Source organism: Chanos chanos, chromosome 7 (genome assembly GCF_902362185.1).
Source record: "Chanos chanos chromosome 7, fChaCha1.1, whole genome shotgun sequence".
Taxonomy (NCBI): domain Eukaryota; kingdom Metazoa; phylum Chordata; class Actinopteri; order Gonorynchiformes; family Chanidae; genus Chanos; species Chanos chanos.
Window position 1 is genome coordinate 37905351 of NC_044501.1, and position 62119 is coordinate 37967469.

General features: G+C 38.1%; 2 protein-coding genes and 1 pseudogene across 2 annotated transcripts in view; all 3 read left to right on the plus strand.

The window, feature by feature from the left end:
* The window catches only part of LOC115816337 (scavenger receptor cysteine-rich type 1 protein M130-like), a 27893-nt gene extending 21179 nt beyond the window's left edge, over positions 1–6714 (plus strand). Inside the window, exons 13-24 of the mRNA XM_030779293.1 lie at positions 1–295; positions 529–843; positions 995–1331; positions 1474–1781; positions 2231–2533; positions 2737–2805; positions 3261–3575; positions 3863–3892; positions 4413–4565; positions 4728–4826; positions 5240–5317; positions 6623–6714. The exon at positions 1–295 is cut by the window's left edge and continues 17 nt beyond it. Of these exons, the coding sequence (XP_030635153.1) occupies positions 1–295; positions 529–843; positions 995–1331; positions 1474–1781; positions 2231–2533; positions 2737–2805; positions 3261–3575; positions 3863–3892; positions 4413–4565; positions 4728–4826; positions 5240–5317; positions 6623–6714 (2394 nt within the window). The remainder of the gene's footprint in view (positions 296–528; positions 844–994; positions 1332–1473; positions 1782–2230; positions 2534–2736; positions 2806–3260; positions 3576–3862; positions 3893–4412; positions 4566–4727; positions 4827–5239; positions 5318–6622) is intronic.
* Positions 6715–12551: 5837 nt separating this feature from the next.
* Positions 12552–23903, plus strand: LOC115816338 (deleted in malignant brain tumors 1 protein-like; the record flags this gene model as incomplete). The annotated part of the gene is made up of 12 exons (XM_030779294.1): positions 12552–12849; positions 17064–17375; positions 17609–17923; positions 18070–18206; positions 18295–18406; positions 18539–18785; positions 19860–19928; positions 21154–21192; positions 21544–21659; positions 21860–21958; positions 22372–22449; positions 23812–23903. Coding segments are annotated over 12 exons (1914 nt in total), but the record flags the coding sequence as incomplete, so codon positions are not given.
* Positions 23904–29275: 5372 nt separating this feature from the next.
* LOC115816339 (antigen WC1.1-like) lies at positions 29276–40814 on the plus strand (annotated as a pseudogene).
* The last annotated feature ends 21305 nt before the right edge of the window (positions 40815–62119 follow it).

Here is a 62119-nt window from a genome sequence, read left to right on the forward strand (position 1 = left end):
GTTGATGGATTTAACTTGTGTTCTGGGAGACTAGAGCTTCTACGTGGAAACAAATGGGGCACAGTGTGTGATGCTGCCTTTGACCAGCAGGATGCAGAGGTTGTGTGTCGAGAGCTGGGCTGTGGGGCTCCTGGAGAAATTCTGGGAGGGGCAGCTTTTGGCAGAGGGGAGGGCCATGTGTTGTCAGATGAGTTTCAGTGTGGAGGAAATGAATCTGAGATTTTCCATTGTCCAAAATCACCTTCACAAAAACAAAATTGCTCTCACCATAATGATGTGGGACTTACTTGCAGGGGTAAATTTCCTAATTTTTCCCTCACCTTTGAGTAAATCATTACAAATGTCTGAAAATGTAACATTTCTCCTTAGAAACTTTAGAAAACTTTATACTTTAAAATTACAAGAATATTTGACATGTCTATTGTTAATGTATTTACTAGAAAAGAACTGTCCAACATGTACTGCTGTCTTCTCCTACATGCGCAGTAAACGTGTCTGTGATCCTAATGGATGACTTTTCATACACAGCTTACACAGAGTTCAAACTAGTTGGAGGCCCTGACTCCTGTGCTGGTCGAGTTGAGCTGCGGTACCTGAGTGAGTGGGGCACAGTGTGTGATGCATCATGGGACATGAGAGCTGCCAGTGTCCTCTGTAGACAGCTGAATTGTGGGAGTGCTCTGGGGGTCGTGGGGTTGGACCGCTCTGGACAGGGGAGTGGCCACATTTGGTCTGATGTTTTTGATTGCCAGGGGAATGAGACCCACCTGTCAGAATGTGTCATCTCTTCATGGAGTCGAGCTTCATGTTCTCATGAACAGGATGTTGGAGTCATCTGTTCTGGTGAGCTTACATAGTTTTGAGAGTTGCGATCTGTTTACTACTATGTTTAATAGATGCATGATTTATAAACAGTGGTCAGAATTAAAGTATTATGACAACAAATCACTGAATTGCAGGATGTTTTTTGATAAATATACACTCTTCTATTTAGATTCCTCAAAGTCTCTTCAGGATGGAATGCTGCGGTTGATTGGAGAGAGAGAATGTGAAGGACAGGTTGAGGTTTATTTCCGTCAGGTTTGGAGGAGAGTTCTGATGGACTCTTTTGGTTTCTCTGAAGCCTCTGTGGTCTGCAGACAGTTGGGTTGTGGCTCTGCTGTAAAGTTCTGGACCTCCTCTCCATCCAGCATCAAAGGCACTGAAGTGTGTATAACAGATGCTGGGTGCACTGGGAATGAAGCTCATGTATTTCAATGTAGAGGCAATCCTGGTGCAGACTGTAGTCATTGTCAATATCTGTCAGTCATCTGCTCTGGTGAGACACTCATGTGATCTAAAATGACCTTTACATGAATACAGCCTTTTTGAAGTCTGTCATAATATGGGTCAAGTTGCTATGAAATAATTACAGTATTGAAGTTTTTCTTTTTTTAATGTATGTCTCCACCTGTTTGTAGACTCAGGTCCCAGGTCCCTCAGGCTGGTGGGTTCTGGGAGTGACTGTGCAGGGAGACTGGAGATTTTACACAAAGACTCATGGGGAACAGTGTGTGATGATTCCTGGGATATTAAGGATGCCCAGGTTGTGTGCAGGCAGCTCCAGTGTGGAGAGGCCCTCAGTGCCCCAGTTCCAGCCTGGTTTGGTCCTGGAACTGGACCCATATGGCTGGATGAGGTGGAGTGCCTGGGGAATGAGACATCCCTGTTGAGTTGTTCTTCAAAGAGATGGGGACAACATGACTGTGGACACAGTGAGGACGTGGGAGTGGTGTGTTCAGGTATTCAGTCATGGAAAGACCTTTGTATGAATTATTTGTATGCAACCATAACTTTATTACTCTGAAGATAAATGTGCTGGTAAAGACTTAACTGGTGCACACCAGTTCTTTTGTGAAAAAATATTTTACCTAGAATGACGTGTTTGTTTTTGTGATGCATAAACAAAAATTATACATATTTCAAATATGTATGTACTCTTTTCTTCACATGGTGATAGTTTCATCTGATCATAGATTAGATCCACAGAACTGTTATGATTAATGTACCGGATTACTGATATCATGGATGAAACTGAAAAACCTGCCTCAGAACCTATGCTGATTTTCATAACTGGCAGTACCACTCTGCTGCAAAAGTAACCTTCTTCTATTTTAGAGATAAGTTTCAGACCACAGCTTGGACACAAAACACTATAAGTCAGTCTTAAAGATGACGTTTTTATTCTCAGAGTTTAAAGAGGTCAGACTTACTGAAGGCTGCTCAGGGAACCTGGAGGTATTTTATAATGGGACCTGGGGTAATGTCTGCATGAACCAGATGGATTCAGACACAGCCTCTTTAATCTGCCAAGAGCTGAACTGTGGAAAGAGTGGCAGTGTTGACTGGGCCAGACCAAGAGTGGCTTCAGCTCCAAACTGGCTTGATTTAGTGAAATGCAGACCACATGACGTCACTCTGTGGCAATGTCCATCTTCACCCTGGGGTCAGAATGAATGCACTGATGTGGAAGTGGCTCAAATTACCTGTTCAGGTAAGGCAGCATTGCATTCTATGGTTTCATTATATTTTTTCTCACCTGTAAAATATGCTGTTTCTGTACCTCTACTGAAGATCAGGCGCATTTTAGAACATGTAGATGAGTGGATTGAATTATTTTTTCATTTTAAAGAAAAAATATGATTTTTTTACATAACAAACTGAGGTTGGTGTCATGTTTCTTTGTTATTCATACAGAAGAAAAAAGTTTGAATGCACGAAGTCATTTGACATGTTCAGCATCTACAGCCCAGAGGCCATGTTCAGGTGGGAGAACTTGAAAATTATTCAAGTTATATTTCTGTCCTCTTTCATGAAAATGTTTATATTGACATTACTTAACAAATGAGATAATCTTGTCCTAACTAATGTTAAATAGGAATGGATAGGGTAACATGAGTGTAGGTTTAAAAAATGAAATCACTGAAATGAAGTAAGAGATTACTTCAGTGTTGTAGAACAAAATAAAATGAATTTGCCATCAAACAGTTGATGAGTGACAGTCTCAGTTTAGCAGAGGGATTTATGACAAATTAACTGTGAGAGATCCAGCCAGTTGGAGTACAAGTGAAAAATCATCATGTTTGTTCTGCAGTTTCATGCTTCGTTCAGTGTAAAACATGGGTATCATTTCTATGAGAGCATAATGAGCAATGGCTTTGAATATTCTAATAATTTATGGGAATACTTAGGAGTATGTGTTTTGAACATTTGGTTTGTAGACCGTCTACCCCTCAGACTGATGGGGGGAGAGGGCCAGTGCTCTGGGAGGCTGGAGGTTTATCATAACGGTACCTGGGGCTCAGTCTGTGATGATCTGTGGGACATGAGGGATGCTCAGGTGGTGTGCAGGCAGCTGGGCTGTGGTCAGGCACTGAGGGCTGATGGGAGTGTTGTCTCTGGTCATGGAGAGGACACTGTGTGGCTGAGTAGAGTGGAGTGCAGAGGCAGTGAGATCCAGCTGTGGGACTGCTCTCTCTCCCTGAAGAACCACACTGACTGTTCCAAAGAGAGACACGCCGAGGTCACCTGTACAGGTATGAGAGAGAGATTCTGATCTACTTATACACAGTCAAATATATCATCGTTATTCATGTAGAGATACCACTTACTACTATTATACTATCTTTTAAACTTTTGTGCCTGTGCCTGTGCCAGTTGTTTTCAAACTTAATTCATATTTCCTTATTATAGATAATGCCATTCATTTCAACTATAATCACATTAAACCATGCATCAATAAAACATACATTTCGTATTAAAACTGAGGAAACTGAATTAAGTTCAACACTGATGATCTACTGCAATCTTTCACTTTTTACAGATCAGTCCTCTCTACCTGAAGCCACCACAGGTGAATGTCATTGTTATGAGCTATAAATTTAAGATGAATGTTGCCATCATTAAAATGGGATAGCAAAATCATTTATTGTCATTACAATTACAGTAATATTTTTATGTTTTCATGGGTGTTTGTGTTTCTAGGGAAAGTAATGACATCTACTGGTTCCCTACCAACATCAGGTAATGTGATCACCTGTATGTCCCCCTGTCTCCACTCTTGTTTTCTTAAAAAGCAACATCTAGTGAACCCAAAAAACTTCCTTAAACTTTGTTGGCTTAAAACTATCTCCTTTCATCCGTAGTACAAAATATAACTATGTGAATGATTACATTTTCTAACCCAATAGTTTTTTAGCCAGGTGTTGGGGTATCACATTAAAATGATAGATAAATCTTTAGGTTCTGTATACTGTGGTGTGATTTTTTTTTAAATTGTTTTTTCTCATGTCTCTAACAGTTCAGTGATGAATAAATATTCAAAATGCTGTGGTATGATATTTTTCTGTATTTTTTTCTCGTGTCTCCAATAGTTGTCACCAGACGGACCACGACCTCAAAGACTCAATCTCCAGCTCCACGTCATTCTGTTCCCTCAGCGATATTCCTGGTTCTAGGAACGCTGCTCCTACTGCTGGTGGTGCTTCTGGTTGTGATGTTTTATCAGAACAGAGCAATGAGGAGAGGTAGGAGAAACTTTGAGGTCTGGAGACTTCGAGTTTTTGCAAAATGTCTTTTAAAGAGGACAGAGAGCAGGAGCAAAAAGCTCTCTGCTTCATCTCTGCTACTGCCTTCACATGCTGCAAATATGAAATATGATCCATTGTTTTTTATTTTCTCTCACTCAGCCCTTTCCAAGAGGAAACACATGACTGTGTCTGAAGTGGTCTATGAGGAGATTAATGACAGATTCATCACTAAAAGAACCAGTAACACTGTTCAGAGGGGTGAGTGAAACGTCTCTGGGGAGTTTCTGTTTTCAATTTCCAAACATAAGATGTCTGACGATGTCTTACAGGAGACAGTCAGAGACTGTCTGATCAGCATGGGGCTATTGGAATGTGGAAAGAAATGCACCCGGCCACAGCTGGGCTAATGCATATACATCCAGTGGTGCCTTGTTATTTGTCAGACAGAATAACAGAGTAATAATTCCTCCTATGTCATTGCTTTCATTAGACTTGGAGAAAAGACTCAAATATGAAGGTTGGCTGTCCTCTTATACAGTAGCCACTCAGTTAAATTTCTCTGTTTTTCACAGATAAAAAAGTTGAGTGTTATGATGATGAGAAAACTATTGGTGACCTGACACATGAGTATATGTTCTGAATGGAGTGAAAATTTCTGTGTTTTCACATAGGGGGAAATGAGGAGGAGGTTACACCAGAGGATTATGATGATGTCAGGTCTGTTGGAGATGTTCAGCAAAATGTTCAGAGTGAGTACTCTATGAGTAGTCCTTAAGTGTGTTCACACATATGTTTGTCTTTTACATTTCTGAGTGTTTTTGTAGCAAATGAGATGTTATCATCTTGGGGAAAAGCTCCAAGTTATCTGACTGGTTAATGGGGACTTTTATATTTATTCCTCTTATTGAATGAGCTTTTGCAACCACACTTTCATTGATCAAAGAGTTAAATGGTCTCATTAGAAAAGTTCACCCTTGTTAATGTAGCAGCTTATTTTACCAATTACCTCACATTTCAGTTCAGCTCTACTTTATTTGCTGTATTTGTTGATTACATTTTGAAATCCACTGAGTAAATTAAATGAGTGGATTGTGTGTCTTAAAGTATTCAACATGGAGGCCATAGAAAAGAGAGAATTTGTATTTTAGGCAGGTTATAGCTTTGCCAAATAATCTGAAGTAACTGACAACTTCTCATCAAATTTTAAAGTAAAAGTGAGGGACTCAACCAGAACGCAAATTCACCGAAACTGAAATTAAGGCATTAATTCTGAATTAAGATTCTGTACCAGAAACTTGAGATCTTGATTAAATCCCTGGCAAGGCCTCGGATAAAAACTAGGTCACTGATGATTTCAATAAATAATCCATCTATAAAAACTATCCAGCATTAACATATTATCATGGACTGTTATTTGTTTATTTATTTATTTATTTTGCACTACAAAGGACTTGTGAAAAGGTCTGTTTGTGAAAGGGCCAAGTGTTTTTTAGTAGTCAAAAAGAAATAGCATAAATGAGATGCTTACTGACTTGCGGTACAAGAGAAACAAATATGTGAAATAAAAATGGCACTTTGTTAGTTATTTTATGATTTGCTGTCTGCTTAAAAAGAACCAAAGAAATAAAATCAAACTATCTCCACCATGCTGAGCATCACATTCTTTTGCATCTCATCATATGGCGTTGTGCTGAATCAAATCATGTCAAATCGCACTGCATCGCAATAGGGGTGGACCATATCGTCATATCGTATCATGTTAGTAGTTGCTTCATATGTATCTTCATCGGTCTCAGTGATGGAGATGCACATCCCCACTACAGATGCAAATGACAAAAAAGCATCATGATCAGTTTTGGATTTGTTATAATGGCTGATGTATTTCCCAAAAAACAAAATACCACATTATAGTACCATATTATACTCTCTCAGACTGATTAATCAACAGGGAGGATCAGGGCCCCTGATAAAACTCTGTTTATAGTAAAACTGAGTAAGCAGCATTATTTTCATAAACAACAAATTTCAAATTTTGTCTCTCCCTACTCCACCAGAGATGGAATATGAAAATGTGGTGGAAGAAACTCTCAAAGGTGAGAGAAAACTCTCTGAAGATTACATCAACACAACCGAAGCGACCAAGTAAGAGAAAGGAAGTTGGATGACAACGGAATCTGCATAAAAAAATCATAATTTGTAGGAAGACAAGAACTGAGCTGTGTAGGAGATATAATGTTGTACTGTTAATACACTGTAATACTGCAGTCTTTTTCTCTCTCTTCTTTTTCTTCTCAGGGAATAAACAGCTTGGTTATAGTAAAATAAAATCATGCTCCTTTCATCTTCATTTTATTATTTTTTTCTGGACTTGCTTATGGCATTTATTGTAGATTTAATGTTCATTTTAATTCAATTTCTGTAATATCAATTGCTGTAGTGTCTATTCAGTCATTAATTTTGCTCTGGTCATTATGAATTTGCTACATCTTGACAATTACATTACTTACTATATCATTTACAAATACTCTTATTATTTAGTTCATGCTTTTAAAATGATCACTTAAGGACTGTGTGACTTTGCTTTACATCATAACCTTCAGCATAAATACCTGTTTGTCGGTGCATACAATTCAATAAAGAGTTTTCATGTGGATGCCTCATTAATCAGGTGTTTGATTTGATGTGAAATCTATATTTCCTTAGAAATTGCTGATTATGCCTAAGTGATTGCTTACCAGTATAAACATTGAATATTTAGGGTTCAAATGTAAACACAGTAATTTTACATGTGATAGATTTTTGAAAGGATGTTAAAGAGAGTAATTTTGCTCACCCAAGACAACATATCAGAAAACAGTGAGACAGTTGTGCTTAGCACCTCTGATCTTAACCCTCTCAAACACAAACACAAACACACACACTGAGCACACTATTACTGAAAATAAATTTCCAAATGCTTGTGACTTTGATTTTGTTGAAAGTGTGTCTATATAACATTGTTTGGGTCCCAAAACTAAGGCCTGTTAAATATTTTGTTCAATTTCAATGTTTTTCTGGCCCTTGATATTTTTTAATTTTTACACTCTCAAAAATGCCTCATTGGAGAGGCCATGTTTGGGCATTAATATCTTGAAAAGTATTATTCCTAGCCTCATCAAACTTTGCAGGATGGAAGACAAACATGTTCTCAGCATGACTGAATTTTGTACTGTATGCCTATTGACTTTCTACAATGCCCTAGATTTGGAAAACAGTGCAAAATTCTGAAACGAGGGTGATATTGAGGATCTTACAAACCTATTTTTGCAGTCAAATGGTTTCAATCATTACTTTTTCTGCAAATACAATCTTTTATTCATTTTGTGCCAATATTTGAGGTGTCTACCATTAATGGACAAGAGGTTCTAAAGAATAAAACAAGGCATGGTAGCATTTTGGGGTCATTTTCATAGGGCCAAAATGGTATGTGGGGTAGCTGGCAGGAACATGGAAATGTGTGTGGAAATAGCTTAAGGTCTGGTAATTTAGTGCACAAAATACCAATGTCCTTCCATATTCCCTTCATAGATAAATACACAGAGTTGAAAGCATTGTTCTACCTTTGGGGAAAGAAAAAAACATCCATTATGAAGAAGCTTATTATTTCTACTTATGTTTGTCCCAGCCTCTGAAATATTGATTTGAGCAAAGAAAAGCATGTTTTCCATAGGTTAATTTTACTGTAGGTCATTAATGCTCACTAGTTTCTTGACTGTCAGGACCTCATTATAGAAAAAGGTGTTAACTTTGATAGCTGCTATATTCAATGGAGTGGTTAAATTTTATATCCCATGTTTACAAAAGAATAAGATGCTCAGTAAAAGAAAAATCAAATAACGCTATTGAAAACAACGCTCAATGTGGCAAATTATGTACTAGAAATTACATGAGATGTAATAACATGTAATAACATATAACTTGCATAGCAGGACTGAATTGGGCACATGCTTGGTGTTTCCTTGATAAGTGGAATCCCTATGTTCCATTATCCAATGATTCATGGAGATACTGTGGCAAAAAAATATAATCCTGAAATGGACATTTTTCTTCCATAGGTAAAATATCCCTCAAATCTGTGTCTATTTTGTATGAAGGAAGAACGGAAGGACATTGGCACTTTGTACCCTCAATAACCATACATCAAGCAATTTCCATGTACTGTCACACCCTGTCCCTTTCTGTCCTTCTTTTTCTTTACTTCCTCTTGTTGTTTCCCCCTCTAGTGGTCACATGTTTCTTTGGTCTTCATGAGTGATATCATATTGGTGCAAAAATGTAGGTTTCTGGTACCCTCCATGTCACCCTCATTTAGGAATTTTGTACTTCTTTCCAAATCTAAGGCCTTACAAAAATAGAATGGCATGCAGTACAGGCTTTTAATGGCTTTGGCATACAGAAAACATCCTACAACGTTTGGTGAGGCTAGGAACAATACTTGTCAAGATTTTAATGCCTAAACATGGCTTCCCCGATAAGACGTTTTTGAGGCTATAAAACCGAAATAATATCAAGGGCTGAAACAATATGAAACCATAGAATTTGAACAGACATATTTTACAGGCCTTGCTTTTGGGATCCATTTATGATAAAGACGTGATTTGAACAAAATCTGAGACAGTGCTGAAACAACCTTATCTGATTTGACACGGAATGACCCATATATCTACAGTTAAGCCCAAAATTATTCATACCCAAACCAAATTTGGATTTATAGTGAATTTTTATTTGACCAGTAGGTTTCATCTGGCTGGGAATGACATAAACAATGACAAAAGATGGTAAGACATTGTGTCAGAGACGTTAATGATCAATTTGAACTATTTCTGTGGGTTTTTTACATTTTAACTGAAAATGCCACATCCGCAATTATTTGTACCACTTGGAATGCAAGCTTCTACACCATTTCAAATGGTCCTGGTAATTTCTACCATGTTCTAGAACATTCTAATCAACTGCAAATTGAGAGCAGCTCATGCAGTAGCTCTCTAGTCAGTTACTAGTCAATTGCAAGTCATGGCTAAAACCAAAGAGCTTAGTGAGGACCTCCCATTGCACATTGTGGCTGCTCACAAGACGGGGAAAGGCTACAAAGCCATATCCATGTGTTTTCAAGTGCCAGTGGCCACAGTGCAAAGCATAATGTAAAAGTACAAAGAGTTCCACACTGTGACAAATCTCAGTTTGGGGTTAGGAGGCCAAAAGTGACCCCTATGCTGGCAAGAATGGCAGCGTGAGAGACCAAGTAGAATCCAAGCATCACCACCAAGGCCATCCTGATGACTCTGGGCAATTCTGGTACCAACATCTCAGGCCAGACACTCCAGTGGACACTGCACGAGACTGGTCTCCATGGACACAGACCAAGGAGGGCTCCACTTCTCCAAGACAGGCACACAAAAGTTCACCTGAACAAAGAAGAAAGCGTTTGGTCATCTGACCACAGAATTGATGACCAAAAGCTTCCTTCTCTTCTATCTTGGAGAAGTTTAAGTTTAAATTATCAAATGAATTCAAATATTAAAAAAAAAAAAAAAGCAATAGGCTTTAATCATTTTGGCTACATTTTATTATTTAAAAAACTGAAGATTTACACGTAGCAAAACAATTTTTTGACAATCACACAAAACAGGCAGACAGAAACATGCACATACACACTCTTTCCCTCTCTCTCTCTCTCTCTCTCTCTCTCTCTCTCTCTCTCTCTCTCTCTCTCTCTCTCTCTCACTAAAACACCACTGAAAATCTGGCTCACGCATGCCTGTCTGCTTTTGTTTTATCTTGCAGTTACTGTTTCTGGCCACTGGGGTGCAACATACACAATGAGCAAAACTTAAACGTCTGTGACCTAACATGACCTCTACTGAGTAGGAAATGATTACTCCTGTAAGCCTCATTTGGCTGGATAAAATACAACGAAATTCACATTTTAACACCTTCATGTATTTTTAGGACCTGATCAATTTAAAATTCTGACTAAGAAAACATTTTAGGGGATGACTGGTTGATTAATGGACTGCGGGTATTTTTTTAGTTAGTGATCTGTGTGAAGTATTTGCTTACTGCAGGGGTGTCAAAGGTAAAAGTAGAAGTACTCTTGCTAAAAAAAAAATACTCAAAGTAGAGTTAAACTGACAACCCTTTTTGTAAACTGTAAATAAGTGACTATTTTACTCGTATTTAAATATTTTTCAGGATGGATACTTTAACTCTACTCAGAGTACTTTTTTCTTAGCAAGAGTACTTCTACTTTTACTTTTGCCACCTCTGAATTACTGTTTGCTGATTAAGTTTCTTTCAGTAGTTTAAGATGACCAAGGATTCAACTGCTTTTCAAACAGAAGTATCAAGAGTATGTATTTTTAATATTTTTGAGAAAGGAAGCAGACACAGTGTCAGTAATGTGAAAGAACTAGATGATGTCTCTATGGTTTAGTTAAAAGGTTCAGTAACTTGGCAGCAGCAGGGCTTCCTCAGTGTGGAGTGTCAGACAGGTTTTCACATCTGCTCTGTGTAGTCAGACTACAGGACTTGGAAGAAAACTGAAAAGGAAGGCCTGTGTGTGAGGGTGTGTATGTATGTATGTGTGTGTGTGTGTGTGTGTGTGTGTGTGTATGTGCGCGCACACCTGTATGTAAGGATATATGTATGTACTGTTTTTGTACTTGTGTACATTCTGTGAGTTTGTGTGTGTGTGTGTGTGTGTGTGTGTGTGTGTGTGTGTGTGTGTGTGTGTGCGTGCGTGCACATCTGTATGTGAGGATGTATGTGTGTACTGTACGTGTAGTTGTGTACTTTGTATGAATTTGTGTGTGTGTGTGTGTGTGTGTGTGTGTGTGTGTGTATGTGTGTTTATCAGTGTGAGTGAATGTGAGTGTGATAAGAGAAACCGATTTCAAACAGGTCATAAAACATATTTTTCAAAAGTAGAATATATCATTTATTGTTTAAAACATAACATAGATTAAAAAAAAAAACTTTTATAATTCTGAAACTGCTCAGATCCTGGTATTTTAGTCTAAAGCATTAGGAAGTGATATTAAACTCTCTGACGTTGAGAGTTTATCGGTGGCCGTCTCTTCCCTCACAGTTTGCGTCTATACAGTCGTGTATTTCCTCTCCTCACATGGACGTGTCTTCAGATCTTGAGAGGAGGAGTCCTGTTCAGCAGCACTGATCTTATAGATTTGATCAATTTGGAGAAAAACTAAACGCCTGTCTCTGATTTGTCCCTGTAGCTGTTTGATGATTTGTGGTCGTTTCTCTAATAAGGTAAGAGTGAGTGTAATTGGTGGTTGTGGTGAGGGTGCTGTCTCTAGGGGGGTTGAAAGTGCACAGATACTTCAGTCACTCTGGGAGATCAGAGGTGAAGGTTCTTCTCTGTGCTGAGCTGTTCAAACAGAGTGTTGTCTGGGGCAGAGAGAGAGAGAGATGGAGAGCTGCCTGTGGATCATTTTTCTCTTTTCCATCATTCAGGTCATCACAGCTGGTAAGTGCAGGTTCATGGTCAAAAGGTCAAGTGATCATTATAAAGGAGTCTGTGTAGTGTAGAGACAGAATTAAAGAAAATATGTTTAAGATGTAATAAATGATTAAGAAAGAGACTGAATCCTTTCATTATAATTGTAATGAGTTTCATAGAAATATTTACAGATGTAGCACAGTATTGAGACATTCACAGCAGTCAAATGAAAGATTGTTGGCTGATATTTAGATGTGAAGTATTTATCGAGTCTGAAAATGATCCACGGCTGGAAATCACTTGAATGTTACACTGAGACAATTCCTTGCATACAATTTACATACTGTTAAATGCAACTCAGTTTGAAACAGAATCTTGTAAAATATATGCAAAAGATCTTAAATTCTACAAAGAAAAGTTTCTCTCTCTCTCTCTCTCTCTCTCTCTCTCTCTCCCTCTCTCTGTCAGCTCCAGACAGTGTGAGGCTGGTGAATGGTGGTAAGCGCTGTGCTGGGAGAGTGGAGGTTCTTCATGAGGGACAGTGGGGCACGGTTTGTTCTTTTTCCTGGGATATGACTGATGCTGCAGTGGTGTGTAGAGAGCTGGACTGTGGGGAGGCTGTAGCAGTATTGCATAATGCTCATTTTGGAGAGGGATCAGGACCAATCTGGATGGAAAATGTGGCCTGCAGTGGATCAGAGTCTACACTGAAGAACTGTACATCAGCAGGATGGGGCAAACATAACTGTCTTCATTCTGAAGATGCTGGAGTCATCTGCTCAGGTAGACTGGACAAAACTTTACTATATAATTACATGGATACACTGACATGCCAGCTCATTAGACAAGCACATTTATTTTGTATCTTAATCTTAACTCTGTGGCTCTCGCTGTCAGTCTGTAGCTAATAGTTTTCTAAAATCGCTGAGCACTCAGCATTTTTACCAGGTGAAACACTGACCCTGGCAAAACAAACACAAAAAAGAAAAAAAAACTTAAATCGATGATAGGAAGCATAAGTAATTGCATACATTTTTTAAAAAAAATGTCTTTAATTCAAACGTAAAAAAAAACAATAAAATAAAATATAATAAAATAAAAATAATTCGATTAGTAATAGTGACAGAACATATCACATCATTAGATAAATGAGAATTAAATTGAATATTTACAACATAAAAGCAGAGAAAACAACCAGTTAAAACAGAGAACATGGCACAATCAGTCATTCAGAAATGTCATTATTGTGCTGTTATTATTATAATTTTGTGACGGCTGAAGAACGGCACTGCTGAGAGAGCGTGAGAATGGGTGCTTGATATTACAGAGTAATGAAGATTAATTAGAAAATAATTAGGAAATGGGTCCATTCGTGTGTCACACACCACTTGCAGACGTGTCAAAACACTGATCCGTTTGTTGTTGGCGTGAGAGAGAAGCAGTCCACTTGCAAAGACACCAATTTTAAATTATAAATTGACGCTAATTTCAAATTTTTCGGAGAGGCTCCCACCACTGCCTACTACAGTTCACACTCTCCACACCTCAGTGTATGTTTCAGCCTTAGTCTCCCGTTGGGAATTTTATTTGCCGATATCAGAGGACGTCATTCCGTTTTCCCGGGGAAATGGTGACTGCAGTGACTTCTTGTTTTTATGAAGTGGATAGTCCATGAGGCTACAATAAGTGTAATTATATATACACATGTAACAGCATGGAGTTTTATTAGCTTCATATCTCAACATTTATTGTTTTTTTTAAACCAAAGATTTAATTAGTTTTATCAGCTCTCGGCTTAATTGCGGGAAGGGTTAAAGTTTATTCAGTTTGCAGAGCAGATGTGTCAGGGCCTCATACCTTTAATATAAATGAGACAGGAAGCAGACACAGTGTCAATATGATAAAAACTAGATGATGTCCCTATAGTTTAGTTAAAAGGTTCAGTAACATGGCAGCAGCAGAGCTGCCTCAGTGTGGAGTGTCAGTCAGGTTTGTGCACCTGTTCTGTGGTTAAACCACAGGCATTGGAAGAAACTGGTTTCTGCCTCTCTCTCTATCGCTCTCTTTCTCTCTTTCTCACATTTTCTCTCTCTCTCTCTCTCTCTCTCTCTCTCTATCGCTCCCTCTCTCTCTCATTTATGGGTTTCAACTTGAGATCCTGATATATGCTGAAATAAGTGGTGTGTTTTTTGGGGGGTTTTTCCAACTTCCAAGTTGAAATTGAGGGCTGTGCCATATAGAGTCATACAAGGGGGTTGATTTTTGGTAAAACGAGCATAATTACCATTCATGACACTAATGGAGAGAGGAAAATGAATTCAGTGCTTAAGGTCAGTACCAGCTGTTTTTATAAATAGATTGATCACTGTAAATTTCAATAAGTTAACTTAATTTAAGAAAAAAAAGCAAACTCATTACCTTGAATTAATCATAAAATCAATCTTGTTTTAAGTTTGAGTGACTTGATATTTTTCGATAACCTACACTTTTACAGTGAACAATACATACTTGACATAGAAAATCATTTTCAACTAGTTTTAGCCAACTTAGCAATATTTTTATTTATTAGTTTACAAAGCTTACACAGCAAGTATTCTTAACACCATGGATGTAGTGACTAGTTTCAGATGAACTGACAGTACTTAATGCTCTGCAGTAGAACATACTGTAACAGAAGTCAGGACCGCAGGTTAAGCAATAATCCATTTGAACAAATTCAGTTTATTGCAAGTTTCTCAAACACCACTGCCTTAGTCACACATTGATACGTCAGACTTCCACATGGTGACACACGTTTAAGTCATTGCCTCAGTAGATAAACTGCAGATAACAAGCACACACACATATCACGTCACAGAACAATCATTTTGTTAAGCAGGCAAAGCTCGTTAACAACACAACTGCTCAACAGAATTCCACTCCCCATATGCCCTGTAAAACTAGGAAAGAAACAGCAACAGAACTCTGTTCCAGTACTGTCAAATATGTTAAAGACACTTAAATGGCAAAGTCAATCTAGACCATGTTGTAATTCGTATAAAGATAATCTGTTTCATATGCGTTCTACTTTTGTGTGCAGTTTGAATTTCTGAACACGTGATAGGATGATCCATTGTGTGCAAGTCAAAACAGCTATAGCTCACTGACCACCAATATTTAAAGTACTGCAAACTTGAAAAAATGAAGTGAGTCAGTATTCTTACCCCAAAAGTAAATAAAAACTTAATGTAAATTAGTAAAATGAATGACTGGTGAAAAAATGAGTAAGGTTTGCATTTTTTAGCTTTTGCAGTGATGGGGGTAGAATAACTCTGACGCCTTAGTAGAGATGTTTAATATTTCAAGTTCTCAGTAGTGAAATGGAGCACGGTTTTTGAACTCCACCATCCTAAGTCTCATCATGTACATTTTAAACATGTGGATAAACTAAAAGTAGAAGTGCTCTTGCAAAAAAAAAAAAAAAAAAAAAGAGTACTCTAAGTGGAGTTAAAGTAGAGTACTTTTTTTTTTAGTAAGAGTATGTCTGCTTTTTCCCTGAGATGTTATATTTAGTTTGATTTACCAAATGGTTACATCAGACCCTATCATTCTATTCCCAGAGGAAAATATTTTACAACAGAACAGTTCAAAATGACTCAGAAAAGTTACACAATTGTCTTAAATATTCTCACTAGTTCAAGGCAGTTCATAAACTGGTGTACTGAAGCACTTGTGAAGCAAAATGATTCCAACATGACAAAGGCAATACATTTGTCTTTTTGCTGCGTACTTTCCTACCAGTAAATTTATACTGCAACACCCTATTTTAGAGTTTAGAAAAGAAATGTCCTTGAAATATTTACAAAACATTTCTGTCCAACATTTCTGGACATTGAAACTACAGTTTTTGATTTTTTTTCTGTTTGAAAAGCAAAATGCACTTTCCCATCAACAAAGGTTTCAAAAAATATTTGGAGGACAATTCTTCAAAGAGTTGCTTAAATGTTTTACATGTGTTTTCTGGAGATGCAAGGCAGACAGCACTGGGCAAACTTACGGTTCACAGTATATGTTCCAGTTTTTGTCATATGGTTGCACTAAGTGACACTATATAGTAAGAGAAAACCATAGAAAAACATTTCAAAACTCTCCCAGAACAGGTTTAATGGGACATGCAGTAAACATCTAAAAAAATAACTGCATAAAAAAAACACTTCAAGCTAACATAACATTGTCACCAGTGTTCCACCTTCAAGTCAATACATTTTAGCAATGTAAATTGGCACATTGAGTTATGAGTCTGTGGATTTCCTGTCACCAGTCAAATGAGTTTTGAGGCTGTGTCTCATCTGCATGGCGGCTGATTTTCTAGTTGTGTTTGACCTTTGAATTTTTATGATTTTGATTCATATAATCCTGTGAGTTTTTGATGCTCAAGTTTAGCTGATTGTATTAGGGTTGTAATAAGGCATATGTCAGTCTGTAGCTTCCAAAAATGATCAAAAATCCTATGTTTTTTATTCTTTCTTTCTTTTTTTTTCCCTTTGCCTGTGTATTACTCCCACTGAAGAGAATGTGAAGAATCATAGGACAGTATCTTGTGGCGATCTGGCCTTACTTTCAATTTAATCCTATCAGATTATGGCCCAATGGTGCAGTTAGTGCTATGATCGCCATGCATGTAGCATGGCCTTTGTTGTGCATAAGGATCCGGGAGTCTGTAGAGAGAGGGGAGAAGGCAGCAATCAGGATACTAAATGAGCTTTTTTTCGCAACCTCAGAATTAGTGAAACATTTAATAAGCCACGTATTACAAAATATGAAATTTCACCTCCAGTTGCTGCCCAGCAACATGAAAATTATTGAGACCCACTTTAAAATTGCAGTTTTCATGCAATTTTAGCAAACTGTATTTAAGGATTTAAACTAAAACACTACACTTATCTCAATTAAATGTGAAAGCAATTTCTTCTAATTATATTAGTAAGATGAAGTCATTGTGTCTTTTGAATTGACAGGTCATGTGACCAGACTAGTTGATGGATTTAACTTGTGTTCTGGGAGACTAGAGCTTCTACGTGGAAACAAATGGGGCACGGTGTGTGATGCTGCCTTTGACCAGCAGGATGCAGAGGTTGTGTGTCGAGAGCTGGGCTGTGGGGCTCCTGGAGAAATTCTGGGAGGAGCAGCTTTTGGCAGAGGGGAGGGCCATGTGTTGTCAGATGAGTTTCAGTGTGGAGGAAATGAATCTGAGATATTCCTTTGTCCAAAATCACCTTCACAAAAACAAAACTGTTCTCACAATAATGATGTGGGACTTACATGCACAGGTAAAGTTTCTGTTTTTTCCCTCACCTTTAAGTAAATCATTACAAATATTTGGAAGTGTAATGCCCCACTGTAGAAACTTTGGAAAACGTTATACTGAAAACCGACAAGAATATTTCACATGTTTATTGTCTATGTATTTACTAGAAAAGAAATGTCCAACCTGTACTGCTGTCTTCTCCTACATGTGCAGTAAATGTGTCTATGACCCTAATGGATGACTTTTCATGCACAGCTTACACAGAGTTCAAACTGGTTGGAGGCCCTGACTCCTGTGCTGGTCGAGTTGAGCTACGGTACCTGGATGAGTGGGGCACAGTGTGTGATGCATCATGGGACATGAGAGCTGCCAGTGTCCTCTGTAGACAGCTGAATTGTGGGAGTGCTCTGGGTGTTGTGGGGTTGGATCGTTTTGGAGAGGGCAGTGGTCAGATTTGGTCTGATGTGTTTGATTGCCAGGGGAATGAGACACACCTGTCAGACTGTGTCATCTCCTCATGGAGTCGAGCTTCATGTTCTCATGAACAGGATGTTGGAGTCATCTGCTCTGGTGAGTTTACATAGTTGAATGGTGATCTCTTTACTACGATCTTTAATAGATACATGATTTTTAAACACTGATCAAAATTCATGTATTATGATAATAAATCACTGAACTGGTTGATGTTTTTGATAAATTCACACTCTTCTTTTTAGATTCCTCAAAGTCTCTTCAGGATGGAATGCTGCAGACCATTGGAGAGAGAGAATGTGAGGGAGAGTTTGAGGTTTATTACCGTAAGGCCTGGAGGCGATATCTGTTGAACACTTACGGTTTCCCTGAAGCCTCTGTGGTTTGCAGACTTTTGGGCTGTGGCAGTGCAGTAAAGTTCTGGAGCTCCCATCCATCCAGCATTAAAGGCACTGAACTGTGTCTGACAGATGTATCGTGCTCTGGGAATGAGGCTCATGTATATCAATGCAGACACAGTCCTGGTGCAGACTGTGGTCATTATCAATATCCATCAGTCATCTGCTCTGGTGAGACACTCTGGTGATCTAAAATGACCTTTAAATTGATATGGCCTTTTTGAAGTCTGTGATCATTTGCGTCAAAATGCTATAAAATAGTTACAGTGTTGAAGTCTTTTTTTTTTTTTTTTTGTATGTCTCTGCCTGTTTGTAGACTCAGGTCCCAGGTCCCTCAGGCTGGTGGGTTCTGGGAGTGACTGTGCAGGGAGACTGGAGATTTTCCACAAAAACTCATGGGGAACAGTGTGTGATGATTCCTGGGATATTGAGGATGCCCAGGTTGTGTGCAGACAGCTCCAGTGTGGAGAGGCCCTGAGTGCCCCAGTTCCAGCCTGGTTTGGTCCTGGAACTGGACCCATATGGCTGGATGAGGTGGAGTGCCTGGGGAACGAGACGTCCCTGTTGAGTTGTTCTTCAAAGAGATGGGGACAACATGACTGTGGACACAGTGAAGATGTGGGAGTGGTGTGTTCAGGTATTCAGTCATAGAAAGACCTTAGCAAACAAATCTATTAATCTTTATAACTTTATTACTATGAAGATACATGTGTGGATAAAGAGTTATCTAGCGCACACCACTTAATTTGTCAGAAAATATTTCACTCCTAATAATCACATGTTTATTTTTGTTTTCAAGGATGCATATCCTATCAAAAATTATACATATTTTAAAAATGTATGAGCTCTTTTCTCCACATGGTGATAGTTTGAGCTGATCATAGATTTGATCCAAAGAACTATTATGATTAATATACTGGATTACTGGTCATGGAAATTGGCATGGAAAAGAACTGAAAAATGTGCCTCAGAACCTGTTCTGATTTTCATAACTGGGATTACCACTCTGCTGCAAAAACTATAAAATTTTCTGTTTTAGAGATAAGTTTCACATCGCGGCAAAGACAAAACAGTGAAAGTCAATACTCAAAATGACACTTTGTTTTCTCAGAGTTTAAAGAGGTCAGACTTACTGAAGGCTGCTCAGGGAACCTGGAGGTATTTTATAATGGGACCTGGGGTAATGTCTGCATGAACCAGATGGACTCAGACACAGCCTCTTTAATCTGCCAAGAGCTGAACTGTGGAAAGAGTGGCAGTGTTGACTGGACCAGACCAAGAGTGGCTTCAGCTCCAAACTGGCTTGATTTAATGAAATGCAGACCACATGACGTCACTCTGTGGCAATGTCCTTCTTCACCCTGGGGTCAGAATGAATGCACTGATGTGGAAGTGGCTCAAATTACCTGTTCAGGTAAGACAGCACTGTATTCTAACCTTATATGTGGTTGCATTTTATTTTTTCTCACCTGTAAAATATGCTGTTTTTGTACCTCTAGTGAAGATCAGGAGCATTTTAGGACATGTAGATGAGTGGATCGAATTTTTTTTTTTTTTTCATTGTAAAGAAAAATTATGAATGTTTTTTTACATAATAAACTGAGGTTGGTGTCATATTCGTTCTGTTATTTATACAGAAGAAGAAAGTTCCAACCCACGAAGTCATTTGACATGTTCAGCATCTTCAGCCCAGAGGCCATGTTCAGGTGAGACAACTTGAAAATTATTCAAATTATATTTCTGTCCTAGATCTCTTTCATGAAAATGTTTTTATTGCCATTACTTAATAAAGGAGATAATCTTGTCCTAACTAATTTTAAATAGAAATGGATAGGGTAACATGAGTGTAGGTTTTAAAAATGAAATCACTGAAATGATGTAAGAGATTACTTCAGTGTTGTAGAACAAAATAAAATGAATTTGCCATCAAGCAATTGATGAGTGACAGTCTCAGTTTGGCAGAGGGATTTATGACAAATTAACTGTGAGAGATCCAGCCAGTTGGAGTACAAGCGCAAAATTGTCATGTTTGCTCTGCAGTTTCATGCTTCGTTCAGTGTAAAACATGAATATCATTTCTATGAGAGCATAATGAGCAATGGCTTTGAATATTCTAATAATTAATGGGAATATTTAGCAGTTTGTGTTTTGAACATTTGGTTTGTAGAGCGTCTACCCCTCAGACTGATGGGAGGAGAGGGCCAGTGCTCTGGGAGGCTGGAGGTTTATCATAACGGTACCTGGGGCTCAGTCTGTGATGATCTGTGGGACATGAGGGATGGTCAGGTGGTGTGCAGGCAGCTGGGCTGTGGTCAGGCACTGAGGGCTGATGGGAGTGTTGTCTTTGCTTATGGAGAGGACACTGTGTGGCTGAGTAGAGTGGAGTGCAGAGGCAGTGAGTTCCAGCTGTGGGACTGCTCTCTCTCCCTGAAGAACCACACTGACTGTTCCAAAGAGAGACACGCCAAGGTCACCTGTACAGGTTTGAGAGAGGGATTCTGATCTACTTATACACAGTCAAATATATTATGTTTATTCATGTAGAAATACTACTTACCACTATTATACTATCTTTTAAACCTTTGTGCCTGTGCCAGTTGTTTTAAAACTGATTCATTCATATTTGGTTATTATGGATAATGCCATTCATTTCAACTATAACCACATTAAACCATGCATCACTAAAGCATACATTTCATATTAAAAATTGAAGAAACTGAATTAATTTTGACATTGATGATCTACTGCAACATTTCACTTTTTACAGATCAATCCTCTCCACCTGAAACCACCACAGGTGAATGTCATTGTTATGAGCTGTAAATTTAAAATGAATATTGCCATCATTAAAATGTGATAGCAAAGTGATTCAGTGTCATTACAGTTAAAATAAAATTTATACACAAGCTTTTAATGTTTTTGTGTTTCTAGGGAAAGTAATGACATCTACCGGTTCCTTACCAACATCAGGTAATGTGATCACCTCTGTGTTCTCCTGTCTCCACTCTTGTTTTCTTAAAAAGCAACATCTGGTGAACCCAAAAAACTTCCTTAAACTTTTTTTGCTTAAAACTATCTCCTTTCATCCATAGTACAAAATATAACTATGTGAGTGATTACATTTTCTAACCCAATAGCTTGTTTAGGCAGGTTTTGGGGTATCACATTAAAATGATAGATATATGTTTAGGTTCAGTATACTGTGGTGTGATCTTTTTTTTAATTGTTTTTTCTCATGTCTCTAACAGTTCAGTGATGAATAAATCTTCAAAATGCTGTGGTATGATATTTTTCTATATTTTTTTCTCGTGTCTCCAATAGTTGTTACCAGATGGACCACAACCTCAAAGACTCAATCTCCAGTTCCACGTCATTCTGTTCCTTTGGCAGTTTTCTTGGTTCTAGGAACACTGCTCCTACTGCTGGTGGTGCTTGTGGTTGTGATGTTTTATCAGAACAGAGCAATGAGGAGAGGTAGGAGAAACTTTGAGGTCTGGAGACATCGAGTTTTTGCAAAATGTCTTTTAAAGAGGACAGAGAGCAGGAGCAAAAAGCTCTCTGCTTCATCTCTGCTACTGCCTTCACATGCTCCAAATATGATATAGGATCCATTGTTTTATTGTCTTCTCTCACTCAGCCCTTTCCAAGAGGAAACACATGACTATATCTGAAGTGGTGTATGAGGAGATTAATGACAGATTCATCACTAAAAGAACCAGTAACACTGTTCAGAGGGGTGAGTGAAACATCTCTGGGGAGCCTCTGTTTTAAATTTCCAAACATAAGATGTCTGAAGATGTCTTACAGGAGACAGTCAGAGACTGTCTGATCAGCATGGGGCTATTGGAATGTGTAAATCAATGCATCTGGCCACAGCTGGGCTAATGCATACATATCCAGTGGTGCCTTGCTATTTGTGAGACGGAATAACAGAGTAATAATTTCTCCCAGATCATTGCTTTCATTAGACTTGGAGAAAAGACATAAATATGAAGGTTGGCTGTCCTCACATACAGTAGCCACTCAGTTAAATTTCTCTGTTTTTCACAGACAAAAAAGTTGAGTGTTATGATGATGAGAAAACTATTGGTGACCTGACACATGAGTGTATGTTCTGAATGGAGTGAAAATTTCTGTGTTTTCACATAGGGGGAAATGAGGAGGAGGTTACACCAGAGGACTATGATGATGTCAGGTCTGTTGGAGATGTTCAGCAAAATGTTCAGAGTAAGTACTCTATGAGTAGTCCATAAGTGTGTTCACACATATGTTTGTCTTTTACATTGCTGAGTGTTTTTGTAGCAAATGATATGTTATCATCATCTTGGGGGAAAGTTCAAAGTTATCTGACTGGTTAACGTGGACTTTTATATTTAGTCCTTTTGCTGAATGAGGTTTTGTGACCACACTTTCATTAGTCAAAGAGTTAAATGGTCTCATTGGAAAAGTTCACCGTTGTTAATGTAGCAGCATGTTTGATCAATTACCTCACATTTCAGTTCAGCTCTACTTTATTTGCTGTATTTGTTGTTTACATTTTGAAATCCACTGAGTAAATTAAATGAGTGGATTGTGTGTGTGAAAATATTCAACATTGAGCCCATAGAAAAGACCAGAGAGAATTTGTATTTTAGGCAGGTTAGAGTTTTGCCAAATAATTTGAAGTAACTGACAACTTCTCATCAAATTTTAAAGTAAAAGTGAGGGTATAAACCAGAATCCAAATTTACTGAAACTCTGAAATTAAGGTATTAATTCTGAATTGAGATTCTGTACCAGAAACCAGAGATCTTGATTAAATCCCTGGCAAGGCCTCGGATAAAAACTACGTCACTGATGATTTCAATAAATAATCCATCTATAAAAACTATCCAGCATTAACATATTATCATGGACTGTTATTTATTTATTTATTTATTTATTTTGCACTACAGAGGACTTGTGAAAAGGTCTGTCTGTGAAAGGGCCAGGTGTTTTTTAGTAGTCAAAAAGAAACAGCATAAATGAGATGCTTATTGACTTATGGTACAAGAGAAACAAATATGTGAAATAAATGTTGCCCTTTTTTAGTTAATATATGATTCGCTGTCTGCTGAAGAAGAACCAAAGAAATAACATCAAACTATCTGTACCATGCTGAGCATCACATTCTTTTGCATCTCATCATATGGGGTTGAATCACAGTGTGCTGAATCAAATCATGTCAAATCGCACTGCATCGCAATAGGGGTGAACCATATCGCCATATCGTATCATGTTAGTAGTTGCTTCATATGTATCTTTAATGTATCGGATTGTTGGAAATTCATCGAGATGTGTATCGCATCGGCCTCAGTGACTGAGATGCACAACCTCACTATAAATGCAAATGACAAAAAAGCATCATGATCAGTTTTGGATTTGTTATAATGGCTGATGTATTTTTCAAAAAACAAAATACCACATTATAGTACCATATTATACTCTCTGAGACTGATTAACAGGGAGGATCAGGGTCCCTGATAAAATTCTGTTTATAATCAAACTGAGTAAGCAGCATTATTTTCATAAACAACAAATTTCAAATTTTGTCTCTCCCTACTCCACTAGAGATGGAATATGAAAATGTGGTGGAAGAAACTCTCAAAGGAGAGAGAAAACTCTCTGAAGATTACGTCAACACCACCGAAGCGACCAAATAAGAGAAAAGAAGGCTCACTGACAACAGAATCTGCATAAAAAAATATAATTTGCAGGAAGACAAGAACTGAGCTGTGTAGGAACTATAAAGTTGTACTCTTAATACACTGTAATACTGCAGTCTTTTTCTCTCTCTTCTTTTTCTTCTCAGGGAATAAACAGCTTGGTTATATAAAAAATAAAATCATGCTCCTTTCATCTTCATTTTAATATTTTTTCTGTACTTGCTTATGGCATTTATTGTAGAGTTAATGTTTATTTTAATTTGACAATTGCTGTAGTGCCTATTCAGTCATTAATTTTGCTCTGGTCATTATGAATTTGCCACATCTTGACAGTTACATTACTTACTATATCATTTACAAGTACTCTTATTATTTAGTTCATGCTTTTATAATGATCACTTAAGGACTGTGTGACTGTGCTTTACATCATGACCTTCAGCATAAATACCTGTTTGTCGGTGCATAAAATTCAATAAAGAGTTTTCATGTGGATGCCTTTATGAATCAGGTGTTTGAGTTGATGTGAAATATGTATTTCCTTAGAAATTGCTGATTATGCTTAAGTGATTGCTTACCAGTCTAAACATTGAATATTTAGGGTTCAGTTGTAAACACAGTCATTTTACATGTGATGAATTTTCTGCAAATGCAACCTTTTATTAATTTAGTGCCAATATTTGAAGTCTCTTCCAGTAATGGACAAGAGGTTATAAAGAATAAAACAAGGCGTGGTAGCATTTTGGGATCATTTTCATAGGGCTAAAATGGTATGTGGGGTAGCTGGCAGGAACATGAAAATGCATGTGGAAATAGCTTAAGTTCTGGTCATTTAGTGCACAAAATGCCAATGTCCTTCCATGTTCCCTTCATAGATACATGCACAGAGTTGAAAGCATTGTTTTACTTTTAGGAAAAAAAAATCATCCATTATGAAGAAGCTTATTATATCTACTTATGCTTGTCCCAGCCTCTGAAACATAGATCTGAGTAAAGAAAAACATGTTTTCTATAGGTTCATTTTACTATAGGTCATTAATGCTCACTAGTTTCTTGACTATTAGGGCCTCATTATAGAAAAAGGCGTTAACTTTGATAGATGCTATATTCAGTGGAGTGGTTAAATTTTATATCCCATGTTTAAAAAAGAATAAGATGCTCAGTAAAAGAAAAATCAAATAACACTATTGAAAACAATGTTCAATGTGGCCAATTATGTATTCGAAATTACATGAGATGTAATAACATGTAATAACATATAACTTGCATAGGAGGACTGAACTGGGCACATGCTTGGTGTTTCCTTGATAAGTGGAATCCCTATGTTCCATTATCCAATGATTCATGGAGATACTGTGGCAAAAAAAATATAATCCTGAAATGGACGTTTTTCTTCCATAGGTAAAATATCTCCCAAATCTGTGTCTATTTTGTATGAAGAAAGAACGGAAGGACATTGGCACTTTGTGCCCTCAATAACCATACATCAAGCAATTTCCATGTACTGTCACACCCTGTCCCTTTCTGGCCTTCTTTGTTTCTTTAGTTCCTCTTGTTTTTTCTCCCTCTAGTGGTCAGTTGTGGCTAAAGTCTTCATTTACCCCCCGCTTTCTTGGTTTAGCCCCATTATAGTTCACACCTGTCTTTAGTTAGTTAAACCTCGTTAAGCCTTGGTTAGTCTGATGTAAGTATTCCTTGGTTTCCCCTGTTTCCTTGTCTGCAATTTGTCCATGTCATGATGATTTCTTTGTCTGCCATGTTCCCCGAGCCTGCATCCTGTAAGTCTTTGAAACTCTTTGTTATGTTAACTTTAAATAAAGGAGACACTGACCTGCATTTGCATCCAGCCTCTTTTACACAACGTGACATTTTTCTGTTCCTACTAGCTACTCCATATACCATTTTGGTCCTATGAAAATTATGAAAATATGTTACCACGCCTTGTTTTATTCATAATATCTTCGTGTCCATTAGTGGCAGACACCTCAATTATTGGCACAAAATGAATAAAAGATTGTATTTGCAGAAATAAATAATGATTGATATCATATTGGTGCAAAAATGTAGGTTTCTAGTACCCTCAATGTCACCCTCATTTAGGAATTTTGCACTTCTTTCCAAGTCTAGGGCCTTACAAAAATAAAATGGCATGCAGTACAGGCTTTTAATGGCTTTGGCATACAGAAAACATCCTACAAAGTTTGGTGAGGATAGGTAGCATACAAGATTTTAATTCCTAAACATGGCTTCCCCTATAAGACGTTTTTGAGGCTATAAAACCGAAATAATATCAAGGGCTGAAACAATATGAAACCATAGAATTTGAACAGACATATTTTACGGGCCTTGTTTTTGGGATCCATTTATGATAAAGACGTGATTTGAGCAAAACCTTATCTGTTTGACACGGAATGACCCATATATCTACAATTAAGCCCAAAATTATTCATACCCAAGCCATATTTGCATTTATAGCGAATTTTTATTTGACCAATAGGTTTCATCTGGCTGGAAATGACATAAACAACGACAAAAGGTGGTAAGACATGGTGTCAGAGATGTTAATAATGCTCACAATTTCTATGGATTTTTTACATTTTAGCTGAAAATGCCACATCCACAATTATTTGTACCACTTGGAATTGTCGTAAATGTTTGAGAAAATGCAAGCTTCTACACCATTCCAAATGGTCCAAATCAGAATTGATGACCAAAAGCTTTCTTCTCTTCTGTCTTGGAGAAGTTTAAATTGAAATTATCAAATGAATTCAAATATTAAAAAAAAAGCAATAGGCTTTAATCATTTTGGCTACATTTTATTCTTTAAAAAACTGAAGATTTACAGGTAGTATAACAATTTTTGACAATCTCACAAAACAGGCAAACAGGCAGACAGAAACATGCACATACACACTCTCTCACTCTCTCTCTCTCTCTCTCTCTCTCTCTCTCTCTCTATCTCTCACTCACTAAAACACCACTGAAAATCTGGTTCATGGATGCCTGTCTGCTTTTGTTTTATTTTGCAGTTACTGTTTCTGGCCACTGGGGGGTAACATACACAATGAGCAAAACCTAAACGTCTGTGACCTAACATGATCTCTACTGAGTAGGAAATGATTACTCCTGCAAGCCTCATTTGGCTGGATAAAATACAACGAAATTGACATTTTAACACCTTCATGTATTTTTAGGACCTGATCAATTTAAAATTCTGACAATGAAAACATTTTAGGAGATGACTGGTTGATTAATGGACTGCGGGTATTTTTTTAGTTAGTGATCTGTGTGAAGTATTTGCTTACAGCAGGGGTGTCAAAGGTAAAAGTAAAAGTACTCTTGCTAAAAAAATACTCAAAGTAGAGTTAAACAGACAACCCTTTTTGTAAACTGTAAATGGGTGACTATTTTACTTGTATTTAAGTATTTTTCAGGATGGATACTTTAACTCTACTTAGAGTACTTTTTTTCTTAACAAGAGTACTTCTACTTTTACTTTTGCCACCTCTGGCTTACTGTTTGCTGATTAAGTTTCTTTCAGTAGTATAAGATGACCAAGGATTCAACTGCTTTTCAAACAGATGTATCAAGAGTATATATTTTTAATATTTTTGAGAAAGGAAGCAGACACAGTGTCAGTAATGTGAAAGAACTAGATGATGTCTCTATGGTTCAGTTAGTTTTAGTTTTAGTTAAAAGTTCAAGTTCAAGTTCAAGTTTATTTAGAGCCCAATATCACTGTTTACAGTCTCAAAGGGCTTTACAGGCCACAACAGTCAAATCAAAACAGGACGGCACCCCCTGACTTAATCCTCATGGCAGGCAAGAAAAAACACCCCAAAAACCCAAAAGGGAAACGGGAAAATGGGAGAAATCTTGAGAAGGACCACAGAGAGAGGAGACCCCTCCCTGGCCAGATAGGTGTGCAATAGGTGCCGACCAAGTGGGCAGTCACAATTGAAAGTAAAAGGTTCAGTAATTTGGCAGCAGCAGGGCTTCCTCAGTGTGGAGTGTCAGTCAGGTTTTCACATCTGTTCTGTGTAGTCAGACCACAGGACATGGAAGAAAACTGAAAAGGAAGGCCTGTGTGTGAGGGTGTGTATGTATGTGTGTGTGTGTGTGCGCGCGCACCTGTATGTAAGGATATATGTGTGTACTATATGTGTACTTGTGTACTTTCTGTGAGTTTGTGTGTGAGTGAATGTGAGCGTGATCAGAGAAACAGATTTCAAACAGGTCATAAAACATATTTTTCAAAAGCAGAATATATAAGTTATTGCTTAAAACGTAACATAGATTTAAAAAAAAAACCATTTATAATTCTAAAACTGTTCAGATCATGCTATTTTAGTCTGACGCATTAGGCAGTGATATTAAACTCTCTGACGTTGAGAGTTTATTGGTGGCCGTCTCTTCCCTCACAGTTTGCGTCTATACAGTCGTGTATTTCCTCTCCTCACATGGACGTGTCTTCAGATCTTGAGAGGAGGAGTCCTGTTCAGCAGCACTGATCTTATAGATTTGATCAATTTGGAGAAAAACTAAACGCCTGTCTCTGATTTGTCCCTGTAGCTGTTTGATGATTTGTGGTCGTTTCTCTAATAAGGTAAGAGTGAGTGTAATTGGTGGTTGTGGTGAGGGTGCTGTCTCTAGGGGGGTTGAAAGTGCACAGATACTTCAGTCACTCTGGGAGATCAGAGGTGAAGGTTCTTCTCTGTGCTGAGCTGTTCAAACAGAGTGTTGTCTGGGGTAGAGAGAGAGAGAGATGGAGAGCTGCCTGTGGATCATTTTTCTCTTTTCCATCATTCAGGTCATCACAGCTGGTAAGTGCAGGTTCATGGTCAAAAGGTCAAGTGATCATTATAAAGGAGTCTGTGTAGTGTAGAGACAGAATTAAAGAAAATATGTTTAAGATGTAATAAATGATTAAGAGAGAGACTGAATCCTTTCATTGTAAATGTAATGAGTTTTATAGAAATATTTACAGATGTAGCACAGTATTGAGAAATGCACAGCAGTGGAATTAAAGATTGTTGGTTGATATTTAGATGTGAAGTGTTTATCTAGTCTGAAAATGATCCACGACTGGAAATCATTTGAATGTTACACTGAGACAATTCCTTGCACAGAAATTGCATACTGTTAAATGCACTTAACTCAGTTTGAAACATAATCTTGTAAAATATATGCAAAAGATGTAAAAAAAAATTCTACAGAGAGAAGTTTCTTTCTTTTCTCTCTCTCTCTCTCTCTCTCTCTCTCTGTCAGCTCCAGACAGTGTGAGGCTGGTGAATGGTGGTAAGCGCTGTGCTGGGAGAGTGGAGGTTCTTCATGAGGGACAGTGGGGCACGGTTTGTTCTTTTTCCTGGGATATGACTGATGCTGCAGTGGTGTGTAGAGAACTGGACTGTGGGGAGGCTGTAGCGGTATTGTATAATGCTCATTTTGGAGAGGGATCAGGACCAATCTGGATGGAAAATGTGGCCTGCAGTGGGTCAGAGTCTACACTGAAGAACTGTACATCAGCAGGATGGGGCAAACATAACTGTCTTCATTCTGAAGATGTTGGAGTCATCTGCTCAGGTAGACTGGACAAAACTTTACTACATAATTACATGGATATACTGACATGCCAACTCCGTAGATAAGCACATTTATTTTGTATCTTAATCTTAACTCTGTTGCTCATGCTGTCGGTCTGCGGCTAATAGTTTTCTAAAATCGCTGAGCACCAGGTGAAACACTGACCCTGGCAAAACACACACAAAAGGAAAAAAAATTAAATCTAGGATAGGAAGCATAAGTAAATGCATGCATTTTTTAAAAAACAAAATGTATTTAAATCAAAAGTCAAAACAAAACAATAAATTAAAACTAAATAAAATAAAATAAAAGTAATTTGATTAGCAATAATGATAGATCATATTGCATCATTAGATAAATGAATTAAAAGAATTAAAGAATTAAATTAAATTGAATATTTATAACTTACCCCTTGCTTAAGCAGAGAAAACAACCAGCTGAAACAGAGAACATGGCACAATCACTCATTCAAAAGCGTCATCATTTTTGTGCTATTATTATTATTTTCTGACGGCACAGCTGAGAGAGCGTGAGAATGGGTGCTTGATATTACAGAGTAATGAAGAATGATGAGAAAATAATTCGAAAATAGCTCCATTCGTGTATCACACACCACTTGTAGACGTGTTGAAACACTGATGCGTTTGTTGTTGGCGTGAGAGCAGAAGCAGTCCACTTGCAAGGACACCAATTTTAAATTAAAAATTGATGCTAATTTCAAGTTTTTTGGAGAGGCTCCCGCCACTGTCTACTACAGTTCACACTCTCCACACCTCAGTGTATGTTTCAGCCTTAGTCTCCCGTTGGGAATTTTATTTCCCGGTATCAGGGGACGTCACTCTGTTTTCCCGGGGAAATGGGAAAATGGACGACAGATTGCAGTGACTTCTTGTTTTTATGAAGTGGATGGTCCATGAGGGTACAATAAGTGAAATTATATATATACATGTAACAGCATGGAATTGTATTAGCTTCATATGTCAAGATTTATTGTTTCTTTAGCTAAAGATTTATTAGTTTTATTATCAGCTCTCGGCTTAATTGCAGAAAGGGTTAAAGTCTATTCAGTTTTCAGAGCAGATGTGTCAGGGCCTCATACTTTTAATATTCATGGGACAGGAAGCAGACACAGTGTCAGTAATATGATAAAAACTAGATGATGTCCCAATAGTTTAGTTAAAAGGTTCAGTAACATGGCAGCAGCAAAGCTGCCTCAGTGTGGAGTGTCAGTCAGGTTTGTGCACCTGTTCTGTGGTTAAACCACAGGCATTGGAAGAAACTGGTTTCTGTCTCTCTCTCTCTCTCTCTCTCTCTCTCTCTCTCTCTCTCTCTCTCTCTCTCTCTCACATTTATGGGTTTCAACTTGAGATACTGATATATAATGAAATAAGTGGTGTGTTTTTTTGTTTTTTTTCCCAAGTTCCAAGTTGAAATTGAGGGCTGTGCATATAGAGTCATACAAGGGGGTTGATTTTTGGTAAAATGAACATAATTACCATACATGCCACTAAAGGAGAGAGGAGAATCCAGTGCTTAAAATCGGTACCAGTTGTTTTTATAAGTAGACTGATTACTGTAAATTTCAATAAGTTAATTTAAGGAAAAAAAAAAAAGAAGCAAACTCGTTACCTTGAATTGATCATAAAATCAATCTTGTTTTATGCCTGAATGACTTGATATTTTTCAATAACCTACACTTTGACAGTGAACAATACATATTTAACATGGAAAATCATTTTCAACTAGTTTTAGCCATGTAGTAAGTAGTTTCAGATGAACTGACGGTACTTAATGCTCTGCAGTAGAACATAGTGTAACAGAATTCAGGACCGCAGGTTAAGCAATAATCCATTTGAACAAATTCAGTTTATTGCAAGTTTCTCAAACACCACTGCCTTAGTCACACAGCAATTGATACGTCAGATTTAACTTAAAGTAACTGCACCACTGCTAGATAGCCATGTGCACGAGTCAGACTTCCAAATGGTGACACACATTTAAGTCATTGTCTGAGTAGATAAAGTGCAGATAACAAGCACACACACTTCACGTCACAGAACAATCATTTTTTAAGCAAGAAAAACTCGTTAACAACACAACTGCTCAACAGAATTCCACTCCCCGTATGCCCTGTACAAACTAGGAAGGAAACAGAAACAGAACTCTGTTACAGTACTGTCAAATATGTTGAAGACACTTAAATGGCAAAGTCAGTCTAGGCGAAGTTGTAATTTGTTTAAAGCTAATCTGTTTCAGATGCCTTCTATGTTTTTCTGCAGTTTGAATTTCTGAACATGTGAAGGGATGATCCATTGTGTTCATGTCAAAACAGCAATAGCTCACTGACCACCAATATTTCAAGTGATGCAAACTTGAAAAAAATTAAGTGAGTCAGTATTCTTACACCAAAAATAAATAAAAACTTCATGTAAATTATTAAAATGAATTACTGGTGAATTTTTTTTTTTTAGCTTTTGCAGTGATGGGGGTAGAATAACTCTGGCAGCTTAGTAAAGATGTTTAATATGTCAAGTTCTCAGTAGTGAAATGGAGCATGGGTTCTGAACTCCACCATCCTAACTCTCATCACGTAAATTTGACACGTGTGGATAAAGTAAAAGTAGAAGTGCTCTTGCTAAAAAAAAAAAAAAGAGTACTCTAAGTGGAGTTAAAGTAGAGTACTTTTTTTTTTTAGCAAGAGTATGTCTGCTTTTTCCCTGAGATGTTATATTTAGTTTGATTTACCGAATGGTTACATCAGACCCTATCATTCTATTCCCAGAGGAAAATATTTTACAACAGAACAGTTCAAAATGACTCAGAAAAGTTACACAACTGGCTTAAATATTCTCACCAGTTCAAGGTGGTTTATAAACTGGTGTACTGAAGCACTTGTGAAGCAAAATGATTCCAACATGACAAAGGCAATACATTTGTCTTTTTGCTGCATACTTTCCCACCAGTAAATTTATACTGCAACAACCTATTTTAGAGTTTAGAAAAGAAATGTCCTTGAAATATTTACAAAACATTTTTGTAGGTAGGGATTTCTGGACATTGAAACTATAGTTTTTGATTTTTTTTTTATGTTTGAAAAGCAAAATGCACTTTCCCAACAACAAAGGTTCCAAAAAAATTGAAGGACGGTTGTTCAAAGAGTTGCTTAAATGTTTTACATGTGTTTTCTGGAGATGCAGGGCAGACAGCACTGGGCAAACTGACGGTTCACAGTATATGTTCCAGTTTTTGTCAAATGGTTGCACTAAGTGACACTATATAGTCAGAGAAAACCATAGAAAAACATTTCAAAACTCTTCCAGAACAGGTTTAATGGGACATGCAATAAACATCTAAAAAAATAACTACATAAAAAAACACTTCATGCTAACATAACATAGTCACAAGTGTTTCACCATCAAGTCAATACATTTTAGCAATGTAAAATTGAGTTATGAGTCTGTGGATTTCCTGTCACCAGTCAAATGGGTTTTGAGGCTGTGTCGTTTGCATGGCGGCTGATTTTCTAGTTGTGTTTGACCTTTGAATTTTTATGATTTTGATTCCTATAATCCTGTGAGTTCTTGATGCTCAAGTTTAGCTGACTGTATTTGGGTTGTAATAAGGCATATGTCAGTCTGTAGCTTCCAAAAATGATCAAAAAGCCTATGTTTTTATTCTTTCTTTCTTTTTTTTCCTTTGCCTGTGTATTACTGCCACTGAAGAGTATGTGAGGAATCCAGATCGCCACAAGATACTGTCCTATGAAGCGATCTAGTAATGTACTTGTAATTTAATCCTATCAGACTATGGCCAAATGGTACAGATGGTGCTATGATCATCATGCATGTAGCATGGCCTTTGTTGTGCATAAGGATCCAGGATTTTCAATTTTGTCTTTAGAGAGAGGGGAGAAGGCAGATATGAGGATATTATATTAGCTTTTTTTTGCAACCTCAGAATTAGTGAAACATTTTATAACCCATGTATTGCAAAATATGAGGTCTCACCTCCAGTTGCTGCACAGCAACACGAAAATTTTTGAGAGAAAATTTTGAATTGCAGTTTTCATGTCATTTTAACAAACTGAATTTAAGTATTTAAACTAAAATACTACAGCTATCACCATTAAATGTGGAAGCAATTTCTTCTAATTACATTTATAAGATGAAGTCATTGTGTCTTTTGAATTGACAGGTCATGTGACCAGACTAGTGGATGGATTTAACTTGTGCTCTGGGAGACTAGAGCTTCTACGTGGAAACAAATGGGGCACGGTGTGTGATGCTGCCTTTGACTAGCAGGATGCAGAGGTTGTGTGTCGAGAGCTGGGCTGTGGGGCTCCTGGAGAAATTCTGAGAGGAGCAGCTTTTGGCAGAGGAGAGGGCCATGTGTTGTCAGATGAGTTTCAATGTGGAGGAAATGAATCAGAGATTTTCCTTTGCCCAAAATCACCTTCACAAAAACAAAACTGTTCTCACGATAATGATGTGGGACTTACATGCACAGGTAAAGTTTCTGTTTTTTCCCTCACCTTTAAGTAAATCATCATAAAAATTTGGAAATGTAATGTCCCACTGCAGAAACTTTAGAAAACGTTATACTGAAAACCTACAAGAATATTTGACATGTTTATTGTCTGTGCATTTACTAGAAAAGAACTGTCCAGCCTGTACTGCTACATTCCCCTGCATGTTGTGTAAATGTGTCTATGACCCTAATGAATGACTTTTCATGCACAGCTTACACAGAGTTCAAACTGGTTGGAGGCCCTGACTCCTGTGCTGGTCGTGTTGAGCTGCGGTACCTGAAAGAATGGGGCACAGTGTGTGATGCATCATGGGACATGAGAGCTGCCAGTGTCCTCTGTAGACAGCTGAATTGTGGGAGTGCTCTGGGGGTCGTGGGGTTAGACAGTTTTGGAGAGGGGAGTGGCCACATTTGGTCTGATGTGTTTTATTGCCAGGGGAATGAGACCCACCTGTCAGAATGTGTCATCTCTTCATGGAGTCGAGCTTCATGTTCTCATGAACAGGATGTTGGAGTTGTCTGCTCTGGTGAGCTTACATAGTTTGTAGAGTGGTGATCTCTGTATAGCAATGTTTAATGGATACATGATCTTTAAACACTTATCAAACTTAAAGTATTATGATAATAAATCGCTGAATTGATGGATGTTTTTGATAAATACATGCTTTTCTATTTAGATTCCTCAAACTCTCTTCAGAATGACATGCTGCGGACCATTGGAGAGAGAGAATGTGAGGGAGAGTTTGAGATTTATTACCGTAAGGCCTGGAGGAGATATCTGTTGGACTCTTATGGTTTCCCTGAAGCCTCTGTGGTCTGCAGACAGTTGGGTTGTGGCTCTGTGGTAAAGTTCTGGAGCTCCTCTCCATCCAGCATCAGAGGCGATGAACTGTGCCTGCAAGATGTTTCATGCTCTGGGAATGAACCTCATACATCTCAATGTAGAGCCAATCCTGGTGCGGACTGTGGTCACTATCAATATCCATCAGTCATCTGTTCTGGTGAGACACTCATGTGATCTAAAATGACCTTTAAATTGATATGGCCTTTTTGAAGTAAGTGATATTATGGGTCAAGTTGGTTGTTGAAGTCCTTTTTTGAGGGTTTTTTTTTTTTTTTTTTTTAATGTATGTCTCCGCCTGTTTGTAGATTCAGGTCCCAGGTCCCTCAGGCTGGTGGGTTCTGGGAGTGAATGTGCAGGGAGATTGGAGATTTTCCACAAAGACTCATGGGGAACAGTGTGTGATGATTCCTGGGATATTGAGGATGCCCAGGTTGTGTGCAGACAGCTCCAGTGTGGAGAGCCCCTGAGTGTCCCAGTTCCAGCCTGGTTTGGTCCTGGAACTGGACCCATATGGCTGGATGAGGTGGAGTGCCTGGGGAACGAGACGTCCCTGTTGAGTTGTTCTTCAAAGAGATGGGGACAACATGACTGTGGACACAGTGAGGATGTGGGAGTGGTGTGTTCAGGTATTCAGCCATAGAAAGACCTTAGCAAACAAATCTATTAATCTTTATAACTTTATTACTCTGAAGATAAATGTGCTGGTAAAGAGTTATCTAGTGCACACTACTTAATTTTTCAGAAAATATTTCACTCATTATCACATGTTTATTTTTGTTTTCAAGCATGCATATCCTATCAAAAATTATGCATATTTTAAAAATGTATGAGCTCTTTTCTCCACATGGTGATATTTTGAGCTGATCATAGATTCGATCCAAAGAACTATTATGATTAATATACTGGATTACTAGTCATGGAAAGTAGCGTGGAAAAGAACTGAAAAATGTGCCTCAGAACCTGTGCTGATTTTCCTGCCTGGGATTACTATTTTGCTGCAAAAACTATAACATTCTCTGTTTTAGAGATAAGTTTCACATCACTGCAAAGACAAAACAGTGAAAATCAATCTTTAAAATGACACTTTGTTTTTTCAGAGTTTAAAGAGGTCAGACTTACTGAAGGCTGCTCAGGGAACCTGGAGGTATTTTATAATGGGACCTGGGGTAATGTCTGCATGAACCAGATGGACTCAGACACAGCCTCTTTAATCTGCCAAGAGCTGAACTGTGGAAAGAGTGGCAGTGTTGACTGGACCAGACCAAGAGTGGCTTCAGCTCCAAACTGGCTTGATTTAATGAAATGCAGACCACATGATGTCACTCTGTGGCAGTGTCCATCTTCACCGTGGGGTCAGAATGAATGCACTGATGTGGAAGTGGCTCAAATTACCTGTTCAGGTAAGACAGCATTATATTCGATCCTTATCTGTCGTTGCATTTTATTTTTTCTCACCTGTAAAATATGCTGTTTTTGTACCTCTAGTGAAGATCAGGAGCATTTTAGAACATGTAGATGAGTGGATCGAATTTTTTTTTTTTTTTTTTTTTTTCATTTTAAAGAAAAATTATGAATGTTTTTTTAGATAACAAACTGAAGTTGGTGTTATGTTTCTTCTGTTATTTATACAGAAGAAAAAAGTTCCAACCCACGAAGTCATTTGACATGTTCAGCATCTACAGCCCAGAGGCCATGTTCAGGTGAGACAACTTGAAAATTATTCAAATTACATTTCAGTCCTAGATCTCTTTCATGAAAATGTTTTTATTGACATTAATGAATGAAGGAGATAACATGATTGTAGGTTTTAAAAAAATGGAATCACTGAAATGAAGTAAGAGATTACTTCAGTGTTGTACAACAAAATGAAGTGAATTTGCCATCAAGCAGTTGATGAGTTACAGTCTCAGTTTAGCAGAGGGATTTATGACAAATTCCCTGTGAGAGATCTAGCCAATTGGAGTACAAGTGCAAAGTCGTCATGTTTGCTCTGCAGTTTCATGCTTCGTTCAGTGTAAAACATGGGTATCATTTCTATGAGAACATAATGAGCAATGGCTTTGAATATTCTCATAATTTATGGGAATATTTAGCAGTTTGTGTTTTGAACATTTGTTTTGTAGACCGTCTACCCCTCAGACTGATGGGAGGAGAGGGCCAGTGCTCTGGGAGGCTGGAGGTTTATCATAACGGTACCTGGGGCTCAGTCTGTGATGATCTGTGGGACATGAGGGATGCTCAGGTGGTGTGCAGGCAGCTGGGCTGTGGTCAGGCACTGAGGGCTGATGGGAGTGTTGTCTTTGGTCATGGAGAGGACACTGTGTGGCTGAGTAGAGTGGAGTGCAGAGGCAGTGAGTTCCAGCTGTGGGACTGCTCTCTCTCCCTGAAGAACCACACTGACTGTTCCAAAGAGAGACACGCCCAGGTCACCTGTACAGGTTTGAGAGAGGGATTCTGATCTACTTATACACAGTCAAATATATTATGTTTATTCATGTAGTGATACTACTTACTACTATTATACTATCCTTTAAACTTTTGTACCAGTGTCTGTGCTTGTGCCAGTTGTTTTCAAACTGATTTATTCATATTTGGTTATTATGGATAATGTCATTCATTTCAACTATGACCACATTAAACCATGCATCACTAAAGCATACATTTCATATTAAAAATTCAAAAAACTGAATTAAGTTCGACATTGATGATCTACTGCAATCTTTCACCTTTTACAGATCAATCCTCTCTACCTGAAACCACTACAGGTGAATGTCATTGTTATGAAGTGTAAATTTAAGATGAATATTACCATCATTAAAATGTGATAGCAAAATGATCCAGTGTCATTACAGTTAAAATAAAATTCATTCACAAGCTTTTCATGTTTTGTTTTTTTTTGTGTGTGTGTGTGTTTGTAGGGAAAATAATGACATCTACTGGTTCCTTACCATCATCAGGTAATGTGATCACCTGTATGTACTCCTGTCTCCACTCTTGTTTTCTTAACAAAGCAACATCTGGTGAACCCAAAAAACTTCCTTAAACTTTATTTTCTTAAAACTGTCTCCTTTCATCCATAGTACAAAATATAACTATGTGAATGATTACATTTTCTAACCCAATAGTTTGTTTAGCCAAGTGTTGGGGTATCACATTAAAATGATAGATAAATCTTTAGGTTCAGTATACTGTGGTGTGATTTTTTTTTAAATTGTTTATTTCTCATGTCTCTAGCAGTTCAGTGATGAATAAATCTTCAAAATGCTGTGGTATGATATTTTTCTGTATTTTTTTCTCGTGTCTCCAATAGTTGTTACCAGACGGACCACGACCTCAAAGACTCAATCTCCAGCTCCACGTCAGTCTGTTCCCTCAGCGATATTCCTGGTTCTAGGAACACTGCTCCTACTGCTGGTGGTGCTTCTAGTTGTGATGTTTTATCAGAACAGAGCAATGAGGAGAGGTAGGAGAAACTTTGAGGTCTGGAGACATCGAGTTTTTGCAAAATTTCTTTCAAAGAGGACAGAGAGCAGGAGCAAAAAGTTCTCTGCTTCATCTCTGCTACTGTCTTCACATGCTGCAAATATGAAATATGATCCATTGTTTTTTTATTTTCTCTCACTCAGCCCTCTCCAAGAGGAAACACATGACTATGTCTGAAGTGGTCTATGAGGAGATTAATGACAGATTCATCACTAAAAGAACCAGTAACACTGTTCAGAGGGGTGAGTGAAACGTCTCTGGGCAACCTCTGTTTTATTTTCCAAACATAAGATGTCAGAAGATGTCTTACAGGAGACAGTCAGAGACTGTCTGATCAGCATGGGGCTATTGGAATGTGTAAATCAATGCATCCGGCCACAGCTGGGCTAATCCATACACATCCAGTGGTGCCTTGTTATTTGTGAGACAGGATAACAGATAATAATTTCTCCTAGATCATGGCTTTCATTAGACTTGGAGAAAAGACACAAATATGAAGGTTGACTGTCCTCGCGTACAGTAGCCACTCAGTTAAATTTCTCTGTTTTTTGCAGACGAAAAAGTTGAGTGTTATGATGATGAGAAAACTATTGGTGACCTGACACATGAGTGAATGTTCTGAATGGAGTGAAAATTTCTGTGTTTTCACATAGGGGGAAATGAGGAGGAGGTTACACCAGAGGATTATGATGATGTTGAGTCTGTTGGAGATGTTCAGCAATATGTTCAGAGTTAGTTCTCTATGATCAGTCCATGAGTGTGTTCATTCATATGTTTGTGTTTAACATTTCTGAAGGGAAAACTATTGGTGATCTGACACATGAGTGTGTATTGTGAATGCAGTGAAAATGTCTGTATTTTCACATAGGGGGAAATGAGGATGAGGTTACACCGGAAGATTATGACGATGTCAAGTCTGTTGGAGATGTTCAGAGTGAGTACTCTATGAGTTGTCCATAAGTGTGTTCACATTTTTTTTTTTTTTTTTTTACATTTTTTAAGTGTTTTTGTGGCAAATTAGATGATTTAATCATCTTGGGGGAATGTACCAAGTTATCTGACTGGTTAACCGGGGCTCTTTATATTTAGTCTTTTTGCTGAATGAGCTTTTGCGACCACACTTTCATTGATCAAAGAGTTAAGTGGTCTCATTGGAAAAGTTCACCCTTGTTAATGTAGCAGCCTATTTTATCAATTACCTCACATTTCAGTTCAGCTCAACTTTATTTGCTGTATTTGTTGATTACATTTTGAAATCCACTGAGTAAATTAAATGAGTGGATTGTGTATTTTAAAATATTCAGTATTGAGCCCATAGAAAAGACCAGAGAGAATTTGTATTTTAGGCAGGTTATAGCTTTGCCAAATAATTTGAAGTAACTGACAACTTCTCATGAAAGTAAAAGTGAGGGAATAAACCAGAGTGCAAATTTACAGTTTCATCATTATATTTGCTGTTTGCAGTGTCCAGTAATGTCTGGGACATCTTGACATGTGTGATGTGGAACACTATGGTTAGCAGACTACTCAGAAACCAGGCTAGCATGACATTAACTCTGAAATTAAGGCATTAACTCTGAATTAAGATTCTGCACCAGAATCCTGGCAAGGCCTCGGATAAAAACTACGTCACTGATGATTTCAATAAATAATCCATCTATAAAAACTATACAGCATTAACATATTATCATGGACTGTTATTTATTTTTTGATTGCACTACGAAGGACTTGTGAAAAGGTCTGTTTGTGAAAGGGCCAAGTGTTTTTTAGTAGTCAAAAAGAAATAGCATAAATGAGATGCTTACTGACTTATGGTACAAGAGAAACAAATATGTGAAATAAAAATGGCACTTTTTTAGTTCATTTATGATTTGCTGTCTGCTGAAGAAGAACCAAAGAAATAAAATCAAGCAATCTGTACCATGCTGAGCATCACATTCTTCTGCAACTCATCATATGGCGTTGAATCGCAGTGTGCTGAATCAAATCATGTTGAATCGCACTGCATCGTAATAGGGGTGAACCATATTGTCATATCGTATCACGTTAGTAGTTGCTTCATATGTATCTTTAATGTATCAGATTGTTGGAAATACATTGAGATGTGTATTGCATCGGCCCCAGTAATGGAGATGCACAACCTCACTATAAATGCAAATGACGAAAAAGCATCATGATCAGTTTTGGATTTGTTATAATGGCTGATGTATTTTCCAAAAAACATAATACCACATTATAGTACCATATTATCTTCTCTCAGACTGATTTATTAATGGGGAGGATCAGGGCCCCTGATAAAATTCTGTTTATAGCAAAACTGAGTAAGCAGCATTATTTTCATAAACAACAAATTTCAAATTTTGTCTCTCCTTACTCCACTAGAGATGGAATATGAAAATGTGGTGGAAGAAACTCTCAAAGGCCAGAGAAAACTCTCTGAAGAATACGTCAAGACAACCGAAGCGACCAAATAAGAGAAAAGAAGGTTGACTGACAACAGAATCTGCATAAAAAAATCATAATTTGCAGGAAGACAAGAACTGAGCTGTGTAGGAAATATAATGTTGTACTGTTAATACACTGTAATACTGCAGTCTTTTTCTCTCTCTTCTTTTTCTTCTCAGGGAATAAACAGCTTGGTTAGAGAAAAAATAAAATCAGGCTCCTTTCATCTTCATTTTGCTATTTTTTTTTTTTTTTGACTTGCTTATGGCATTTATTGTAGATTTAATGTTTATTTTAATTAGACTTTTTTGTAATATCAACTGCTGTAGTGCCTATTCAGTCATTAATTTTGCTCTGGTCATTATGAATTTGTCACATCTTGACAATTACCTTGATTACTATATCATTTACAAGTACTCTTATTATCTAGTTTATGCTTTTAAAATGATCACTTAAGGACTGTATGACTGTGCTTTACATCATAACCTTCAGCATTAATGCCTGTTTGTCAGTGCATAAAATTCAATAAAGACTTTTCATGTGGATGACCTTATGAATCATGTGTTTGAGTTGATGTGAAATCTATATTTCCTTAGAAATTGCTTATTGTGCTTAAGTGATTGCTTACTAATCTAAACATTGAATATTTAGAGTTCAGTTGTAAACACAGTAATCTTACATGTGAAGTTAAAGAGGATAACTTTGCTCACCCAAAACAACATGTTAGGGAACATATAAGCAAGGTGTACCAGAATGTTTATGCAGATAATTGAACCATAGAAAAGAGTGTGAATGTTTATTCTTTCATTTCTGCTTTTTAGATTCCCTCTTTTCCTCCCCAAAATAAAATAAAAAATTATAATTAAAAAAATAAATAAATCTGTCATATAAAATTATAAGTTAGTAAGACAGCTGTGTTCAGCACTGTTGATCTCAGTAAAGGACAGTATTACAAATTAGCACTCAAATATATACACTCTTTCTCTCTGTCTCTCTCTCTGTCTCTGTCTCTCTCTCTCTCTCTCTCTCTCTCTCTCTCACACACACACACACTGATATTACTGAGCATAAATTTCCGAATGCTTGTGACAAGATGCATTTTAGTGTACTGTCAAACCTTAGTCCAGAGACAGGGATGATCTTAACATGTCTGTTGTCGTCACACACACACACACACACACACACACACACACACACACACACACACACACACACACACACACACATATGTATACATATATGGAAATAAAAAATAATACATACATACATATTGAAATATCTAAAAAAGAAGCAGTGGGCTTTAACTGTTTTGGCTTTATTTTGTTATTTAAAAAATTATGAAGATTTACAGGTAGTTGACTTTTTGAAGATCACACAAAATAGATGGACAAACATAAACACACTCACACACACACACACACTCCCCCTGCCCCCCCTCTCTCTTTCTTTCTCTCTCTCTCTCTCTCTCTCTCTCTCTCTCTCTCTCTCTCTCTCTCTCTCTCTCTCTCTCACTCACTCTCTCACTAAAACACCACTGAAAATCTGGCTCATGGATGCCTGTCTGCTTCTCTTTTATTTTGCAGTTACTGTTTCTGGCCACTGGGGGGTAACATATGTAATGAGCAAAACTTAAACGTCTGTGACCTCTACTGAGCAGGAAATGATTACTTCTGGGATCCTCATTTGGCTGGATAAAATGCAACAAAATTCACCTCCATGTATTTTACTATCAGTTTAAATGATCAGCTTTTATATCCACTGTGGAACATGTAGAGAATTCTGATTTAAACATATGTTATCACATTATAGATAATAATTCATTCATTCATTCATTATCTAAACCGCTTATCATGATTAGGGTCGCTGGGGGTGCTGGAGCCTATCCCAGCGCACATAGGGCGAAAGGCGGGGAAACACCCTGGACAGGTCGCCTGTCCATCGCAGGGCAATAGATAATAATGATAGAGGTTAATAAATGTTTGAATCAGACAGTTTGGATGAAACCATTAAAGCCCTCAGTACCTATAACACAGTTCAGATATTAATTTATCATTGCACTATCAAACACATTTGCACTTTTAGGATCACATGATCAGACTGGTAAAGTATTACTGAATCATATAAACTAACATGATGTATCTGTATTAGTTATACATAATGCAATTAATAATTCTGAATGTGAATGATAATATGAGCCTCACCTGCAAATATTTGTTGTGTCCTCTCAAACTCTGACAACAGACAATGAACACTGAGACTGTTATGTCATATATTTTACATAATATTATGTCATATGTCTATGATAAAGAGTCTTTACTGTTATAAATGTGACTCTTGTTGACCAGGGACTATTGTTGTTGGAAAGATTAACAAAACCTCAGTTACTATTAAAATAAACTGGTTCATCTCAATTAGATCTAAATAAAATGGTGAATATCACCATAGACTTTACATTAACAACTGAGAATACATCCAACTTAAATCTCATACAATGTAAGCACATGTTATGATGTCTTCCAAAGAGAGCTAAGGTGAGTGAATTGAAATCCCTGATATGAACTCATGTTAAGATTTAAATATCACTATTTTTATCACTATATAACTAAACTTTATTGACAACTTGAGAGTCAGAACTGTCTGACAACATGGTCTTACAGCTGGTAGTTACACTTTTACAGGTTTAATTTAGAGAAAACGCAACATCTTTCATCATCATTCTTGTTGATCTGTCCAAAACCATTGCCATGCTGATGACAGCACTTTCTTTCCTTACCTCTCTCTTCCGCCAAGTTAACTGAGGAGATCTCTGTCTGTCTGTCTGTCTGTCTGTCAGATATGTCCTCACAGGTGTTCAACTGTCACCTTAAACATGCCCTGGACAGAACTGTGTTCACCTGCTTTCCCATTAAACCCACTCTACTACAGAACCTCTCCATACAGACAAACAACTCCTCCTACAACACCAAGAACCTCAGATTTGTTCCTGACAAACTTTTTTGGGTAAATCACTGCTACAACAAAAACTTGCTGTTTTCTCCCCAACATCAGGAAGATCTGGCCATTACTGATTAATCTGCATCACCCAGCTTCTGAGACTGACACTAATGATCTATAGATTAGACTTCTGCATGTATTGGGAGGTGCTATAACTCTTCTGTAAAGCCACTGCATGGCTTATGAGTGATCTGCCAAAATTCACCCCCACTTTTTACCCTCCCCCTTGTTCACCATTCCTTCAGCAATCCACTAAAAAACTAAACCAATCATTATATTCCTCTCCTCAAATTAACACTTGTCAACCACATATATATTTCACATTGGCTTCATTGTGACCTGTCAGTTTAAAAAAATCCGGTACTCTACGAACAATCACCTGCAGTTGAATGTAAGAAAGACAAAATAACTGTTAGTTAACACTGCCAAACACACAGCCCACAACCCCAGTGGAGTTCAGTCCTGTTTCTCAGAGACACAGTCCACATTCTATGTTTAGGATTCTGTATGTTTCCCCCTTTCCTGTTAACAGACTCTCGGACAACTCCTAACGTCCAGTCAGTCTTCCCAGTGACCTGCACCTCATAGTAAAATTTTCCTGTGGAAAACTTCTCCTTTCCCAGGACACTGAACCAATAATTAAATCTTTTTGGGTTGTCAGGGAGATTCTGTCTTGTATCTCTATATTTGTTTTCTTTTGTTATTTTCTTCTACTTTACTTTTGCTTTGAATGACATATAAAGGCAGGTTCAAGTGACAAGTAACCAAAAGAAAAAAAAAAAAAACTTCCTGAACCTCATTAGTCGCTACATGGATGACTGCATTCTCAGGTAAACATGCTTTTTGAATGTGTTAAGCCTGGCTGGTGTAATATAAATTCATTCATTAATAAAGCTGAAAAATCAACAGTGCAAATGAAATTCAGTCATTGATATGAACTGTATTCACGAATGAATGTTGGTTCACTGTGGTTTTCTTAGTGGTCTTGGTTGTCATTACCTTCACCAGCACTAGGGGGAGTGTCAGTTTGATGAGTTCTCTCAGAGTTCTGTCCTGTTTACAAACCAATAGCAAACTCTGAACCTCCTCACATGCTTAAAATACCTTCCCTCCTCATATCTCTTTTCCTCCTCTTTTCTCTTCCATCCCTCAACCCTGTCTGTTTTTGTTTCTTCTTCAGAACAAGTCCTGGAAAGAAGGGAATATTTGAGATACCTTACTATTGTTTGATGATGTTATTAACTGTTACCTGTTTGATTCGTATGTCAGTTATGTGTTTTTTGATGGGATGTGTATTTTCATATTTTGACAGTGATTATTTCAGTGTAAACTGTATTTTACGTTGTAAAGCCTGTTCTTATGCAGAAAGCAATGTTAAATGAAACTGTATTTACTGTTGATATAAGTCATTCTCAGAGAAACTGATGAAGTAGAAAACATAACTGACTTTTATTTCTGTTTACTTTGTCCTCAATCTCAGAGCCCCTCCCTCAACGTGTCTCTCGTCGGTCGCTGTTACATACACAGGTGCAGTGGTATAAACAGATATCTGATCCTTGTGTCTGGATCTGATTGGCTGGACTGTCCAGTAGGTGGGGCCATTCAGTTAATAATGTGCAAAGGTGAACTTTGATTTGAGAGACTAAATTATTCAGATAAAGTTGCTTTTCTCACTTTGAACTGAGAAGGTGAATAAACCAAGACAAGGGAGTGATGTAGAAACACCACTGTTCAGCTCTGTCAGTCTGTACTTCATCAACTCAAATATTTGTTTTCAGATTTACTATTGGTACAAATGAATCCATTTAAATGATGAGCTGTTCAATGAGTTGTCCATCTTTATTGATTAAGATGATGTTGAAGGAAGAACAGATTTCTTAAAAGTATTGCAGCCTTTAGACAGTTACATGTTACAGATGTTTTAGAAATATTCCCATTTTGGCTTTTTTATTGTTTAACAAATAACAAGAACTTTTATTCAAATTATACAACAATAAAGAATAGATGTTAGATTACATGGAGCATACTGATGGAAGAAAAAAAGGGGGAAAAGGAAGATGACATCTTCTTATTGGAGCTAAGCAAGGATATCACACTGATAAATTCAGTTAATAAATATTCTCATTTTATATGACGTAATAAATACGAGTATTGATTGACAATCAGTAAAGGGAGCAAGAATGAACAGAGCAAAGGGAGGGAAAGAGAAAAAAAAAAGCATGTGTTGTATATACACTGCAGTAAACTAGCGGAAAGGGGGAACAGAAGAACAGAAAATAGAGTGTCGCGCCCCGGTTCTCTCTCTCCCCTTCTTCTACTGGTCATTTTGAATGTTCATTCACTTCCTTGCTTTCCTTGTTTCATTCAGTTAGTTATTCAAACATTGTTCACATCTTTTTTGTTCATCTAACCTGGTTTTGTGTTTGAATAAATGTCGCTGGTTTTCATTAGTTTGGTTTGCGAAGTCTTTGTCTTTTCTAACGCGGTCTGATGTGACGGTGCCCTTGTGTACCCAAATCAGTTTAAGTTTACTTGAATCCTGCGTCGCTCTTGTTTTAGTATTCCTGCCCTTTGTTCAACAAAAGCTGGTCACTTGCACATGAATCCAGACTCCGCTCCAGTGCGTGACAATTAGGAGAAACTGGGTCTGGTTATCAGACTTTTACTCTTTTTTGTTTATTTCTCATCATCAGTGCATGTCACATTACCTATTACAACATTAGTGTAAAAATTCAACTGAGAAAGCCAGCACTCAGGGCAGTGAAACAACCATCTGACTTTAATTCCCTACTGGCTCAAATGAACTGACCACATAAATGTGCTCACGATGAAACTTTAAACACTGACATGCAAATCATGACGCAGCTCCCACTGTATTGGCTGTAACAAACAATGTGATCTCTATTGTCTTGTGACTGCTATCCCAGGTTTCCTGTAATTCTCTCTGACTGGTCAGTGAGACCACAGGTAGCCGTCCTTTACCAGAAAAATGAATTTACTGCAGCCAACATCTAACACTATCCACAAACTCCAAAACCATCAAGCAATGTGTTTTAGATACACAACCATTACACACTTGATTATTCATACTGTCTTTATTGCCCGATTTATTTATAAAAACTCATCAGGGTCAAAAAGAAAGGAAAAAGATCTTTTATCCCTTCTGACCATGCTACTCATCCAACGGAGATTTTGGCTTGATATAAAGATTTGCATTGAAATTGTTTTATTTTATGTAATATTTTATTTTGAGCCTTATTTATTCTTATAATTGGATTTGGTCAGGGGTTTAACTTGAAAGACTTGAGCTGTATGATGCCTGCTGCTTTGCTTAAGTACAGTTGCCTTTGATGGGCCTGTAATGGCCAATGCATGTTGGATGTCTATCAGTACAAGTGTATACAAGTGTTTCTTGTTCAGTTAGACTGACATTATATCTAAGTTTTACGTTACCTCTTAGCGTTGGTAACATGTCCCACATTGTCCCACACAAACTTACTACTTGTCCCCCATTTGGTCTGTTTGCATCTGGTCACCCTATACCTTTGGCCCCAAGTAAAGGACAGTTGCATAACCATCAAATATGTAATTAATGAACCTCTCATTTAGACTTTTTTTTTTAAATGATGTTTTCAGTGTGTTTTTGTATGCTCCATTTGAAGAGTCCATCTTAATTTAGCTGCACGACAGAGCAATGACATTAAAGGCTATATGGGCCTACCACTGCTGTATTATACACCATGCAACACCTAACAAGTTTTTGTGGTTATCAAAACATAGCCTAAATATTACATATAGGCTAACTGATGGAAAGTTACAGCGAGGAAGGGGGGCAGGCTTCTATACCCAGTCCCACCTAGACCACTGACTGTTATTAGCATTTGAAAGACCAAGCCATCAGATAACGACTGTGGTCACGCGGATGCCTGAAAACCTGCGTCTAACAGCTGTATTCAGACATTTGCGGGAGTTTTCAGGTCAGCATAACAAAGTTCTGCGGGCATCCGAATACTTCCGGCAAACAGCAGGTTTGGCGGAAGTTTACTTTGTCCGGATATTTCCGAATACACCGCTTTTCAACAAAGTAATTTTCCCTTTCCTGCTAATGGCCACTCCTATAAGCTAACAAACACTAGGTTAAAGGCCTTGCTCAAGGACACATGTGCACGGAGAGCCATTATTCACAGGATGGCTTATTAACAGAGTCATTAGTCCTACAACTCTCCTCTCCTCTACACATCCTGACTGAGGTGCAACTTTAAATAACCTAGTTCTGACCTGAGGAGCTCATATGTTACTCATATGAACTGAAATCCCATGGAAAGTTCATTTTTTACATTTTCATTTGTTCTGACTTCAGAAAGTTGTTTTAAAGAAATTAAGAGGGAGCAAAGAGGAGGAGGAGAGAGGAAAGAACAGCCATTATTTCTCCTGCAACCTCAGTTCCTCACCTATGTTGTAATGTGTACCATGACAACCTGTCACCTGGAGGAGCAGCATTGTACTGAATTTTTAGGTGCATGGAGAACAGTGTCCAGTGAAAACACTAAGGAGGCATGGCTGGCTGCTACTTGACAAATAGCTCCTGCAGCTTATGGAAACCCATCAGCTGCAGCATAGAGGCAAGAGTGTGTGGAAAAGAAAGGAGGAGAGTGTGCTGAAACAGTTATAGATTGATATCTCTGCCCACTTCCCCAGACTGTACTGAGTTGCTGTTGGAGACGACTGCTACCAGTTAAGTGGACCAGAGGAGGGAGAGTTGGAAGGCCAGCTCTGGGTGCAGGGTCTCTTTCTGGTTCCCCAGCCTGTTGCTGAGCAGCCACTATAAGCGCCTGCTACCAGCTGTAGCTGTTTCCATCTGCCACAGGAAGCGACCGCTGTTAGATGCCAGTTAGGCAGGAGACCCTGGTTCATATCCTGGCCCAAGTGTCTTAAAGCTGAGACTTAAAGCCAAGTGTCTTAAAGCTGAGACTTAAAGCCAAGTGTCTTAAAGCTGAGACTTAAAGCCAAGTGTCTTAAAGACTGCGTCGTCTTCTTGTGTCCACACCATCTTTGTACAAATGCACCAGTGAGTCTGATGTATGGAGTCTAAACCACTCCACTGTCATGTCCACAGCACTGATGTTGGGTTTGAGAGAACAGGGCAGAATCACATCTTCACCAGCTCCAACAACAAGAGGACCATCTGGACCAACAACCTGAAACCGATCTGGAATCATAAAGAGAGTGTCCATAAATACATGTGTCATATAAAATCATAAGTAAGTGAAGGCAGTTGTCCTCACTGCTGACCTTAATAAAGAACAGTATGATGCTTTAGCACAGGGGTCTCAAACTCCGGTCCTGGAGGGCCGGGGTCCTGCTGATTTTTGTTTTCACCTCTTAGTTACCTGTTGATTTTCAATTTGAAAACAGGTGTGGACACTCTTCAGCCAATCAGAGATTCTATTTAGTTGATCTACAAGAAAAACAGCAGGACCCCGGCCCTCCACATATATACTATATATAGGTGCAGATGCTATCTAACAAACAGAAGAAAAATTTCAAGTTAATCACATGAATCAAAATATTCAATAAAGAAAAACAGAAAAGAACAAACCAAGAGGCTTTAATAGTTGTGGCCTAAAAAATGTAATGATTTACAGACTGTATAACAATTTCAAAGATCACACAAAACAAGCAGACACATAGACTCTCTCTCTCTCTCTCTCTCTCTCTCTCTCTCTCTCTCTCTCTCTCTCTCTGAAACATCACTGAAAAATCGGCTCATGGATGCCTGTCTGCCTTTCCTTCTCTTGCAGTTGCTGTTTCTGGCCACTGGGGGGAAAGAATATGTGGTGAGCAAAGCTTAAACGTCTGTGACCTAACATGACCTCTACACTAGGTAAGAAACAATTACTCCTGGGAGCCTCATTTGGCTCAGTAAAATGCAAGAAAATTCAATTTTCAACTTCATTTATTTTTAGAATAAATTTAAAACTGACTAAGAGAACATTTTAGGAGAAGACTGGTTCATTTATGGACTTCAGGCATTTTTTTAAGCTAGTGATCTAAGTGAACTATTTGCTCACTGTTTCAGTTGTTGAAGATGACCAAGGATTCACCTGCTATTTAAACATAGGAATCAAGAGTCTATATTTTCAATATTCATGAGACAGGAAGCAGACACAGTGTCAGCAATATGATAATAACTACATGATGTGTCTATGCTTTAGTTAACAGGTTCAGTAACATGGCATCTGCAGGGCTTCCTTGGTGTGGAGTATGTAAAGATTTTTACACCTGTTCTGTGTTCTTAGACCACAGGGCTTGGAAGAAAACTCGAAAAGGAGGAGCGGTATGTTTATGTGCGAGTATGTTGTGTGTGTGTGTGTGTGTGTGTGTGTGTGTACCATGTATTGGTATCTTCCTGGGGACCGAAACTCCCCAGTAAGATAGCATAAATTGAAAAGCGTGCTTGGTAGGGACCAAATGCTGATCCCCACTAAGAGAAGAATGTTTTTTTCTAAACTGTATAGTTGTTACTGGTAAAACAAAAAGTGACAAAACATTTCTTTGGTTAAGGTTACGGTTAAGTTTAGGGTTATGGATAGGTTAATATTATTTAGTTACAGGATAATGGGAGTCAATGGGAAGTCCTCCATATCAATACAAACATGTGTGTGTGTGTGCGTGCGTGCGTGCGTGTGTGTGTGTGTGTGTGTGTGTGTGTGTGTGTGTGTGTGTTTATTAGTGTGAGTGAATGTGAATGTCATTGTCAGCCACTTGTTGCATCTACCACCTATGGGAAAAAAACCTTTCTGTATCTCCTGCACCTGGTAGATGACAGCAGTATGGAGTAGGAGACTCTCTCTCTCTCTCTCTCTCTCTCTCTCTCTCTCTCTCTCTCTCTCTCTCTTTCTCTTTCTCTTTCTCCTTCTCTCTCTCTCTCTCTCTCTCTCTCTCTCCTGTCAGTTTTTTCTCCTGGACCCTATGCTATTTGTCAAAACACAAGCAAAATAAATTGAGAAAATTAAACAATGGCGATGAATTAATAGGTTAAGACAGAGGCACATGAAAAAGAGAGGGAAACAGCAGCAGAGGTATCTGTCTTCATCAGATTCATGTCTCTTAAATTGATTAAATATTCTGTGATTTATTACCATATAAAGAATTGATTATCTGCATCTTTGATATATGTGTATAAGCGTTGCTCACCTTGTATTTTAGTCTAACGCATTAGGAAGTGATATTAAACTCTCCGACGTTGAGAGTTTACCGGTGGCCGTCTCTTCCCTCACAGTTTGCGTCTATACAGTCGTGTATTTCCTCTCCTCACATGGATGTGTCTTCAGATCTTGAGAGGAGGAGTCCTGTTCAGCAGCACTGATCTTATAGATTTGATAAACTTGGAGAAAAACTAAATGCCTGTCTCTGATTTGTCCCTGTAGCTGTTTGATGATTTGTGGTAGTTTTTCTAATAAGGTAAGAGTGAGTGTAATTGGTGGTTGTGGTGAGGGTGCTGTCTCTAGGGGGGTTGAAAGTGCACAGATACTTCAGTCACTCTGGGAGATCAGAGGTGAAGGTTCTTCTCTGTGCTGAGCTGTTCAAACAGAGTGTTGTCTGGGGCAGAGAGAGAGAGAGATGGAGAGCTGCCTGTGGATCACTTTTCTCTTTTCCATCATTCAGGTCATCACAACTGGTAAGTGCAAGTTCATGGTCAAAAGGTCAAGTGATCATTATAAAGGAGTCTGTGTAGTGCAGAGATAGAATTAAAGAAAATATGTCTAAGATGTAATAAATGATTGAGAGAGAGACTGAATCCTTTCATTGTAATTGTAATGAGTTTTATAGAAATATTTACAGATGTAGCATAGTATTGAGACATTCACAGCAGTAAAATGAAAGATTGTTGGTTGATATTTAGATGTGAAGTATTTATCGAGTCTGAAAATGATCCACGGCTGGAAATCACTTGAATGTTACACTGAGACTATTCCTTTCTCAGATTAAATACTGTTAAATGCACTTAACTCAGTTTGAAACAGAATCTTGTAAAATATATGCAAAAGATTTAAAAAAAAAAGTCTACAGAATATAAGTTTCTGTCTCTTTGCACTCTCTCTTTCTCTCTCTCTCTCTCTCTCTCTCTCTCTCTCTCTCTCTCTCTCTCTCTCTCTCTCTCTCTCTATCTCTCTCTCTCTCTCTGTCTCTCTCTCTCTCTCTCTCTCTCTCTCTGTCTCTCTCTCTCTCTTTCAGCTCCAGACAGTGTGAGGCTGGTGAATGGTGGTAAGCGCTGTGCTGGGAGAGTGGAGGTTCTTCATGAGGGACAGTGGGGCACGGTTTGTTCTTTTTACTGGGATATGACTGATGCTGCAGTGGTGTGTAGAGAGCTGGACTGTGGGGAGGCTTTAGCAGTATTGCATAATGCTCATTTTGGAGAAGGATCAGGACCAATCTGGATGGAAAATGTGGCCTGCACTGGGTCAGAGTCTACACTGAAGAACTGTACATCAGCAGGATGGGGCAAACATAACTGTCTTCATTCTGAAGATGCTGGAGTCATCTGCTCAGGTAGACTGGACAAAACTTTAATATATAATTACATGGATACACTGACATGCCAACTCATTAGACAAACACATTCATTTTGTATCTTAATCTTAACTGTGTTGCTCACGCTGTCGGTCTGTAGCTAATAGTTTTCTAAAATTGCTGAGCCCTCAGCATTTTCACCAGGTGAAACACTGACCCCTGCAAAACAAACACAAAAGTAAAAAAACTTAAAGCGATGACAGGAAGCATAAGTAAATGCATGCATTTTTTTAAAAAAATGTCTTTAATTCAAAATAAAAACAAAACAATAAAGTAAAACAAAATAAAATAAAATAAAAAAGCAGAGAAAACAACCAGTTAAAACAAAGAACACGGCACAATCATTCATTCAAAAATGTCATTATTTTTGTGCTGTTATTATACAATTTACAATTTAGCATTTTGCAGACACTTCTAGCCAAAGCGACGTACAATCAGTGCATCAATCAGATTCCCAAAACCTCATAAAGCAGACATCACAATAAGACTGAACGTCAATATACCCCTTCGTAATGCGTCCCTGGAATACTTTGACAAACATAGATACAAGAATAGGTTGTTTTGGTTTTTTTTTGTAAGGAAGGGAGGTTAGGCATTATAATTTATATAATTATTATAATTTTCTGACGGCTGAAGAACGGCACTGCTGAGAGAGAGTGAGAATGGGTGTTTGATATTACAGAACAATGTCATTATTTTTGTGCTGTTATTATAATTTTCTGATGGCTGAAGAACAGCACTGCTGAAAGAACGTGAGAATGGGTGCTTGATATTACAGAGTAATGAAGATTAATGATAAAATAATTAGGAAATGGCTCCATTCATGTATCACACACCACTTGCAGACGTGTTGAAACACTGATGCGTTTGTTGTTGGCGTGAGAGCAGAAGAAGTCCACTTGCAAGGACGCCAATTTTAAATTATAAATTGATGCTAATTTCAAGTTTTCGGAGAGGCTCCCACCACTGCCTACTACAGTTCACACTCTCCACACCTCAGTGTATGTTTCAGCCTTAGTCTCTCGCTGGGAATTTTATTTCCCAGTATCAGAGGACGTCATTCCGTTTTCCCGGGGAAATGGGAAAATGGAGGACAGACTGCAGTGACTTCTTGTTTTTATGAAGTGGATAGTTGACGAGGGTACAATAAGTGAAATTATATATATACATGTAACAGTATGGAGTTGTTCACATTTTATTAGCTTCATATCTCAAGATTTATTAGCTTTTTTAGCTAAAGATTTGTTACTCTCGTTATCAGCTCTTAATTGCGGAAAAGACTTAATTGCGGAAAGGGTTAAAGTTTATTCAGTTTGCTGAGCAGATGTGTCAGGGCCTCATATTTTTAATATAAATGGGACAGGAAGCAGACACAGTGTCAGTAATATGATAAAAACTAGATGATGTCCCTATAGTTTAGTTAAAAGGTTCAGTAACATGTTAGCAGCAGAGCTGCCTCAGTGTGGAGTGTCAGTCAGGTTTGTGCACCTGTTCTGTGGTTAAACCACAGGCATTGGAAGAAACTGGTCTCTCTCTCTCTCTCTCTCTCTCTCTCTCGCTCTCTCTCTCTCTCTCTCTCTCTCTCTCTCTCTCTCTCTCTCTCTCTCTCGCTCTCTCTCTCTCTCTCTCTCTCTCTCTCTCTCTCTCTCTCTCTCTCTCGCTCTCTCTCTATCGCTCCCTCTCTCTCTCATTTATGGGTTTCAACTTGAGATCCTGATATATACTGAAATAAGTGATGTGGTTCTTTGGGGTTTTTTTCCAAGTTCCAAGTTGAAATTGAGGGCTGTGCCATATAGAGCCATAAAAGGGGGTTGATTTTTGTTAAAGCGAGCATAATTGCCATACATGCCACTAATGGAGAGAGGAAAATGAATCCAGTGCTTAAGGTCGGTACCAGTTGTTTTTATAAATAGACTGATCACTGTAAATTTCAATAAGTTAGCTTAATTTAAGAAAAAAAAAGCAAACTCATTACCTTAAATTAATCATAAAATCAATCTTGTTTTAAGTTTGAGTGACTTCATATTTTTAAATAACCTACACTTTCACAGTGAACAATACATACTTAACATAGAAAATCATTTTCAACGTGTTTTTGCCAACTTAGCAATACTCATTATTTACTAGTTTACAAAGCTCACACAGCAAGTATTCTTAACACCATGGATGTAGTAACTAGTTTCAGATGAGCTGACAGTACTTAATGCTCTGCAGTAGAACATACTGTAACAGAAGTCAGGACCGCAGGTTAAGCAATAATCCATTTGAACAAATTCAGTTTATCAAGTTTCTCAAACACCACTGCCTTAGTCACACAGCAATTGATACGACAGATTGAACTTAAAGTAACCGCACCACTGCTAGATAGCCATGTGCACGAGTCAGCTTCCAAATGGTGACACACGTTTAAGTCATTGCCTGATTAGATAAACTGCAGATAGCAAGCACACACACATACCACATCACAGAAAAATAATTTTTTTACGCAAGAAAAACTCATTACCAACACAAATGCTCTACAGAATTCCACTCCCCGTATGCCCTGTACAAACTAGGAAAGAAACAGCAACAGAACTCTGTTTCAGTCCTGTCAAATATGTTAAAGAAACTTAAATGACAAAGTCAGTCTAGACCGAGCTGTAATTCATTTAAAGCTAATCTGTTTCATATGCCTTCTACTGTTGTGTGCAGTTTGAATTTCTGAACATGTGAAGGGATGATCCATTGTGTGCATGTCAAAACAGTAATAGCTCCCTGACCACCAATATTTCAAGTAATGCAAACTTGAAAAAATGAAGTGAGTCAGTATTCTTACCTCAAAAATAAATAAAAACTTCATGTAAATTAGTAAAATGAATGACTGGCGAGAAAAATGAGTAATGTTTGCTTGTTTCTTTCAGCAAGGACATTTATTAGCTTTTGCGGTGATGGGGGTAGAATAACTCTGACGGTTTAGTAGTGATGTTTAATATTTCATGTCCTCAATAGTGAAATGGAGCATGGTTTTTGAACTCCACCATCCAAATTACAATTTACAATTTAATTATTTGGCAGACTTTTTTTTACCAAAGCGACTTACAATTAGTGCATCACTCAGAGTCAGATTTCTAATACCTTGTGAGCAGAGATCATAATAAGACCGAGCGTAAAATTGCCCCTTCGTAATGCGCCCCTGGAATACTTTGACATACCTTGACAAACGCAGATACAAGACAAAGGTTTTTCTTTTTTTTTTTTTGGGAAAGGGAGGTTAGGCATTGGGGGACAGGTGGGTTCTAAAGAGGTGGGTTTTCAGTTTCCTGCGGAAGACGATAAGAGATTCCGCAGTCTTGACTGCATGGGGGAGGTCATTCCACCACCTCGGGGTAATGGCGGAGAAGAGGCGTGGTCGGGAGGAGCGGTTGCCGGGTTCCCGAAGTGAGGGGACCGTCAGTTGTCCAGACGTCATGGAGCGGAGGGTCCTAGTTGGGGTGTATGGAGTTATAAGAGCCTGAAGGTATGATGGGGCAGAGCCTCTAGTGGCCTGGTAGGCCAGCACCAGTGTCTTGAACTGGATTCTCCTGATGTTGTATAGGGAGAATCTGCAGGATGGAGTGACTGCCGCGATGTGATCGGAGTAGGTCAAATAGTGGATATTGTTAAAGAATAGTTAACAAATAGTTAAGTTATAGCAGAATAGTCACTCACAATTTACAAAATCGGTTATCAGTTTAACTCTACTTTGAGTACTTTTATTTTAGTAAGAGTACTTCTACTTTTCCCCTGAGATGTTATATTTAGTTTGATTTACCGAATGGTTACATCAGACCCTATCACTCTATTCCCAGAGGAAAATATTTTAAAACAGCACAGCTTAAAACATCTCACAAAAGTTAGACAGTTGTCTTAAATATTCTCACTAGTTCAAGGTGGTTTATAAACTGGTGTACTGAGGCACTTGTGAAGCAAAATGATTCCAACATGACAAAGGCAATACATTTGTCTTTTTGCTGCGTACTTTCCTATCAGTAAATTTATACTGCAACAACGTATTTGAGAGTTTGGAAAAAATGTCCTTATTTCCAAAACATTTCTGTAGGTAGAGATTTCTGAACTTTGAAACTATAGTTTTTTGTTTTGTTTTGTTTTGGATCTATAATGGTTGAAAAGCAAAATGCACTTTCCCAACAACAGAAGTTCCAAAAAATATTTGGAGGACAGTTCTACATAGAATTGCTTTAATGTTTTACATGTGTTTGCAGAGGATTCAAGGCAGTCATAACTGGGCAAACTGATGGTTTGTAGTATATGTTCCAGTTTTTGTCAAATGGTTGTGCTAAGTGATATCATATAGTCAGAGAAAACCATAGAAAAACATTTCAAAACTCTTCCAGAACAGGTTTGATGGGACATGCAATAAAAATCTAAAAAAAAATAACTACACAGAAAAAACACGTCAAGCTAACATAACATTGTCACAAGTGTTCCACCATCAAGTCAATACATTTTATCAATGTAAATTGGCACACATTTGAATTCTTATGAATTTGATTCCTATCATCCTGTGAGTTTTTGATGCTCAAGTTTAGCTGACTATATTTGGGCTGTAATAAGGCATATGTCAGTCTCTAGCTTCCAGAAATGATCAAAAAGCCTATGTTTTTATTCTTTCTTTCTTTTTCTTTCCTTTGCCTGTGTATTACTGCCACTGAAGAGAATGTGAGGAATCCAGATCGCCACAAGATACTGTCCTATGAGACGATCGGCCTTGTAATTTAATCCTATCAGATTATGGCCAAATGGTGCAGATGGTGCTATGATCGCCATGCATGTAGCATGGCCTTTGTTGTGCAAAAGGATCCAGGATTTTCAATTTTGTCTTTAGAGAGAGGGGAGAAGGCAGATATGTGGATACTGTGTGAGGTTTTTTTTTGCAACCTCAGAATTAGTGAAACATTTAATAACCCGCGTATTGCAAAATATGAAGTCTCACCTCCAGTTGCTGCCCAGCAACACGAAAATTTTTAAGACCCACTTTGAGATTGCAGTTTTCATGTCATTTTAACAAACTGTATTTAAGTATTCAAACTAAAATACGACAATTATCTCCATTAAATGTGAAAGCAATTTCTTCTAATTACATTTGTAAAATGAGGTTGTTGTGTCTTTTGAATTGACAGGTCATGTGACCAGACTAGTTGACGGATTTAACTTGTGTTCTGGGAGACTAGAGCTTCTACGTGGAAACAAATGGGGCACAGTGTGTGATGCTGCCTTTGACCAGCAGGATGCAGAGGTTGTGTGTCGAGAGCTGGGCTGTGGGGCTCCTGGAGAGATTCTGGGAGGAGCAGCTTTTGGCAGAGGGGAGGGCCATGTGTTGTCAGATGAGTTTGAGTGTGGAGGAAATGAATCTGAGATTTTCCTTTGTCCAAAATCACCTTCACAAAAGGAAAACTGCTCTCGCGATAATGATGTGGGTCTTACATGCACAGGTAAAGTTTCTAATTTTCCCCTCGCCTTTAAGAAAATCATCATAAATGTTTGAAAATGTAACATTTTACTGTAGAGACCTTTGTAAACTTTATACTTTAAACTTACAAGAATATTTGCCATGTCTACTGCATATGTATTTACTAGAAAAGAACTGTCCAACTTGTACTGCTACATTCTCCTACATGTGCAGTAAATATGACTATGACCGTAATGGATGACTTTTCATACACAGCTTACACAGAGTTCAAACTAGTTGGAGGCCTTGACTCCTGTGCTGGTCGAGTTGAGCTACAGTACCTGGATGAGTGGGGCACAGTGTGTGATGTATCATGGGACATGAGAGCTGCCAGTGTCCTCTGTAGACAGCTGAATTGTGGGAGTGCTCTGGGCATCGTGGGATCGGACCATTTTGGAGAGGGGAGTGGCCACATTTGGTCTGATGTGTTTGATTGCCAGGGGAATGAGACCCACCTCTCAGAATGTGTCATCTCTTCATGGAGTCGAGCTTCATGTACTCATGAACAGGATGTTGGAGTCATCTGCTCTGGTGAGCTTACATAGTTTTTAGAGTGTTGATCTGTTTACTACTATGTTTAATAGATGCGTGATTTTTAAACACTGATTAAAATTAATGTATTATGACAATAAAACACTGAATTGGTGGATGTTTTTGATAAATATAAGTTCTTCTCTTTAGATTCCTCAAAGTCTCTTCAGGATGGCATGCTGCGGACCATTGGAGAGAGAGAATGTGAGGGAGAAGTTGAGGTTTATTACCATCAGGCCTGGAGGAGAGTTCTGTTCATCTCTTTTGGTTTCCCTGAAGCCTCTGTGGACTGCAGACAGTTGGGTTGTGGCTCTGTGGTAAAGTTCTGGACCTCCTCTCCATCCAGCATCAAAGGCACTGAACTGTGTATAACAGATTTTTCATGCTCTGGGAATGAAGCTCATATATATCAGTGCAGAATCATTGCTGGCAAAGTCTGCAGTCACAGTCAATATGCGTCAGTCATCTGCTCTGGTGAGACACTCATGTGATCTAAAATGATAGATCTAATGTGGCCTTTTTGAAGTCTGTCATAATATGCATCAAAATGCTATAAAATAATTACAGTGTTGAAGTCTGCCTTTTTTTTTTTATGTATGTCTCTGCCTGTTTGTAGATTCAGGTCCCAGGTCCCTCAGGCTGGTGGGTTCTGGGAGTGACTGTGCAGGGAGACTGGAGATTTTACACAAAGACTCATGGGGAACAGTGTGTGATGATTCTTGGGATATTGAGGATGCCCAGGTTGTGTGCAGACAGCTCCAGTGTGGAGAGGCCCTGAGTGCCCCAGTTCCAGCCTGGTTTGGTCCTGGAACTGGACCCATATGGCTGGATGAGGTGGAGTGCCTGGGGAACGAGACGTCCCTGTTGAGTTGTTCTTCAAAGAGATGGGGACAACATGACTGTGGACACAATGAGGATGTGGGAGTGGTGTGTTCAGGTATTCAGTCATAGAAAGACTTTTGTATGAATCATTTGTATGCAACCATAACTTTATTACTCTGAAGACAAATGTGCTGGTAAAGAGTGAACTGGTGCATACACATTAATTTATGAAAAATGTGTTTGTGTTTGTTTTCAAGGATGCATAAACAAAAATGATACATATTTCAAAGATGTATGTACTCTTTTCTTCACATGGTGATAGGTTGAGCTGATCATAGATTAGATCCAAAGAACTGTTATTATTAATGTACTGGATTATTGATAGCATGGACGAAACTGAAAAATGTGCCTCAGAACCTATGCTGATTTTCATGATTGGGATTACCACTTCTCTGCAAAAGTTACCTTTTTGTATTTTAGAGATAATTTTCAATCCTCTGCTTGGACGCAACACTATAAGTCAATCTTAAAGATGACGCTTTTGTTCTCAGAGTTCAAAGAGGTCAGACTTACTGAAGGCTGCTCAGGGAACCTGGAGGTATTTTATAATGGGACCTGGGGTAATGTCTGCATGAACCAGATGGACTCAGACACAGCCTCTTTAATCTGCCAAGAGCTGAACTGTGGAAAGAGTGGCAGTGTTGACTGGGCCAGACCAAGAGTGGCTTCAGCTCCAAACTGGCTTGATTCAATGAAATGCAGACCACATGACGTCACTCTGTGGCATCTTCACCCTGGGGTCAGAATGAATGCACTGATGTTGAAGTGGCTCAAATTACCTGTTCAGGTAAGACAGCATTGTAATCTAACCTTATATGTGGTTACATTCTGTATTATTTCACTTGTAAAATATGCTGTTTGTATATGTCTAATGAATAACAGGAGCATTTTTGAGGATGTATGTGAGTGAACAGAAAGATCCCTTCATTTGAAAAAAAAAAAAAAAAAAAAAACTATGAATGTTTTTATTACTTAACAAACTGAAGCTGATGTTATGATTCTCCTATTTTTTATACAGAAGAAAAAAGTTTGAACCCACGAAGTCATTTGATCTGCTCTACATCTCCAACCCAGACACCATGTTCAGGTGAGACAAACTGAATACTATTCAAGTTATATTTCTGCCCCAAATGCCTTCAGAAAAATGTTTTATTTACATTAATAAATGAGATAATCCTATCCTAAGTAAATTCCTATAGAAATGCATAGGGTAAATGGTAACATTAATGTAAGTTAAAAAAAAAAAATCTCACTGAAATGAGACAAGAAATTGCTCCAGTATTGTAGAACAAAAGAAAATGAATTTGCTATCAAGCAGTTGATGGGTGACAGTCTCAGTTTAGCAGAGGAATTCCTGATAAATTCACTGTGAGAGATCCAGCCAGTGTGAATACAAGTTCAGTATAAAATCACCGTGATCACTCAGAAGTTCCCTGCCTTGTCCAGTGTGAAACATGGGTATAATTTCTGTGACAGCAAAATAAATAATGGCTTTTGAATATTCTAATAATTTGTGGTAATAATATCATTTGCGTTTTAAAATGCCCGTTTGTTCTGTAGACCGTCTACCCCTCAGACTGATGGGAGGAGAGGGCCAGTGTTCTGGGAGGCTGGAGGTTTATCATAACGGTACCTGGGGCTCAGTCTGTGATGATCTGTGGGACATGAGGGATGCTCAGGTGGTGTGCAGGCAGCTGGGCTGTGGTCAGGCACTGAGGGCTGATGGGAGTGTTGTCTCTGGTCATGGAGAGGACACTGTGTGGCTGAGTAGAGTGGAGTGCAGAGGCAGTGAGATCCAGCTGTGGGACTGCTCTCTCTCCCTGAAGAACCACACTGACTGTTCCAAAGAGAGACACGCCAAGGTCACCTGTACAGGTTTGAAAGAGGGCTTCTGATATACTCATACACAGTCAAATATATCATTTTTATTAATTTAGAGATACTACTTACTAATACTATACTATCTTTTAAACTTTTGTGCTTGTGTCAGTTGTTTTCAAACTGATTCATTTCATATTTGGTTATTATAAATAATGCTATTCATTTCAACTATAACCACAGTAAACCATGCGTCAATAAAGCATGTATTTTGTATTTAAGTTAAAGAAGCTCAGTTGAGTTCAATACTGATGATCTACTGCAATCTTTCATGTTTACAGATCCATCCCCTCAACTTCAAACCACAACAGGTGAATTTTACTTTTATCTTATAATGTCATTATTATGGCCTGTAAATTTAAGATGCATATTACCATCACTAAAATGTGGTACCAAAACGATCTTTTCCTATTACAATAAAATTCATACACATGTTTCATGTGTGTTTGTGTTTCCAGAAAAAATAATGACATGTACTGGTTCCTTACCAACATCAGGTAATGTGATCACCTGTATGTACTCCTGTCTCCACTCTTGTTTTTTTTTTTGTTTGTTTGTTTGTTTTAATAGCAACATCTGGTAGACAAAAAAAAAAATTCCTCAAACCTTATTTGCTTAAAACTATGCCCATGCATCCATAGTACTGAATATAACTATGTGAACGATTACACTGTGTTGTCCAACACCTCATTTAGACGAAGGGTGGGGTTTCATGTTAAAATGCCAAATAAATCTTTAGAGTTCAGTATGCTGTGGTGTGATGTTTTTTTTCTCTTGTGCCTCCAGCAGTTGTTACCAGATGGACCACGACCTCAAAGACTCCAGCTCCACGTCATTCTGTTCCCTCAGCTGTGTTCCTGGTTCTAGGAACACTGTTCCTACTGCTGATGGTGCTTCTGGTTGTGATGTTTTACCAGAATAGAGTGATGAGGAGAGGTAGGAGAAACTTTGAGGTCAGATTGCAGAAATCAAGTTTTTTTTTGTGAA